This window comes from Vanellus vanellus, assembly GCF_965231255.1.
Source record: "Vanellus vanellus genome assembly, chromosome: 2".
NCBI lineage: Eukaryota > Metazoa > Chordata > Aves > Charadriiformes > Charadriidae > Vanellus > Vanellus vanellus.
In genome coordinates, this window is record NC_138906.1 from 19354101 (window position 1) to 19426189 (window position 72089).

The following is a 72089-nucleotide window of genomic DNA, read 5'->3' on the forward strand; positions in this document are numbered from 1 at the left end:
TACTACTTTCTTTTCTGTTGTTAGAGCTGTTTATTCTAGGTGTTGATTTGGTTCAAATTGTTTTAATGGTCATCTTCCATTCAAACAGAGGTCCCGTTTTCACTGGGTACAGTCATGAAGACAAAAGGAATGACCTATAGATGAGGTGACTTTTCTGTCTACTTTCAATCAATCTTCATAACTGCTTTTCTTTAATTTCTGCTTGATGTTTACTCTATCACTTTCAGGTTTTGCTTAATGGAATGAAAGGTTATTGATCTTATATTTGCTCCAGGGCAGAAAAGTGCCCAGCATTTGTAAGGGTCTAAGCCAGACGTTTTCTGAAGGCCTAGCTGAAATGACTGACCACAGCAGTTTGTAACTGCTTTTCTCATAGCAATTAAAGGTAAGAAGGGCATTCGTACTCTGCTTCAGTGCCAAGACAGCCAAGATTTCTTAACCGTGAAGATAATTTAAACTAATTTGGGTGACTTGGCTGAAAAGGACTTGAAGCACTCATGTACACTATGTGGTCTCAACAGTTGCGGTACTGCTCCAACTGTTAGAGTGAAATCCACAGCTGCTGTATGATCGCCCCCTACATACTTTGAGATCGATGTTCTTTGAAACGCTGTAAGTGGCACTTTGGGTACTTTTATCTCCAGCTTCAAAGAAAACACAAAGGAAGTTGCTATTTGCACTGCCCGAGGACAGCAACACTGGAACTGCCAGAAGCAGCACAAGCTAATGAAAAGTGGCAGCCTAAATGTATGTGAGTGGTAGAACAATACTTTGCTTCAAAGGACATGAGATAACTCTTGAGGACAGGTATGGGGCCTGTTCTCCACAGTGGCATACTCAGCCTCTGTATTTCTGCCATAAGTCATTTTTTGTAACAGAATATAGGGACTCAGCTAAGTCCTATGCTCGTGTATATCGGGCAGCAGTCTACTCACAAGGTGGCCTTATGGCTTTTTATCAAATGTAGCTACAGTCAACTCTGAACTCCTCAATGTGTGCACATGGTTGAAGCAGAGCCTGCAGAAAATACAGCTGGACAAAGTATTTCTAACCTGACTGGCTGACTGGAAGGTCCCAAAGAGTGGTGCTAAATAGATTTAAATCCAGCTGGCGGCCAGTCACAAGTGGTGTGCCTCAGGGCTCAGTGTTGGGACCATTTCTGCTCAATGTCTTTATTGATGATCTTGATAAGGACATAGGGTGTATCATCAGCAAGTTTGCAGATGACACCAAGTTAAGCAGGAGTGTGGATTCCCAGGAGGATAGGGAAGCTCTACAGAGAGACTTAGATAGATTGGATCACTGGGCCAACATCAATGGTGTGAGTTTCAACAAGGGCAAGTGCCAGGTTCTGCACTTGGGCCACAATAACCCCATGCAGCACTACAGGCTTGGGGAAGTGTGGCTGGAAAGCTGCCTGGCAGAAAGAGACCTGGGGGTTCTAATTGACAAGCGGCTGAATATGAGCCGGCAGTGTGCCCAGGTGGCCAAGAAAGCCAACGGCATCCTGGCTTGTATTAGAAATAGCGTGGCCAGCAGAAGTAGGGAGGTGATTGTGCCCCTGTACTCAGCACTGGTGAGGCCACACCTTGAGCATTGTGTTCAGTTTTGGGCACCTCAATACAAGAGAGATATCGAGGTGCTGGAGTGAGTGCAGAGGAGGGCAACAAAGCTGGTGAAGGGCCTAGCAAACAAATCATATGAAGAGCGGTGGAAGGAGCTGGGACTGTTTAGTTTGAGGAGGAGGAGGCTGAGAAGAGACCTCATCACTCTCTACAGCTATTTGAAAGGACATTGTAGAGAGGTTGGTGCTGGTCTCTTCTCACAGGTAATTAATGGCAGAACAAGAGGGAATGGCTTCAAGCTCCAACAGGGTAGATTTAGACTGAACATTAGGAAAGAATTTTTCACAGAAAGAGCAGTCGGGCATTGGAATAGACTGCCCAGGGAGGTAGTTGAGTCACCATCCCTGGATGTGTTTAAGAGACATTTAGATGTGGTGTTGGGGGATATGGTGTAAGGGAGAACTTTGTAGAGTAGGGTAGATGGTTGGACTCGATGATCCCAAGGGTCTCTTCCAACCTAGAAAATTCTATGATTCTATGATTCTAACCTCCTCCTAGTATAAACAATATGAAGAAACTCCACATACTTATACATTTGTTTGGAGGAAGTAAGAGTTAAGGAAAAAGTTCAGCAAGAAATAAACACATCGGGATATTACCTTGGTATTTTGAAGAGTGCCCTCATAGGGTGCAGATCAGCAAGGGGTGGATCTCCATCTCCCAACTCTATTGCAGTAATACCCAGTGACCATGCATCACATCTCGCATCATAGGAGCTATCTAGCTGCTGCTCACAGGCAATCACCTGTTGGAGTAAAAGACTGGGATGGTCATTGCATGATCAAATGTCTGAATTTAAGAGTACACCCACAGTTGGGGGAATCTCTTACAGGATGGAGATACTGGGTAAAATAAACAGATTTGCACACTTGTAGCAAGCTAAAGGATCCTGTTGCTGAAAAAAGTGATGCTTAAACTAGAGAAAGCAGGTGTCTGTGAACATCAGGTTCTCTGACCAGATGTTCCCTGATCTGAAAAAAGGGTGCAAATCCTTGGCTTTTTCAGCTGAAGGTGGTAAACTGCATCCCATGGCTGAGGGAAGTGGCAGGAAACTTTTCTATGGATTATTCCTGCAAAACAACTAATGGAGCTATACTGCTCTCTCTATGAAGTGAACCAGTCAGGAAAGCAGAAGTGGAATTCACTAGCTCCCACTGGGTCCTTATTCAGCCAAATCAGGCAATTTCAAGATCAAGCTAATTTCTTGACAATATGTTTGCCACTGGATTACAGCAAATGTACTTAATTTCATGTACGTTTCAGCTCATCCACAATGCTCGATTTTTCATCCCATTAGCTACAGCTCTAAACCGATGTGTATCCTGTTAGCTACATGGCTAGACTAATGTATAAAACCAGAATATGTTTACAAAAATACATGTGTATAAACAGAGTAGTTTCATGTGCTATAAATAGATATATATGCATGTGTTTGTCTGTGCACAAATAGTCTAAGTACATAGACTTATTTATAACAAAATATTTTTCCTGCCTCATCTTAAAATGTATCTTTATATGCTTCAATTTCAGGCTGGAAAAATCTCCAAAGATACATACTGCATCTTATTTATTCATAATAACCTCTTCCATTTCTTGCTGTCAGCTATGGATATATAGTATTAAAAACTTTACAGGCGTAGAAATCCAAAAATAAAAGCTATAAAGTATCACAGCACCACCCTGGGCTTCTTCCATCCTTTGGAAGATGAGATACCTACAGTTTGAGAGCTTGAAAAGCTGGAAAGGATCAATGGCAGTATACTCTCTTTAACACTTTAGTAAGCAATTCAATGTCTTGCTCTCTGGCTCCAACCTTGTAATTTCAAAAATAAACCCCATTTTAACTTACTCCTTGGAAACATGTAAGAAAAAAGGTTTAAATCTCCTTTTTAAAGGACATTGCTATTTCATTTGGTGAAAGTTCCAGTGGTCAGGAAGAAAGACAAAGAAAGAGCAAAAATGCAGAATGCGGCAGCTTGAATACCACTGACAAACTGTTTTGAAACATGAATCTAACCTCTGGAGCCATCCAGAATGGGGTGCCCACGGAGGTGTTCCGACGGAGACGAGTGCTGGTCAGCTGAGCAGACACACCTGGAAGAACGAAGGGAAGCTATAATCAGAGCAACTGCTGTTTCCATCCAAGACAGTCCTTCTGCATGGTGCCATCCCTTTCTTGTCATGCTACAACTTCCTCTGCAGGCAAATCTCAAATACTTCTTTCCAGTCCTCTGGAAAGAGAAGACCAGTCCTCAAAGGTACTCAGCACTTCAGCTGAGGTCTTCTGCATCCTTCATTTCCAGTGTTTTCAGCAGAACCAGGATCTAGTCCCAAATGGGCACTTCATTAGTAACCTGACTCCATATATTTTGACTGGCTAATTACAGTTTTTCTATATTCTGTTTTAGGAGAGTGGTAAAGCACTTTAGGGTGGGGGAAAAGTACTGTACTTCCCACGGTTTCTTTTTTTCTTTTAATGCTCAGTACTGACACTAGACCTCTGTTTCATTATATATTTCAGGTTGAAGACTATAAAAGATATTTATCCTCATCTCTTAGCTGCTCTGCCATAAAAAAGAAACAATAAAAACAGTCAAATCACAAAATTTCTTACAAAAAGAGAAGTCTCTCCATGCTCAAAGCACATTCTCAAAGCAACATCAAATGCCTGCAAATCAGATTTGTAACATGAGCTGTAGTTTAAGGAATTAACTGTTTCAGGCCAAGACCTGGAAAGTGAACTCTGAAGTCTAAAGATTCCTTACGGCTTTAAATTAAAAGACACTGAAATATTAGGAATTTGAGTGGGCTGCAGCTCATTTCTAACCAGCCTGGCACCAATTTTCTGCCTTACAAAAAAAGGGTGTATTGGTTGGAAATATCTCCAGTGTGTGCAAAGGGGAGAGTACAACACATGGAGAAAAACAGCCCCTCAGCTAACATGTCCTGAACTATTATGGATTTATGAGTCGCAATCAACTGTGAGGTCCACACTTCGAGAAAAACAGCCCCTCCGCTAGCAAGTCCTGAACTATTATGGGTTTGTGAGTCATAGCCAACTGTGTGGTCCACCAGAGGCATATTCTGAAGTGCTGGTATCATGGATGGCAAGAAAGGTGCCGTGTTCTACTCCTGTTCCAACCTCAGTCTGATTGACACTGAAGTTCACTTATTTTGCCTTTATACATACGTCTGCTTTCTCTTTAAAAAAAGTAAAAAGCCTCAGTTTCACTCTGAGTGCCATTTCATTATTCCGAAATACATGAAGCTCCAGTCAGGATCACTGGCCAGTTTCAAATCTATACTGTCTGGTTTGAACACGCTTGACCTCACCTTCCTGAAAACCCTGCAGATGCTTCTTAACAGGAGCAATTCACATTAACTGCCCAGTGGAAATACTAACTAAACCTCTGCCTAGATAGAATTTGGCTAGTTTGGGTTTTTTTTCAGTGGAGGTCAAGAAACCATAGAAAGCTTGATCTGTTTGTTTGTTTGTTTTTTTTTTTTTACTCTAAAGCTACATATTCAGCTCTGATTCACAAAATATCTGCATTTTTCCATCACAGAAATGTATATAACTGCTGAAAATAAGGCAGCAAGAAAGATTCTGTCCATCCCTTTGAGACAAACACAACTATTGCTTTTGGGGCTGCCTCCCTCTAGTCTACTCCAGGCTTGAGAAAGTGGGATCTCTTCCTCTCTCCATGCCTGCCGAAAGCCCAATACACAGTGTTTGCACCATGGAAAGCAGGGCAATGTGAGTCTTAGCACAAAGTCCACCAATCCTGCTTCGGCTCAGCTAAGCAGGGGCTTTGTTTTTGCTACCTCAAGGAGTTGTCTGAGGTCCAGCTTCCGGCTCATGGAGTCTGTGGCTGTTTCCGAGCCCTCAGCAAAACATGTCATTCAGAAAGCAAAGAGTAAGCACACATCACCACAGGTCTGTCACCGTTGCAGTGATGCAAACAGACATCATTACGTGATCCTTGGGTTTGAAGGGAGAGGAGGCTACTCTCCCCTCTCCCTTTCTACGTGTTGTGGGAGTCCCCTGTGCTAAGCACTTGTTCACGGTCTTGGATGAGGAAACGTGATTCAGATCTGCAGGCAAAGAAGGGGACTAGCTAAGTTTTTATGATTCCAATGTCAGATTTTATAAATAATCATAAACTTCTGTAGAGATAAGGAACAAAATATAAAAGGAACATTAATGTGCACAGTCTTCTCTGTCTATGCACTGTTGGTTTTTTCCTCTTTGAACTGTAATTATTAAATCAACTGAAGGATTTTTTCCTCCTCCCCCATTTTTTACTTCAGCAAAAAGCTGATTTAATTTGAACTGTTCACTACTACTTTCTTTAGCCTCTCGGGTTTTTTTCGTGCTTTTTGTTTGTTTGTTTTCTTATCTTTTTGCTCTTAGCAGTAAAGTGGCATTTCAGATTACGGAGCGTAGGTCTTATGACAAATGATATTTCCTCGGGCTTCTTCTGTGTATGGAGGAAAGATGATGTAATTCCACACTTAGTAACATTTCTTCCAGCATTTCAGTAACCAGTCAAGCATATAGCGGGCCAGCTTTTTTTAACTTGCATATTTTCTAACAAAAACATCTTGCTCCTCCCCGTTCACTACTGCTTTGATGCAAAATAAATCAAATATTCTCCTAAGAAAATCTAAAAATATGTCATAAAATGGTGTTTTATTACATAAAAATTGTAAATCTTATGAAAGTGAAGCTTAATAAATAAGTGTATTAATAGTATCAATGCACACTATACCAAAAAGAAAATATTGTGCATATAGTTGGAAAAAGGCTTTTTTTTTTTCTTTTTTCAGGAATTAGTTTATTAATAAAAAATGGAAATTAGCAGGCTACACCATGAGTGTTATTCAAGCTTTTCATTGCAAAAACTGACATATTGGAATAACATTGAAAGTAAAGCCACCTACTTATGACCTTAGCACTCAGTAAAAGAAAAACAGTGCAGAAATGAGCTCCCTATTATTAGGAAAGATTTGTCTCATAGTAGCACTCAATCTGAGCAGACACTGTTCTGATCTAAATTGGGAGGCTGTACAACATCGTTTTATGATTCTGTCCTGTGACAGAAGTATGCACATTTTACCGGTTGATGCTAACGGAGGAATGGCGAGCCCTGCGAAAATCTACTAAATTCACATTGGGCACACAGCAGGGAGACTGCATTCCCAACACACTAGCCACTGTATTTGTACATACAAATATAGACCCGACCCAAAGGGCTGACGCTCTAGCTATCACACTGCCTCTGGCTACCTCTTGCATAATCCTTCTTCACTTGTGCCTTCAGTGTCCGCTTCCCTACCAAGGCACCCTCTTTGTGACCTCCTTTGGATTAAGAACCTGCAACTCGATCATTCTTCAAGCTAGTGTGTGAGCCAAAAAAACTGCTCACACTGTTAACCTTGCAGATCCAAACAGGCTGAAATGCTTTGAATTATTTCCCAACATTTTTTTAATCTCTGAGAGTGACAGATGTAAAACAACAGCAGCACCTTGCACTTCATTCACCTTAAGCCTGCTGGCAGATATGTTTTGGCATTCCCGTTCCACGCTGTTCGCTGTAAAAAGTGGCCTCTCCTTCCTTGCCTCTCTGTCCAATGGTGTGAAGGCAGTCCCTCATAAATCACTCAACTCCACTATATATATACTAGATCTGGAGGCAATGGGTCCTTACGGTTTAAGGTTTTACTTTAGCACCCTAAGCTTCACTTTGAAAAGCTGCTGCCATTCTTGGCAAGACGCAGACAGGGAAGTAGCTACTTCCCACTCAACAACGGTGGGGACATAACTCAACCACTCTGTAATTGCTGTTATCTTTGACACTGTCTCATTTCTTTGTTTCCTTCTTTCAGGTTGTATTTGTGTAATGGTACATATCCAGACAGGATAATTTCAGACAGATCAGCTGAAATGCACAAAAAATGCTAAAAAAAAATTACACATAATTCCTTCATACGCCACAGTGACAAAATACAACACGGAAAGAACAAGATTAAAACGAAGAAATCCTGATAGTCCAAATGGCAAATGTCACAACACCCCAGGTAGGTAACCACATGCAACTGTATTCCAAGTATGGTGGTCCCCCCCTCCAAGACTGTAAAGGGACATCAGAGAGCTTTTCCCAGGTTTAATTCCTGAATAGAAAGCATAAATATATTTAGTAGAAAATATATTTTTTATATATATATATAAAAATATATAAAAATATATAAAATATATAAATATATTTAATAGAAAATGTCACTACCAGGCCAGAAGGACAAGTGGTTGGTTTGATGACTTTACAAGTGATGTTTCAGAACATTTTTGAAACAACGTCAATACTCAGAATTCCTTATAGACTATCAACTGACCTCAAAAGCGAACTTTTAAATGAAAAGCACACGGAAGCGATATTGTTTCCTTGGGGGAGCTGTTGACAGAAAAGCATGCTTGAGAACCTCTGCTCCATGATAAGTACTCAAATTAAATCTAGAACTAAAACCGGGTTCTGACCAATAAGATGGAAATAAAGAAATGGGAAACAAAAGCGAAATGAGAAGCAAAAAAATTAAGACTTTTCAGCAGCATTTTATGTTGAAAGGTGCTACGTTAGGTTATGATGAAGCATAACTTCCCTTTCATAAATCCATGCTGCCTGCACCCAGTCACCTTTTTGTCCGTCATATGTTTGGAAATTATTTCCAGGATTATTTGCTCCACCACCTTCCCAGGGATCAAAGTCGGGTTGACCAGCCTGCAGTTCTCTGAATCCTCCTTTTTGCCCTTCTTGAAGATAGGAGTGACAATAGCTTTCCCCCAGTCATCAGGAACCTCCCCCAATCTCCAAGACCTTTCAAAGATTATCAACAGTGGCCTTGCAATGACATTGGCCAGCTCCCTCAGCACTCTTGGGTGCATCCCATCAGGTCCCATGGACATGTGCATGTCCAATTTGTTTAAACGCTCCCTAACCCGATCCTCCTCTATTGAGAGTAAGTCTTCCTTGCTCCAGACTTTCTCACTGGTCTCAGGGATCAGGGATTCCTGAAGGCCAGTCTTACAAGTAAAAAGACCATAGCAAAGAAGACATTGAGTGTCACAGCCTTTTCCATGTCCTTTGCCACCACATTCCCAGTCTTTATGCAATTTTAATGCATATAGCGTTTTAGTGATGAAAACTAGAGTTTCCCAAACACTCAGGAAAACACACACCGCAGAAGCAAATCTTTAACTGAAATAGGGCATATCCAAAAGATAACCAAATGGCCCTTTACAAGTCTAGCAAGATCAAAAGTTTAGTATCCAAAAGACTGCCTGGGAGATGAAAAATCCATGGTGTTTAGTACAAAACCAAGAGGCACGGAGTTAAAGGGGTATAAAAAATTGAATCTGTACTATAAAATATAGAGTGATATAAATGGAAACTAAAGGAATCAAAGTCCAGTGGCTTTCACAGTAAACTCACCATGAGGGTAAAAGACAAAGAAAAGGCATTTTTAGGCATATAAGGAACAAAATGAAAATCCTACAGCAGATACGGAATCATCACAAGGTACATACTGATAACAAAGAGCAAACAGTGACCTAAAAAAAAGCAGAACATGCACTACATCTGTGAGATATATAATCTTTTTTAAATAAGAAGTTTTAATACAGCTTCTTGCTTGAAGAAACCCGAGAACTTTAGTATTACAGGAGACTGGGCAGGACAGTGTGGCGGCATACTCTACCTTCCCTTAGTCTACGATCCTGACTGCACCCTTTCTCCATGGCTCCCAGCAGAGCAGGCGACCACGGGCTGCCCTCCACACGCTCCTGACAGCTCACTGCGGCACAAGGCCAATGATTCTAATCAAATCTCATGCTTCAGGGCTTCAGCTGGTTTCCTGAAAGGGATGCACAGGAACATTTGTTTTCCTGACGCACAATTGGCCAGATGTATTTAGATAGGAGAGCTAGTTTTCTCTGGAGCCTCAGGGATTTGTGCAGCCATACACAATCTGGTGCAGTGTGCTGGTGAAAGTCCTCCTTCTTAGATGCTGCCTTCCTTACATATTGGATTTCAAACTGACTGCCAGACTTGAGACCCAAAAAGCATTTTTTTCCCTGTATGACTGGGAAAACCCCGGAGATTTTACTCCTTGTTATATGACATGGTTTTCCTGTTAAGGTTATCTGGGTTACTGGCAACATCTATGCTGATGGGACAGAATATTTAAAATACCTAAGGACTGGGATACTTCAGTACAAATGAATCATTAGGTTTAACTTGCAAGTAAAAATGAATGGGTAATAGCATACTCAGGTAAGACCAGAAGGTTTCTAATACCCTCAAGAGATGACTATTTTGTGACCAATGAGAAAACCAAGAGGAAGCCTTTGCTGACCAGAAAGGGCTACTTTCTCGCTTCATGTGTCTCTGGAGCAGGACACAAGCTTTCTGTGTCAAGCTTCTTTAATGTTTAAGCCATCAGTGACATCTTTATGTGAATTAGTAGAAGAAAATATTTGAAAGACCAACTGAACAGCTTATCCTGGATACAGCATTTGGCCACATGATTTCTTTTTGTTGTTAGTGAACAGTACAAAGGTTTTCATTCACACATGGCCCATAAAATAAGTTTTTAAGGACTAAGCCTTCAACAAAGAATTAAACATTCAACAATGAAAATGCTCCACAGCTCAAGTCAATGCAATCCATCTTATCCTTGCTAACCCTGGTTTGAAAAATTGGGAATTATTACTTTGATTGGGTTCAAAGCAGTTTGACAAGCTGCTCATGAAGAAAGCTTTCTTCAAAGTCTTTTACTTTTATTGGCTTCTGCCATAGTCCCCTAGTAAATGCTTTTTAGAAGTAACATGTGAATGTCATGCTATATGGTATGCAGAAATGACAACACAATAATAGTCTGGTTTTGATCTGAATCAGTGAAGCAGACAGCTTTATTATGGATGCATGCTAGACGGACTAAGGCAAATACAAGTCTTGCTATGATTCATTGCTTAAAGTAAGCTAAGGGCAGAAAGAAAATTATTTTATTTTTGAATACTTTCAAATTAAATTATTTTAATGAATTGTTTCATTTCTGCAGAATGATTCAGACAGCATTTACAGCTAATGCAGGGCAAGAAGAAAGAGATGCAATAGGATATTCTGACTATTCCAGAACAAGTAATCTACAAAAGTTTGGAAAACTACTCAAGGTCATGCTGAGCTCCTCTTCAATGTCAGCAGGACACGTGAGGCTGGGAAGCATGATATATATTAAAAGGGACAGAGATTAAAATGTCCTTCCCCCAAATGCCCCAATACTTAAACTTGGATCACTCACAATTGGCTTCTCAGCCTATTCACTGAGCACAAGGTGGCTCTAGACTCCCAAGCCATGGCAGCCTGACCCGTACTGCAGGCAGTTGCAGGAGTCCTGTGAGCCTTCTCTCCCTCTGCAATACCACACGCCACACAGGCTTGCTAGACTGATCTGTGATCAGTCAACAAACTGCATCTATCAAGCCTGTTCGTGGTAGGGAGAGGCCATAGCAACTGTGCCACAGCAAAGGAACACGAGAGTTGGGGAGGTGTCACGATGAAAGGAGAAAGTTCAGTGTTGTGGCTCCCTCTCCAACCTCTGACCCAAGATTTCAGGTGCTTTCCCCACAAGACCAGCAGACAGCTCCCTTTATGCATCAGAAAACCAGGACAGGAGAGCAATTAAGCAGATGGAACTATTAAGATGGAGTCTTACCATGGACTCATGAATGATTGTCCCTATCATTTTGGACATGCTGTACAGTGTAACTGATTTTACTACTCTTGTTTTGTCATTGTAGCAGCTGCTTGCTCATCTACACTTCAAAAACTCAACCTGTATAGTATAGTCACAGAATTTTAAATATTTTGGCTGTATCGGAATAGGAATGGACATCATTCAATAAAACATAACAAAACCACCTATGCATTCTAACCTATGTTGATCAATTGTTACTGATAACTACTAGTAGTAAAGCATTACTAACATTCCATAATTTGTTAGGAAGAAGTAGCACACCCCTCCTGAGTCACAAAAGAGAATGTTGGCAGAATTACTACACACTCTTTCTAAGTGTGGGGAAAAAAAAACCAAGAAATTTATTTTATGAACTCAATTGAATTATGAAATGAACTTAATGCTTTCATTTAGTACTGCCTAAATGAAATTATGTATGCATTTAAAAGTAAAAATAGGGTTAATATATAAATACACTACCAAAAAGAGTGTCTTACAATTGACTTGTTTCATCAAACTGCAATTTTCAATAATAAGAAGGCCATCCAGAAATGTCAGCATTCAGATTCCCTCGGCTCTTAACTTTGGATGACTTCAAATAGCTTTAAAAGAAGAATGATCGTTCTCTCCACAACAAAATAACCACCCTATTACATTCCAAACACAAAATCTGACCTCTGTCTACCTGCAGTTCTGAACTACATGGAAGAAATAGTTCAAGTATTAAACAAAGTAATGTCAGTTTTCAGTATGTCTAAAAAAAGCAACACAGTATTGCTTCCCCCAATCCGTTTTTTTGCCAATGAGTCATACTCAGCTTAAATCTCTAGTTGACTCAGGCTACTGTAAAACCACGATAAAACTGTGCTAGCTACACGCAAAGTGTGTTATCCAAAACTGCATTTGGAGTGCCGAGACAATATTCACACACAACTTTTAAATCCAACACTTCTAACTTTTGAAACAAAAGCAGAAAAATGCAAACTAAGCATGTTTAAAGTACAAAAATCACCTCACCTTCACTATATATTCCATTAATGATACAATACATGTTTTAATTATGCAATCTCTTTATCCACAGTACTAAAGGAACCCTTGAAGTCATTATTCTATTAAGTGCATGCAGAACAGTTTGTAATTTTCCACCATCTTCCAGCAGCAGTGAGATTGCATTACCTTCTTTCTATGTCTTCCACTGGAACCTGCTTTACCTATAGAAAAACCTTAGATCTTTCCTATGCACTGCTTATCCAAAGACTGTAACGATGGGAGAGTTTTAGATACCATTAATGAAATGCCTAAGAAGAAAATGAAAATGGAGAGTGCCAACCTTTTTCAACGGCCCCTTTCCCAAAGTGACAGTACTAGCCAAACTGGGGGGAATCATGGGATCTCTTGTAATTAGAAATAGGCTTGAATTCCAAAGATTTAATGAGGCCTCCAACATTTTATTTTCATTACGGGAATTTGAATATTTCTAATATCCATCTAGATGTCTGACTTATTTTTTTCCCAATGACCTTTCACGGTAATCACACAGAATGGTAATAGCATCAACAGTCTAATTACACGTGGTATGAAAGTATGTTTTCATTTGATGCACAGAAGGACACGGCCTTCAGCAAGGAACAGTGCTGCTGGAAACCTATGCTTTTGCCTAAGTGGTGGAGTACAATTTATACTTACATTTTTTCTGGACATTTCCAAGGCAACAGCTGCTCAGCTTGAGATACTTCTAGTCTCTGACAGCAGGCTTCAGCAGCCCCATAGAAGTATGAGCTACCTGTGCTCTTGTTCAAAACTATCAGCCTACAAGGTCAATCCTCAAAAACATAGCTGAAGGGGAATTTTCCATCAGCATTACACTCTCTTCTTTTTAGCTAAAAGAATCACTTGCCACGTGACTGTAGATGTTTCAAAAGTTTTAATGGAAAAATGGTGCTTTCCTCCATGGTTCCCAGCACATCAGCAACTTGTCTCATTTGCTGATAGGGAGTTGTGTCCTCTAGGATCCTCTTCTTTCAGTAATATATGAGCATGAAAAGCTCTAGCTTTCAAGCTCCCAGGCTCACTGCAATAGCAGGGGATTTCAGAAACACGTCAAATCTTTCAAAATGAAATGTCACTTGGTCTTTTTCAGACCAAAGTTAAAATAATAACAACAATAATACAGCTAAGTTCCTTTTCTCCCATTTTGGAACAATACATTATTTGACATCTCAGAATTTCTGAACAGGAATTGTGTCTTAGACTAACATTATGTAATACACGGAAGGCCCTGTTTCAAGATTTCAAGAAAAGAAATTGAATTGAGAGGGACTATTCAAAGAAGCAATTATTTGTCAGCATAAGCAGATGTTATATACTCAGCTCCCTATGAAATTGGTTACACATTGTAAGATGCAGATGAATATATGAATTTTTATTACAGATGAGGTGTGCTATGTGTGCAAGTGACTTCAGGACAGTTTTTTAACTGATGAATCAAGGTCAGACACTGAAAGATATTTAGGCAGTAAAGATCGCAGATAAATTTGTCACAAGACTTTCAGACGATATCTATAATTAAATTAATTTGGATTTAGATGCTAGAAGCTTTTGAAAATTTTATTAGGTGGTTTTCTTCACCTTTAGTGCCTAAAATTTCTTTTGAAATCTGGCTCTTTAACATCAGTCCACTGCATACAACCAGGAATCTGAGAAACAGATGTAAAAGATTTCCTTCCCAGAACACTAATCAGCAACTGTGAATATATTAAGATCGTTTATAAAAAGGAAATTTGGTTCACACCTTGCTTGCCTCCAACTCTTTTTATACAATATATTATATAGCTGTCACCCTTTAAAGTGCTGCAGGGAATTTACTTTAATATAAATGTATATTTTTCTATCAAACCTCTAACCTACACTGAAAACATAGCAGCTACATTTGAATACAGTGCAGCTATTTATTATTTGTATTGATGTGGCAGAGGATGCTCCTTGCTTGGAGCATAATTGCTGCGATTCTCGGGTGTAATATCCTTCCCCCAAGGTCTTCTACCAGAACAGCTTAACAGCTAATTCCCACAAACGTTCAGGTAGCGAAACTGCCTTCAGTCAACCTTCTTCTCTTACAAGGGAAATTTGGACTTTTAATGTATCTAGAAGTTTAATGAATTCAGGGACTGAAACTGTGATCATGGGATGTGCTTAGAATAGATCCCCTTGGCTGCTAAGCATTACCTGTAGTAAAAAAGAATGATTTTGTTTATCTCTGCTGATCTAAATTATCATACCAGATGGATGTAAGGAGTGAGGATGCTTCTCTGGTAACACTATTTCAAAATTCTTGTGGCTTGGACAGTTTAAACTAAAACAACTATCTGGCAGCTCCTTGATAAGCAATTGAGCTCCAGAAGCATTGGTGTGGAGATGTTATAAACTCATCTACTTGATTTGATCATTAATCTGTCAACTGGGATTGGGTGTTTCTTAGATATGAGAATATTACTTGGGTGATAAAGCAATATTACAGCAGAATTTTATGGGAAAGCAAAAATTTCACTCTTCAAAGGAATCTGGGTGAGGCACTGCCATGGTACTCTTTCACAGTCTTTCTCATTTCCTTAACTATGAATACCTCTATGAAAGGCAAACAGTTCAGCCTGTTAGCCGGGATTTTGGAAAAGCTTTTCCACACACTTTCTGTGTCAACTCAAGCAACTCAGTCTCTCAAGGTTTTGGGTCCCCAGCTGTTAACTGAGAATTATAGCAACTGACTTTGTCAGAAGAGTGCTGTGAAGGTCATCCACTCACACTGTGCAGTGTTCAGAAATGTGGTCACAGTATACATAAATGCCTATGACACAACAACCATAAGGCAATGCGTATATACTGTGTCACAAAATGAAGCTTCTGGAAAGTCAGTACTGCTGTGCAAGAAAGGACCAATGTCTCTGCTCCCCTTTCCACAACAGAAAAGCTGTGTGCATGCTAGAAAGGGCTGTGTGATTGTTTGGGTTGGTTTTGCTTGTTTGTTTGGCCCCATGTAGTAATTGGTTCAACCTACAGCAAAAAATTTGCTTCCACTGAGTATTTACTGGGAGAAAAGGAGATTGTGCAGCATGTCTATCTCATTCTATAGCCAGCAGATTCACAGGCTTAGACAGTAAAAAAATGGGTATGAGTTTCAGTCCCTGATCCAATAAATGTTTATGTACACCAGTCTGTAGCAGTGTCAACAGCAGAGACTCTGATCAACTCACATTCCTGGCTAAAAAATACTCTTGGAATCTGATTAATGTGGGTTTAAATCCTAAGTAGAAGATACAAATCTCCTAAATCCTAGCCAAATACCTTAAACATCAGCCTGAAGGGTGAATGGTATGTCTTCCGTGATGATTTTGTGAAGACTGTATAAATTCTTCCCATTTGAAACTATTCATTATTGGCTTCAGATTGGTTTTGGGGGAAAGAAAGAAAAAAGGCAGGAGAAAATGTCTATCTTTTCCTAAGTTAAGGTGCAGTTCCTATATTCCTTTGAGAGGAAGGACTGCAGATATTGTAAGTGCCTCTTCAATCCACATAAATGTGGATGTACGTATGTTTGTTTCTTGTGCATGTTCTCATCTGTGCTTTGGCATCACAATTTTTCCCACAAGATTTTAAGATTATTTTTCAATTACAGCCTTAGCAGTAGATTGCCATAACTGGGAATAAAGAATTCAGTCCTCATCCCTGCAGCTTGTATGTTTTGACATCTGCATGAGTGAATTAATTTTCAGAAGCATCGATCCTCCACAGCTCTAATTGCTTCAGCACCTTAAAAAAATTAGTATCCACAACATATTAAAAACCTGTGAGCAAAAATATTGACATTAAACTTCCAGACTAGCAGAAAATACAGGTGAGTGTATGGCAGATAATTTAGGAAGTCTGAAGGCTTTTCAACTGAATATTTTATCTGAGGAATGAAATAATGAATACAAACACGTGAATTTTCAGAAGAATTAGTAAACCTAAGAGTTGCGGGGTTTTGGCGTGTGAAGTAATGAAAGTTGCATAAATACAATCTACTGGCAGGAAGACACTACACTAATGGGATTTAAAATCTCATGATTAGTTTAAACAATTGTTATGTATCAATTGAATAAATCTCATTAACAAAATAGAAGGCTAAAGGAAAAATTAAGATTTTGTATCTGTGGAATGGAATCATGATATTTACAGTTGGCTGCTATGCTGTGAGTAGTGACCGATAAAATGAATTTAAACATTAGAAGACAGTGTGCTACCAGAGGATAATAGTTCATAATAACAACCATTGCAAATTTTTATACCCTCCTTAAATAAAACAACTGTCAATACACTTTTAAGGCAAATCACTGTGGTATGGCCGGCAAATAACAGGTCAAATCTACTTACCTGCGTCTCTGTTTTTGCCTTCTGGTGGTAAAACCAGAAGACAGCATTCAGGAATCACTTTAGGCCTAACAGACACTTTCCATCTAATGCCAAGTCTTAGGTTTAGACTTGCCAAAAGTAATGTTTGTCTTCCCAGACTTTGGGAAGTGGGGATTACCTATATAATATCTCCCTCTCTACTGCCTTCAGACAGTATCTCTTGTTTTGTTTCAAATCAAACTAATGAGTATATGCGACTGATGTGGAGCTCCCCTATTCTTCATAATACCTACCAAGTGCTAAGTCCTTTCATATACAGCATGAAGCTTTTGCCCACCGGCCCCTAATTTCACTGAGCCAACACGTGGTCCTGGAAGAACTAAACACCAACCTTATTTTGAACCCTATTAACTTGCTTTGCCATTTTTCTTACTGTGTTGCTCTAAAGCATTTCGCATTTACACCACATCATAACTTCTACTCGTTAGCCATGCTATCTTAACAGCACTAGCAAAATGGCCGAGAAACCCAAAGTTTTTAAAACACCGAGCTTGTGAATACTTTATTTCTGTCAAGTTAAAAAGTAACTTTGTTTATCCAAGTCATTTTTAATGAAAAACTCAAAACCTTAATAAAAGGTTAATATAATTCATCTTTTCTGACTTGTTTCCTCTATTTTATTTTCCATGCTTCAAACGTATGACACTGCTTGGATATGTAAGTAAACATAACATACCAAAATCCACAAGCTTGACTCCTCCTTCAGTGGTCAAAAGGATATTATTTCCCTTAATATCACGGTGGATGGTTTTGTTTTCATGTAAATGTTGAAGTCCCTGGAATATGAGATGTAAACATGAACTTCTTACTAACAACAGCTCTGTTTTCTGTATTATATATGCAGAAACAAAAAGGTAGCAGAAAAGTATGAAAAAACTTAAAACAGTTTTGGGTTTTTTTAATCCAGAACCACAGAGTTGTCATTCTTACTGGAAAAGCGCTTGGCGCACCAGAAGGAATAGATATTTTTTATTGACGTTTTGGGAAGTGCAAGCATTGCCACTGTTAATTAAAGTATTGTCACATGCTTTCCCAGGACAGGATTTCAGTACATTGGTGCATTTCCATACCTTCTGCCTATATGGTAGGAGCACTCACTGCTAATCAGATGGCAGGTAGCCACGAGCCACCAAATGCCTCTCTCTGCGTTTCTCCCAGAAGCACGCTCAGTTTTAATTCCCTGCTTCCTAATGGAGGGTTTCTGTGCCAGATAACTTGTGGAAATATTTTTCCTGTATTTCTTCATACTTTTCCAAATAGAGAGTTTCAATTTCAGCTCTTTTCCTTTGTCACGTTGACCCATACACTGTTCTTTCTGGATTTCCTGCACACTTTGTTTTTCCAAGTTTCTGTTTTCAGTTTGTGATCATTCTTTTGCACTGATGGAGCATTTGCCCATAATTTGCGTTTCTCTATTGTGAAAAGCCATTTTGGTACATTGAGGCTTTGAGTCAGGGCTGAATTCCAGTTTAGTCTGTTATTCTCAAAGATGACTTTTGGTCATCTAACTTCAACGCCTGAATGAGCAGCCTGGGCTCCTGATACAGCAAATAAAACCTCCATAGAGAAGTCCAGAGCACTTTGGTCTTCCTGATCATGGATCAGATTGCCCTAAATTGATCAGGGGCAGGGGAAGGTATGTACTCAGGAAGGACTTTCTCTGTCTCTTGTTTTTTATGGAAGGTGATGATTGTGTTGTGCTGTTACAATTCCTCTGTCTCGCATATAAATATTAAAAGGCTGGATCATGGTTTCTCTGTTTCTCAAGTCTACAGCAAGGTTGGTAAAAGCCAAGAGTAAGGGATTGGTAAATCTAGGAGTGGCGTGATGTATTGAATATCCTGTGATTACCCCATCCAATGCTACTAAAAATCTTGCGGAGAATGTTTTTTGGGTTTAATTGCCCCACTTTATGTCAAATATAAATTTAAAGATAAAAGCAGAAAAAAGCACCATAAGCCTATATTATATATTACACCTTTAGAGTATAAACTCAAAGAAAACTGCAAAAGCTTAAATTCCACTGCAGAAAGTCAAATTCTGGTTAAAAGAAAATGAAAAATAAAGCCACTTGATCCTGATTAGCAAAAAAAAAAAAAAAAAAAAAAAAGAGTCTTGTAGCAGTGTTTGAATCCAGACATAAGAAGTTGAACAGTATTTTGGATATATTTCTGCTATTTTGCAAAAGAAAAGTGATTTTGATGCAGAACTGTATTTACTAAGGAAAGGAATTGATCAGAAATCAATTTTCATTCTCTCAATGAAACAAACAGATGAATTTTCTTTACCTTGATTTCATTAAACAGTACTATAATGTAAGATAGTCGGCCATGTTAGTGGAGACATGATCTTCATTCATTCATTCAAAGAAAAAAATATGACCTGAATATTGACTGTCCTTTCCCTGCAAGCTTATCTTACCATCAGAGCTTCACGTAAAATGTAAGCAATTATCAGTTCGTTCATCCTTTCGCCTCTCTTCAAAAATCCTTTCACAAGATCAGTCACAGATCCACCATTGCACAGCTGCAAAACATCAGGGGAATATAAAAAGGAATTAGAAAGTGTTGGAGCAGCCACCTGGTTTTAATTTTCAGTACTTTTTGCATTTGTAGCCAAATGAGCTCCTATTAAACTGGCAAACCACAAATTTATCCTTATGTCTACCATTTATACAAACAATACACACAGCCCTTTCGCCAATTATTTTTTTTCACTACTTTTGGCATTTAATTCCTCTTGCCCAAACACAAGTACAGCAGTCTATCTCTCTGTTTTCCTATATACATGATTGCTTTTCACTGAAACATAAGTAGCTGACAATAAAATTGCTGTGAAGGCATGTTCTGTGTGGCACACTAATTGCTTCTTATATTCATCATGTGCAACTCACCAGCAATGCAAATTATTACAGCATTAATTCTCAGGTACAAAAGCTACATACATCAAACAGATTTAAGGATTTAAGGCATTAGAAGACAGGTAGCAGTGAAATTCCCACAAGAAAATTTTCCAAGGGAAAACTGGCCTCTTTGCCAAGCAGCACTTAATTCCTAGTGTAGAAGGATGTTATACACAAGGGATAAGCATCATGGAAGACGATGAAAGCAACATGGAAAGAAAGGTCTCGTGTCCACTGACACAAGGTGGGCCACGGGTGTAAGACTAATTATAGCCCTTGTAGCATCAGCCCTGTCAGCTTCGTGTTTGAGATGCAGAGCCACAATCTACTCTGGACAATCCTTTCTCCTGTCTAAAATCCAGTTAGACTCCCGCAATCCTCTGTCCTGTTCAAACCTGCAATATTTCATATGCTCATTTTTATCACAATTTTTCCACAGGAAGAAGCAACAAGGTAACTTCAGTGACTAACTGTAGCGGTTACCTACCTACAAAGATGAAATCGGTACTTAAGCCCTTAAACTATCCATAATGCGCCTAACAATACTCATTGATTGAAGAGCCACTGCCTCTGTAAAGGATTGGCTGCTTCCAATAACAGTGAAACAAATTCTAAGTATCATCCAGTGGCTTTTCATATGAAAATAAATACCCACATAATACATTTTACCAATGTACCATAAAACAGTATTTCCTTTTGACTACAGCTTTTGAAGTCTATTCTAATCGAGGGCATAATTTATCAGCAAAACTTTTCAACTGCAGAACTCGACACATCAGATACTATTGTATATGATATTTGTAATCTGTTCTTCTATACCTCTACATTTTTTCTGTGCTGCAATTACAAAAAGATTTGCACCTTTAAGAATAAAACATTTTATAGCCCTTTGTACCCAAACATAACAATAATTTTCTGACTACCTTTGGAACCCCTGGGTTGCACTGAATTTGCACCACATGAACGCCTACACAATACCATTCGATACATAAGTCTTGTTGCGAGATGTGTCCCCCATCAGGTCAAGGAAGGCTCTGGACTGATGGATGCTGCGCTCTATGGCAACTATCTTGGAACTCACTTAATCTCACCCTTACTTCAGTGGGACAACATGTATGCTTAGAGGGGGCAGAACTCATATTCTTAAATGATGAGATTAAGTGCTTTGCTGGATCAGGGTCAGATTCCCAAGCAGGATTTAATTTACCACCTTTAGCCCTGCTGGTCTGCCTTCTCCATTGAGTTTTTCTAGTTACTTTTTTTTTTTTTACAATGACATTATCTTTCCAGGGTCTCTATTGTTTTAACTTTGCCACTTCACTGACATGTTTAATCAAACTGAATGGATGATGACAATTCTGGTTAATTTAATGCACTTCAGGGAACTGAAACTGTCTGACAAGTGACAAGCCAATTGTGAAATAAATTACACGTATGATATTTTCAAGCTATTTTTCCTCATTATCTAGTGTTAAAATTTTGCTTCTTATAGATGGATCTTCTGTTTTCATTACAACGCTGGATATGTTAGTCTTTCTGTTCAAGGTAAAGAAAACTAACACAGAAAGGAATATATTCTTTTTGTAGGTAAGAGAAGGAAGAAACTATACCTCAGAAATCACCTGCTTCAACATTTAGGCAGTAAAGCCAAGGTTGAATTTATTTGCCTGGGTCAGCAATGTTAATTTTTGCTTTCTTAAAGATGTTGCTTTAACAAGTTTTTCTACCTCTCTCATAAGATAGAAATCCCTATTATGAGATAAATACCTCTATTGTCAGATAAAACTTATCTAAAATATCAGGTAAAGTAAGATACTAAAACTGTGATTATTTTAGATCAAACCAAAACTGAACCTGGGTATATAAGAGGTCAGCTGAGCAGGTCTTGAAGAAAAAAACAGAAGTCACCCACACCACCATGGAAATCCTCCACCGACTCCTAAGGCAGGGCAGCTGCTTAGGCAGAGGTCAGCCGAGGATCTCATAGACACCGGCTCTTGCACGCATAGGGGAAGCCTTTTTTTGCTGCTTCTGTCTCAAAGAGTTGTACTTTTACTTATATCAGACAATTTGTATTTTTCTGAGACCACCAGCACGGGAGGAAGAGGGAAAAAAAGCTAGGTATTAGAATGCAAGCAGCTATAAGGAGGAAAAAGGATTATTGGAATACAACTACAATTAGAAAAGGAGATTACGGCAGACACCGTATGTGTGTGCTCTGAGCTGCGTGGGGCAGGAGGGGGGGAATGATGACGACAATGATGACACAGGTTAGCATTAACCTTGTTCTATTTTTCTACAGGCCAAACAAGTCCTCATGGGTAAAACACTGCATCTGGTCTCATTTTTTGTTTCTACTGTCTGTTTTTTGCAGGTGAAGCCACTACATGTCCCTATAACCACGCACATACCTAAAGTACAAATGGTGTATCTTTCTCCCGACTCAGGCTATCAAATTGCATGCGTGTTCAATGGAAGCTTATCATAAACACATCAAAAAGTCCTTCTCATAATGAGTCAGACTCTTCTCTTCCCTCTCAAATGAAGATGGTACAGAAAACTATGATATTCTTGTTAACCAGGATCTAGTCCATGACATAAAAACTTAAAAGGGAAAAAAACCCTAAACCGCAAAAAAAAAAAAAAAAAATCTCATTTCCTTGACTTATACAGTCCTTCAATAAGAGATTATGGGATAAGCATTATTTAGCAGTACTGTCAGACTGGAAGTTTCCTGGGGTGTTGTTAAATATTGCAGTTTATAATTATCATCTCTGCTGTTTCTTAGTAGCATGCTGTCCACAGTAAAATCTTTGTAGCCTCTTACCAAACTTACTATGTTTGAGTGAAGCTAACTGTAATGCTTGGATGACAAGTAATCATGAAGACAACAGAGATAATTTTTTAAAAAGATCTTTTTAGTTTCCAGTGAATCATCTAGAGAAGAGGGGTGCTGGTAGCTATTATTTCATTGCAAGTATTGTGACATCACATGGCCAAATTGTTAATTAGTCTATGTCATGACCCCACACCATTCAATAAAACCTCCTCAGGATACCTTGATGAAGAGCACTATAAGCAGAAAACAAGAAACACACGGAGAACTTGGGACACAGACATACAGTAGAAGCTACATGTCTATCTGAGCTGTGCCACAAGGATGCTTCCTACCCTAAAGGTCAAAGTATCTCACCAAATGCAAATGTCCTCCAACCTGTCACGAGACATGGCCTCTTCTGGGAGGAGAGAGTAATAACTCTAATTCTGTCTCCCACACTGTCAAAAACACACAGACACACGCGTTCCCTCTTGCACACACAGACAAATTTTTTGTGGTTTGTAACAGTGTTATAATACCTATTTTAAGCAAACAGTAATCCCAGGAGGAAAATTGGGTATGGGAGCAGTGGTGGTGGCATCTGCTAGCTCAGATTTGGCAGCACAAGTAGTAGAAGATGTAAACTGAATGGACTTTCTCAGCTTGGTTCTCAGATTCCACACACCCCAGTACGTGAAACGCACGCAAAAACTAAGCCCTTCAGTCTGAACTGGTTTTAGGAACTGTCCAAAGGCTGCATTTTCCCAAGGAAGGATAGCAATCCCCTTTTAAGCTTTGAATAAACTTAATTTAAAAAGAGAGGTTCTTATAAACGTCCAACCTATGAGACACAGTAAAGGAAGATATTAATGATCCTGCCACAAAGATGTTATTTAGAAATGTCATCTTGATAACTTTGTACATGAGCAATTTTCATCAATTTAATGTTAGTCATTTCTTCTATTGTTCCCTTGTGATTTACAGGTATTTTCTTTACTGGCAACATTTTCAGTGCCTGAACTGATAGAACACAATTATTATCTGCAAACACAAGCAACAAAAAGAGGGTTAAACTGAACCCTTTGGGCTACCTAAAAGGGAGCGGAGAAGACAGAGACAGACACTTCCCACAGGCACACAACAAAGGATGAGAGGCAACAATCCCCAACCGTAAGCTAGTAGATTTCTACTGGACATTTTGCCACCAAGAGGAGTTAAGCACTGGAACAGATTACCTAGCGAGTCCTTGGAGATATTCAAAATATCCTTGGAGATATCCAATATATCCTTGGAGATATTCAAAACCTGAATGGAAAAGACCCCATGCAAACCTGTAACATTGAAGCTAATCATCTTTGAGCAGGGGGTTGGACCAATAACCTCCAAAGGTCGCTTCCAAGCTATAATTTTCTATGATTCATAATATTTGGATTTTAAAATATTGAGTCCCTAGTTTGGATATTTAGACAGCAGAAACAGGGGGAGAGGACTAAGGAAATCTTGCATACTCAGACCAAGGGAAAGAATAATTTGATAGAAGGCTTGATCCATGTGAAAACCTGCCTGAAAGGGCTGTAGCTCTGATGGCCATACATGGCTGTCTCAGAAGAGGTGCTTATGACTCTTCTCCAGTGGCAGTGAAGGGCTCCTCCCTTATGATTTCCTTGATTTTCTGGCACTCAAAAGGCAAAGACTCACACTGGCACGACATACAGTCCTCCATCCGCCCATCTGCCAGAACCCTGTGCTACTGTAATTGAGCTATTAGTATGCACAGCTATCTTCAGCAATAGACTTATAAAATAGCATGATCCTAACACATGAAATGTCAGATAAAATTGCTATCACACCACAGTCATGCAGGTGTTCTGTGTAGGTCTTACTCACTCTTCATCTGACCCAGTTGATACATTTCTCTGTTTAGCTCTTCTCAAGTCTGATGCCCATTGAATAAGGATTCAGTATCACCTTCGCTTTTAAGAAAACCATCATCAGTTGCACTTTTGTTAGGGCTATTACAGCCTTTAATCATCCACTGCTCCTGATTTATGCATCTGTACTAAGCTGTCAGGTAACGTTTTCCTGCATCCTGCAGTTGTCAAGGTGCTTTCATCTTATTTCAGTAGCTTGGATGCAAAAAGTGGGGCAACTACAATTACTGCCTTCCCTATCTTTACAGACTGCTCTGGCATAAATGACTAGGTTAGCACATCACATATGCACAACTTACGGCATGCACGAATTATAGTTATGAAAAAGTCATATAGTCCAACCTTGCTTTAATGTTATCATACATAAGAATGCTGAAAGCATCTCAGGCACTAATCTCTATTTTTTTCTGTTCTTAGAATAGATCAGTAATCTGACCTGTTCTACTGAGCATGCAGAACAGCAACGCTGCCAGCCTCTGAGCCGGCTGTACCTTCCTTTTAGTACTGACTGCTGTATGAACGAAAGATACTGATATATTGCTGTTTTGTTGTCATAAAACTACAGAAACATAGAAGTAAAAGGGACTTCAAGAGATAATTTAGTCCACTGCGTTTGCACTGTGTAGAGATCTGGTACTTTCAGGTGGTCCTTGACAGATATTTGCCTAACATACTCCTAAAAATTTCCCACTGAGGGAGACTCCAACCTTTCTAAGTACCCTGTTTCTGTGTTTCACTAGCCTGACAGACCATTTTTCCTACCATCCAACCATTTCCAACTATTCTTTGCTTCCAGTAAAGCTGCTTTATATTTGCCCTTCCCTCCAGTAGTCTTTGAAAAGAAATGATCATTATTCTTGATTTAACATCATCTCTGTCAGACTACTGTGACGATATGTCATTCTTCTCTTTTCTAGGCTATAAAAAGTTAGTTGCTGTAACCTTTTGAAATCATCCATGTTTCCTAAATTCAGACTGCCTGCAATTTGCCATTGATGTTTGTAACACAGTTTGCCCCAAACTGCATAGAGAATTCCTTTGGAAGTCTTGTCTTAGCTGGGAAAAGCCGAACAGAACAGAATAATCTTTACTTTGCAGAGAATCCCTTTCTGCAGTCCTACTGCCTAATCAGGTATGTCCCATTTCTTCTTCCTACGGACAGCAGTACTTCACATGTCTACTGATATTTTTTCCTGTGATTCAAAAAAATCCCTCCCATATTCACAACTGTGAATCTGATGCCATTCGCCGACATGCCTGTAATCAAAGTAGTTGTCCATTCCAGGCTTTTTATGTGGACTTTGTTTCATCACCTCAGTTATTAATGAACAGAAACAGGCCAAAAGCAGATGCCCACTTGAGGTTCTCCCAGCCCCAAAGTGAACTACTGATCATTATTCTTTGAGTCTGGTTTTATGAAAATGAGGTCATCTGCTTTATTATGTGAAATTTCTGTATTTCCACATTTTTCTCACAAGAATGTCACATGGAACCATACCAAATCTGTACAAAGGACACGATGACATCCGTTGCTTTCCCCTTACTAGACCAGTTATCCTGTTAAAGGAGAGATTGTTATGAATGTGATTTGTTCTGGCCCAATCTAAGTTGACCACTTTTATCATGTTACTGGGTTCTGGGTATTTCTAAACTGGTTTCTATTAATTTGTTCTAGAATCATTGTGGGTACCAAAATTAAACAGACTGGTCTGTATTTCCCTCGGTCATTATTTTTCCTCACTTTGTAATGATATATATTCAATATTCTTTTATCTCATTTCTCTCTCTTCTTAGTAATGTGATCTTGTTTTTACCACTCCACATTAGCCTTTGTGAGCTTATCCTTAAATGCCTGTACCTTAGCTGTGCATTTTTGTTTCTCCTATTTGAAGGCATTCTGAAACATTAAAAGAAGCAAACCCTGATGCATTCTTACTCAACTCTTAGTGTGCTTTTATCTTTTCTCTGCATCAGCTAATTTGCTATTGTGTGTTTAATGTCCTTCAGTAATTGCCAGCTATCCTGCTTTCTTTCATTTTCACACTCTTTTTCCCAAGCACAGCTAACCACCAGTTCCCCAAGCTGGGTGAAGCATACTCTCCTAAAGCTCATTATCCTTACCCTGCTGCTCCGCCGTCCTCCCTTTTCTCAGGAAAGTGAACACAATTCTTTTTTGGCCTTTTTCACTCAAATTTCCTTCCATCTTCAACTTTTCAAAACAGATGCTCTCTACTAGAACAGAATCAACCTGACACAGCCACTTCCAGAGTCACTTTCTTTGCCTTCTGTGTCCAAGACAGAACTTGATGTGCTGTCCGTCTCACAATCCTGGCTGTCACACAGGGTCGGCTGTGACCAAATTAACTCCTATTATCTGCCTACTGTGCGACTTCTTCACAACTATTACTGCCAAAGAGCACATTCCACTGACAGCACCTAACAGCGACCACAAACACTTGAAGGTGCTTGTGAAGACTTAGGGAGAGCTAAATCAGTTTCTTCAACAGGCCAAGTGGTTCAATACGCAGGCCCTGGCTGTGCAGCCTAGTTTTAATTTCCCCTTAAATGGAAGAAGGATGTGCACTCTGGCTCCTATTTTTCCTAACGACAGTACAAGATAACCCATAACCAAAAGAAACCATAGAAATGCTCTATGCTTTTAGGTAAAGTTGATTGCTTTCAATTTAACATGAATGAAATGTATCACTGAAACAGACATCTTTCCTGATTTATTTAGCTTCAGTGTTCACAAACCATGTGGTATTTATAATTTTGCTCTCTTACATCATCTAGCACCTCCAGGGCTGCGGTAGTCACAGCCTCATGGGTGTGTGTTTGTTGCTTCTGATCTCTTCACCTTCAGTTTGGCTTTTAACTTCTTACTTTCTTTGTCACACGCATGCACTTGTAATAAGTAATTTGGCAAAAATTTTGCTTCAGCTAAAATGAATGTGTGCTTGCTATGGCTTCAGCTAAGATGGGTGTACGCTTGCTATGCGTTTGGAAAAAGGATAGTGTTAAATGGGATATCAGACGAAAGCAACAGTTAGAACTACCGAAAATTTGCAGAACAAAGGGTGGTGTAGTTAGCTAAGATAACCACAGGAGTGTAAAGAATGAAGAAGCCACAAGAAGGACATGGTGATAAAGACTTCAAGCCTCCCTCCAACAACTACCAGGAAGACCCCTGAGGAAGCATAATGCCTGCACCGCTAGAAGGGAGGGGGCATGCTCAGGGATGGGTTGCATTCCAAGAACTTATTGATTATGTAAATTGGGGGGTGGGTTGCATTCCAAGAACTCATCGATTATGTAATTGAGGGTGGGTTGTGTTCCGAAAACTCATTGATTATGCAAATTATGTTCCAAGAAGAAACATGAATAAGTATAAGGAATACAAAATAAAAACAAGCGTTTGTAAAGCAAAAATGAGCCACAGGAGGAGAAATCCCCTGTGTAACTCCCAACGCTGTAATAAATATTCTTTGCTCCACCGAATTTGCCCCAGACTAAAATTCAATACCGTGAGCGTGTTTCTCACACTGACAAGACAGACAGCCAGGGGAAAACTTTGCCTATTCCATCTTATGCAATGCTGGCCTTTGCAGCCTCTTATTTTTTGCAGTCAGGACATAGATATCTCTACCTCACACCATGGCCAAAACAGAAAAGGCTGCATCTATGCCAATATCGTATTTTTCTAAGTTTCTTCTTCCAAACTCAGCATAATTGAATGAAGCCTCCAGGCTTTACATACAGAAGAAGAAAAAGAACTAACCCCCTCAAAGGAGGCTGTTTTCTGTTCCAAAACATTTGTAATATTGTTTTGTTTCTAACAGAATGAAAAAAAGCAAGTAGGTGACAGTGCTGTACAAAAGGTTTACTGTGCACAGCCCAGCTGAATTCCCCTGCTAGCTCTTACGGATGCAAACTTCATATTGCACCATCCCATAATTCACATTCTTTATGTTATAATACATTCACATCCCCATGAAGCTGCTAATGAAGAAATGAATGTACCACCTGTCCACATCTCCTCCCAAAAAGAGTATAGAGCTGAAGTGGTATCAAGCTATGATTTGGAATAGTGCTGTGTAAAGCAACAGAGGTCTAAATCCCCAGATAATATATTTATAACAGAAATTCTGAAGGAGCTTCAACTATAGCTTCACAGCCTGGCAACAGCATAACGCAGCCATAATTTTTTAAAAAACAAATAAATGGGAGGACCATTTTGCAAAATCAGAGTTAACCTAACTACAAAACTGAAAGGCACCGGTCCATAAAGAGCCCAGGACTTTCTGAGCAAATGCAAGAGGGAGCTTACCAAGACAGAAGATTTTGATACAGAAAACTTAGTGCAATTCATCATTTTATTCATTTACCACAAGGAGCAGTGGTAAAAATGACATTTAGCGTGCACAACCATTCACTTGGCTAGGGAGAAAAAGCAGGGCCTAAGTTTGGGATCAATAATGTCAACAGACGTATTTCTACTGACTGCTGCAAACTTAGCTGAAGCTCTGGAAAACACATAGAATCTCGTAAGGGAACAGGGCAGCCAGCCGGTAAGAGCGAGCACTTCACAGCTTTTATTGCCTGCTCAGAACTCCGCGGCTTTTGTTCACTCTTCACCAATTAGGAAACGTTTCAAAGCATCTCCCTCTTTTGTAGCATCATTTCTATACAATTCAGGGTTCAGACAGTAGTTCCAAGTACTACCGTGTCCACACTACACATAATTCATTTTATGTCTGTGTTCCTACATGAAGACAATAATTTAGAATAATTCACTGTAATTTAAATGACTGCAATAGAAATCTTCCCTATTGAGTCTGAAAGCATGGCTGGGGAAGCACAGATCCAAACAATGGGGCTCATCTAAAAGCTCCTTTTACAAAAGGAGTGAAGCTGAAACAGACTCAGCCAAAAGACTATTCCTCTCCTCACAGGAGTGTGCAGGACAGGTCAGCTTAACCGCTCTAGGAGTTGCCTGCCTCTCTCTGCTGACTACAAAAGGAGCTACGGCAACTCTGTAACTGTCATGGGACCCTAATGCACCAAGAACATCCTGAAGGATGTTCCAAGATATTCTTAAAGAGAACTTTGTAAGAACCAAAAGGATGCTAAACTCAAAAGACTTTTTTTTTTTTTTCTTCTTTAAATAAACTACTGGAATGATTAACACAGAGAGACTAGATCAGGCAAAATTGAAATTAAAGTGCACTGTAAACCAATCTCTCCCTGCTCACTGTGTCTGTGCAAGGCAGTTCCTTGCTTCCAGGGTTCGGTTTCAGTGAAGTCAGCAGCTTTCTGAACTGCAACATCCACTGACATCCTTTCTGGAGCCCGGGAAATTTTTCTTTTTGTCACCAGTGACACTTGGCTGTCTGCTTTCTGCACGTCCCAACTCCTTGTTCCTTGCTGTAGTACTGTTGTACCATAGTCTGCAGCCTCCAGACCTCTCTGCCCAAGAAAGAACAAGGATGAGGAGACCTCTCTCCCTACAGCCAAGTCCATTTGCTCCAGTCACTCCCTTTATAAAGGGACCCAACATGTAAACTGAGAATAAACACAGCAAAATTATAGTGTCTATCACACTTGAATTTAAATGTTTAACCCTCAGGTGTCTGAAGCAAAAAGAGCCAAGCCTTAGCCCAAGCATTCTTACAATGATTAATGCCATCCCCCACTAAAGCTAAAGGGGGTTTGGTAATCTGGGATTTAACCAAAAGCTATGCAAATGTACGGGGGTTTTTTTGGTGTTGGTTTTTTGTTGTTTGTTGTGTGTGTTCGTTTTTTTTAATATCCTCACATCTTTAAAGAAAGATGTGATCAAAAATAAAATGTAGAGAAAGCAAAGTGATGTTAAATATTAGAATGCGAGAGGCATAGGTTGGATGGGCCAGGTTGGATGAGACTTTGAGTAACCTGGTCTAGTGGAAGGTGTCCCTGCCCATGGCAGAGGGGTTGGAATTAGATGATATAGTCCCTTCCAACCCAAACCATTCTGTGATTGATTCTTTGAGAGTATTCACATGCTCTTTAATTACATAGTGGAATGGTAAAATTCAGGTTGTTTTTTTTTTTTTCCTGGGCTTTCACTTTACTTCATAGTAGCAAAAAATGTTAGAGGTTACTCAGAACCATCTTTTTTGTATGTGCAGTATGCTTCAGCAAGGTGGCCATAACATATGCTCACCAGCTGTTGAAAAGATGTGGACTGTGCAAACCACAATGTAATATGAAGTACTCATTACATAGAGAAATTATGAGTATTTACTAAAACTTTGAAGCACCAAATGATAGTTGTAGCCACACATCTTTGATCTTGAGAAAATAGGATGTAATTCAAGAGTGAAAAATTGCTATAATTGGGAAGCAAAGAGGGACACATTAGAAATGGAGAAATCAAGGGTGACTCAGACATGTAATGGATCAAAATATTCAGTGTTTGTCTGAATGGAGCAATTATAACCAAAGATATTACTGAAAAATGACCCATGTTGAGAAACACAAAAAAGCAATTTTCAATTGTTTAATTTTTCTTCTATATATGTCATTTGGAAATACCTAATAATATTTAGACAAATGACAACTCCTTCCCCCCACCCTCCATAAAACCCAAATGAACTAGTTATTTTCCACTACGCTAATTTCCTGAAATATTGTTTTACAGTAAATCTCCCATATCAAAAAAGGTGCATATCTGCTTTCTTATTGTAACTCTTATTATACATTCCGTTATAAAGAACAACTTCCATCCAAAGCTTTTTTAAACACCACAAACTTGCCTTTATTCCCTTAGATGGAAACATATCTGTGTATAATAACTGCTGTATCTAACAAAAGCATACTGTAAACATGCCAAAGGAAAATCCTAAATAAATTATTAATTTGTACAGACCACAAGGTCCTCTGTTTCATGTAAGAGAGAAGTAACTGATACAGTGATGTCTCTAGTTTATCTCAGGTAGGCTCATCTCTTTGAAAACCAAAACGAGACTGTTGGGTCCTGCTTCTAGGAGTTCCCACAGATTCCTGTGGGACTCACCCCAGCCAGTGCTTATTACTCTGAGAGGCCACGCAGAAAAATGCACATCACTGAATTTGGATTTTCCCACTCTTGCCAAAACTATCACAGCAGTGAGAACAACTCCAGTTTCCATACCCCTACCCATTCCTTACAATTACATTATTTTTCTAAGACAAAATCTTAATTCAAATAGAGTTCAACAATTGAAGCCCCAGCAGCTTCAGTGATGTGAAATCGCCCGCTAAACTTTAGATATACTAGTCTAAGTCACTCTCACCATGCAATGTCCCAAAGGAGCTCGCGTGATCAGCATCTCCCTATACCCTGAGCCTTCCTGCACACTGCAGGCTCTGAGGCTGCAGATTTTTTCAGCCAAATGTCTTTCCACATCAAGAACAAGCATTAGCTGCTTTGCAACACTGACAGCAGCTCTTCTCTCCCTCTTCCACGCACTGAGAGGTGCCATGAAGAGTGGCAACACCGTTAGCTGAGAAAGGAAAGACATCAAGCTAATGGAGAGAAAAATGCTTTACTGCCAGCCATCAGGACTCTTAGATGCTGCTGGAAAGCTCAGCGAGAGACAAGGACAGAACTACCCGCCTTGCACTGAGCTTTTCTTTTCTGTGCCCAGCCTGCTTTGGCACAAACAGCACTCTGAAGTGGTAGTCTATGCCTGGATGCAGAAAAGGAGCAGTGCCTTGTGAAGGGTCTCGTGTTGCCTATGTGGGGGTGACAGAACATTCTCACTGTAAGAATCATACTGTCTCCTGCCCCATACATGTTACAGGACTCCTTGCCCCACTGGGATATGTGGCTGAGGTAAAGGCACTGCATCCCTGGTCAAGGAAGATCATCTAGATAAACATATTTTTTAAAATAGTCATCTATTTACCTAGCACACAGAACTTATCAGTCCCCGCACAGAGCTCATAAAATCAAAATTAATGACAGAAGTAAATATATTGTCACCTACTGTAAAATTTGAAACGAGTGTAAAAGTTGAAGAATCTCTCTCAGTTGTTTGTGGATTTTATTTTTTGGGGGGGGGGGGGGCATAGTTGGTTTGGGTTTATTTTAGTTTCTTGTCTCTTTTCATTTTTTACATCCTCCAGTCTCTCACCGCTCAAACAGCTGAAGCCTCACCCATGTTAAGCCACAAACCAGCAGCAGAAATATTTGAATATTTGGACGATAGATATCTGCCTTTCTTTGTGTGGAGGTAGAAAAGGGATCTGAATTTCATAATAAATTGTTATGGTTGTTCTGATCCTAAAATTTCATATTATGCTTCTGGCTATTTTAGCCTCAGTTTTTCAAAAATACCAATACCTACATCTTACCTTGGACAGTGGTTACTCCTCTTTTGTAGCAAACCACACCGCAACCTAGAACTATACTGTTAGTATCTCAACTCCCCAGCTGAAAAAAATCTCCCCTCCCCAACACAATTGGACCTGCTGAGACTGATATTTCTTTAGATGCATAACTATACTTCACAGAGAGGGCATTATATAACAAAACAGAGGATTTCTTCTTATTAAAAAAAAAAGGAAAAAAAAGAACGCACTTCAGTGAATTACACCATATATTAGAATTACATGCAGTGTTGAAAAAGCAACATGATCAGTAACTCTTCTATGTATATAGTAGGTCAGTGAAGGATCCAAAACTATTAGCCACACAAGATTTGGGCATTAATTACATTCATTTTTCTCTATATGACACATATGTAAATTGTGCTGTCACTGTTCATTTATGAATCTGTGAGGAAAATTTATACATATTTCATGAATTCTAGGGCTCTCTCTGTGACCACAGGTAGCATTTGCAAACATCTGGAAGCATCCGATTTGCTAAACTCCCCTCTCCAAACACCAGACACTCCAGCGCAACAGCACAGCAGACTCACTCCAGGCCAGAAGCAGCAGTGCAGATGTATTGTTCAGCATTCTTCATTTTGCCCAGGAGTTACTGCAACACCTTCTTCTCTGGGCCTTGGTGAGTTCTCATCCCTAACCAGCCACCTCTGACCATGCCATTCTTCCCTTGAACCCTCACACTGGCTGCCCCTTCTCAACCGCATCAGGTACAAGCTAGTTGCTTTTACTGTCAAGACCCGTAGCAGTCCTAATACCTTTCCTTAGGCAGCAACAAATCTACTCCTATCCTTGATCAACTCACAGTGCTGGCATCCATCGCTGGTTAACTGTTGGCATAACATGTTTTCCTCTCTGCTTTGAAGGAGCAGCCAATACAAACAGAAAACCACACCGCTATCCTATAATAACTCTCCCGTGCTGCAACGCTGACAAAAGCTTGCAGCTGCTTCAGATCACAACTGACTTCTGTTATCCCCTTGGTTCTCCATTTCCAAATCCATTTGTTCTATTTGGCTTAAAGCTTTCATATCAGCTCCCTGCTATGAAGGCTCACTTTTAGGGTTGGAAAGGAGTGAGTAATACTCTATGCGTTGTGCTGGGCTCTCCATCTCTGGGCAAATTCAAGAGTGGTAATTCTTCTAAAGGATCTGCACAAAACCAGAAAGGGGATCTCAGCTTGTTATGTACGTGACTCGGTATATGTAAGTGACTCACCAGACGATTGCAACTGCTCTTATAATTGCTAATCGAGTAGGAACTGCACTGGTTTGCTACCCTGTGGTAGCAAAGGCAATAGCCTTTGTCAGATAGGTTCTCTCCCAGTTCTTACCCTGTTACAAGCATTTTGGCTAGATATGCAAACTTTCCCAGGCCAGGCAAGCCACTAGAACAAATCTAGTAGCAATAGACTACCATTACACTGGTACAGCAGGTTGGCATCTGGTATCCTGGCACTTTATTCCTTTCTTCCACATGGGGCTACAGTGTCCTCACTTGGATTAAATGGACTCCACACCATGGGTTTGTACTTTATCTGTGCTTGGGGAAAGAGGACCAGGTGAACTGAAGCACTACAATTTTCTGGGTTCTAGTTTAATTCAAACTTGTGAGAGCCTCATTTTACTGGGTTTAATGGTATTGCTCTGTCTGGAAAAAAGCAACACAAATAGAAGCATCACAAGGATTTAAAAAGATAATTTAGGTATTTGTAAATTTAAAATTTTTCCTCTTGACATTAACTATAAAAGATCAAAATTAAGTAACAAATTTGAATCACTTCAGGCAAATTTTAAATTAGCAAATATAGCTGCCAACTGGATCATAATAATCCTTCATAATAACCTTTCTGTAATTCTTTTGAGTTACCAGTGTCTGGTTAGCAGTTTCAATTAACATCAAAAAACATCCTGAAGATTGAACTCAAAGTATACCAATACATGTACAGTAGAATGGTACAAGTTACTGATTTGTTTAATGCATTTATTTTCCCACGTTATAAGGTTGAGGGAATGGAAAAGGCTAACATGCCACTTCTTTAGAGAAGCGGGGTCCAAGCACAAGCTTTTCTACACTTTGACATGATTTCTCTGATGAAGATCACACTAGAACAAGAAAAGGTTCTACACAAGAAAGAAGATGAATCAGGTTCATTTCAGTCTGGACTGTGCATAACCAACACCTGTACAGTTAGCACTAGCGAAGGTACTTTTTAAGTACCTGGTCAGAAAACAGAGCTTGCAGTCCACTGCCAACTGTAACATATTCCTTCTTTTCAAACGAACAGGATTCTACATTTCTTACTACACATAGAGATATATTTTGACTTGGAAATGTTTTCATAATGTTGAAAACATTACATTCTAGTATGTGGAATATTGTATGTAGTAATGAGTATATAATAATGACAAAAACAAATTGCATGCTCTAAGAGGATTGTATGGCATGACAGTATCATCGCCAGGTTTACTGTGTCCACAAACGGATACTAAATAGAACAGTCTGAGACATCCTTAAAACAACAATCATAGTTGCTGGAGACCATGAGGGAAATGGACTGCAAAAATTGGACAGACTCTTCCTAAATAGCATCTTCTAGTGCCACCACAGGAGACAGAATGCTGTGCTACATGGACCATTGGTCTATCTCAGCAGGGCATTGCAAATGTTCTTGAAATGTTCACGTACACACTAGGAGAACCAAAATACCTAAAAAGAATGCTTTGACAGTCGTCTTGACATTCAGCACAAAGTGATTTATTTCCCTAACTTCCTGGTGATTCCCTCCACCTCTCCAGAAATGGACATACATCTGTCTAAAAATGGAGAGGTTTTTACAAAATGCTTTGATATTAAAAAAATGTATTTTTAGGTGGGAAGTAGCTCCATCCAAACTTTTTTCCCTACCAATCTTAAGTTTTAATTCACAGAAACAAAATCTTTTTTTTAACTATAAAAATAATGGATGTTCCCTCTATTTCCTAAGCTTAAAAATATATCGAGAATGATAAAATATACCAGCTTACCTATGTGACTCACAAATCCAAATCCATCTCAAATATGGCACGCATAATTATGTGTCTTTTGAAAATGGACTAAGATACTTCTTAAAGTTCTACCTGATCTGTGTAGGAAATGAACTATAAAAATATGTTGCATTATGATTCTTGGCCTCTGGTTTACAGTAGCAAGTAAAAGCTGTGTAAGACCTACCATTAACCTTGCTGCAGTATTTTCAGCCTTCACTCAGTCTTGACTAGGTTGTTCTTTGCACCAGATCTCAGGCAAGGGCTGTGCCGCTCGTCGCCCCCACGTGCCCTTGACCTACATGCTCACCTGCAGGGCCTGATACAATTTACCTCTCTGCTCCATCTTTCCATCAGCTGATTTCCAACTACTTCGGATCTATTCCCTTCTGAACCAACATCCAGAGCAGAAAGAAATGGGCTATACCACACTCTGCCTTAGCTGTGGGATCATGCTGATGTCTGCTGACATGAAACTGCTCAGCTGACTCATTCCAAGTATAATACTCAAGTGGTTTCTTTTCAACACAGACTCAATAGGCCAATTTCTTCTGCCTGCATCTCTGCACACATGTGACAAGGCTTAATACACCTGGAAAGAATCCTCCCTCCAGCAATATTCTTTATCATAAATGTGATTAGAACAGCATCTACACAGGGGCAGATGTTCAGTCTATCTGACTGCAGCCTACAGAGAGAAGGGCATTTCTGAACTGAGAGTCAAGAGTACATTTATTCTGTACAGATGTATTCCTGTTTCACATTCATTCCTGTAGGTGGTTTCCTTAAAGATGCTGAACTGAGAAAGTTAGCTTACTTTATTACCAAAAAATGCTAATGACACTAAAAGCTCTCATATTATTAGTTTTCCTCTAGTTTTTTAATTAATTGTTAAAATTCATATTCTATACTATTCTCAGACAGGTCCTTATGTGTTAAGATGAACGCAACTCCTACAAATACTGTACTAAAGTGTCATGCACAGAAGTGTGTTATGCAAAAAGGTTGTTTATTTTTCCAGGTAATCATTATGCATGTTTTTTAACTGATTAGATCTACACTGAAAGGTTAAATCAAAGAATGAGATTGACCACATATCTCTTGGTACTTTATTATGTCACAAAAAAAAAAATTTATAACAGAAAAGAAAAAGAAAAATAGCTCCTACTCTCAGATGCATATTTTCAGCTCACAGCGCTGCAACTTCAAAATGCTTTACAAGATCAGTTAGGTAACATGCACATTAGCACAGAGAAATACAAGAAAGAAAATGAAATGCAAATGTTCAGTAGAAAATAAGGAATTTCACTTCAAATTGGAAAAATTATTTTCTATGAAGGCACATGCTATTAGGCAATTATTAAGTGAAGAGATTCAGAAGAAATGTCATATTTACCAGGATTATGCTGTAACAGATCATTTCCATCATTCTGAAGCAACTGTTTTTGGTTTCTATAGACATAGAAACCGTCAAATGACCCACACCAATAGGTCAGCTCCAAATTCCATTTAACTGTACGTAAATATATCTTGCTAGTCATCTGGTTTAATGATTTCTAGTCACAGGACAACACCTTCAGCCTGGATTGTGAATGTCCAGTGCCTCACTGTTGACATATGCCTTAGAGTGAGCAGCAAATGAAAGTGTCAGTTTTCATTAAAAATGGAATGTCCAACTATCTTGTCCAAGATAGCACAGGTTCAACAGGTACCAAATCATGTAAGAATAGGTTCATTTTGGAAAACAGAGATGGAAGGTGGGGCAGAATATTTCATACCACGACAGCAATAATCTCACCATAAAACCATCCAAGGTCTTTTCCAGTATTCAGAATGGATGTTAACTTATGAGGTCTGACAATTTTATGATAGTTCAAGTATTCGGGACAAAATCTCTCAAGAATCCTCTACAATATTGTAGGATAGTCTTTTTAGCTATTTGGTCAGTTTGGGCCTCAAAACTGTACCTCAGCCACTTACCTTAGCCTAGTTCAAACCTGATTAGACCCTTTTCCCCAAAACCCAGACATGATCAAATGCAATACAAAACAGCTACCAAAAAATATGGGATACGTCAAAAATCATCACACTACATATACTAAAAAGGTGTAAGAATTGAACAGTACTGTTCATGTAACCAATGCTGAAGACCAAATCAGGAGAAAAGAAACCTGGCAAGAATCTGTATTTCCAGACTAGCTTGCTGTTGACACCTTGTATGGGACATGTCTTTAAGAGCTGAGGATTTTTTTCATCTAGGAAAAAATGATTTAATAACATCTACATATACTCCACAGAGTAACTTTCTTGGTAAACTACAGTGGCTCTAAGCCCATTACTAAATGCCGAGTTTTGCCATCTATCATAACCCATTCCTAGTGGAATTTGAGAAACTCCGAAATCTCATGCCCACAGATCCCATCACAGAACACAAAATCAGAGCAGAACAATAAGCTCTGCTTTCAATGCCCCACTGCCCTGTAAGCTCTTTCTGGCAGCTGCAGCTTTGCAGGAATCCAGAATATTACACTGCACAATAATTTGCATTTGATTCTCTACTTTTCCTACTTGACATCATTTTGCATTGAGATGCTATGGAAGCTGCTTCAGATTATGTAGACTGCATTGGTGTACACTCTTCATCTTTCCAGTCTTTGGGAATGTATCTACGGGCTAGGTGCTGACTGCAAAAGGTCCATCTTCATTTCAGAGGACTACAAAGAATTTGCAGGGATTAGTTGATAGCTTGTTTGAGAGAAGGAGATTAGAGCTGGAGATGGTATCAAACTCTACAAATCTAAATTTCAAGACTGCATTCCCCTTTTCAGGGGAAGCAACAGTTCTGAAGTGAAAACGTGCTTTCAAGATAAAATAAATAAATAAATAAACCCCAAAACTTAAAGCAATGGAAACTGAGGTCTCGGTAAGCTAAAGTAAAGATGTATCATCACCTTTATAAATTCAAACACAAATATATTGTTTAAGAAAAAAACAATAAAACAGGACAGAGATAATGGAAACATCTTCATTCTTATAAACTGTAGGACACCTAAATAGCTATGGTGAAAAAGAAACTGCAATGGCCCTGTAAAGCTGCATACAAGCTGAAAGCAAGGTGACACTTCAACAGAGGAATCTGTTCTATGACAGTTTTCTTTCACCGATACTTTTATTAAAAGGAAAGCTTCACAAAAGCCACCATTGTAATTTATGTTTCTACTTACACATATCTAAGCGTACAAACACCAGCTGAAATCCCTTGCATTCATGGATCTATATGTGCGGTGACAGAAGTCATCCAAGACTATTCCACACACTCCATACTAGCACTTTCACATATACAACTTGGCATGCAAAGAATAAATATAAAACTCATACTACAGATGTAGGCTTGTGTTTTTCACATTAAGAAAATAAATCCATGTGAAACATAAAACTTAAAATATAAACACTTGACTGTTTCCTCACAGTCTGTTCCATCCTGGCTGTTTGGCATCTATCCTGTACAGGCCAGAAGTTTCACAGATGGAGTTTCAAATGCCCAGCAGACACAACAGAAGCTAGATTTTCAAAGATGCTCACTGCACAAAGGGCTGACGTCTTTTGATGTCAGTCTAACCTAATCATTTATTATCATTTCCAATGCAAACTATTCTTAAAAACATCTTCCTGATGCAAGTCAGAAGAATTTGGAAAAACTTTTAGAACTTAAAACATTTTTAGAGCTCACTTCCAGGATTAGATGCCATTGTGTCATTGAGATATTTGGCAGGAGATTTGTATTCACTCAGCTGACGAATCATAAAATACAACCAATTCTTCAATCTCAACCTTATCAAACACAGATCAAACATCAGCAAGAGCCTCCACTGTTACAAAAGGCACACTATTCCTGTCAGAGACATTCTTCTTGATTTTCCTCTGGGGAGAGGAGGAAGTTTTTGCATAATAGGTTATAGTGAATCCATGAAAACAGTAACAATCAAGCTCTTTGCTCCTGGATTAGTGAAAACCAAAGACTGAAACACAAATTACAGGCCTTACCTTGCTCTGACGCCATTTGAGGAAATCCTGCTGCTTTCAACAATATTTGGGCAGTAGACTGTTTTGATAGGCTTATTTATCTATTTCTGCATTTACTTGCACAAAAAAAAGCAATCCAATTAATTAATTTCTATCATTTCCTTTAGAAAAAAATCATCATAGTGGCTTCTTTAACTGTCATGTCATATCTTAGTCATATTTAAAGAAATGCTACTGGAGGAAGATTCCCATGACAAGCCTTCCACCAAAGAAAAATGTTAGGTAGCAAATCTTATGAAGTCTTATTAGAATTTATATCCTAATTCTGAAGGCACAGCACTATCAGTATAATATCAAAATAAGAATGCTAAACTCAGAGCAGACCATTAATTCCTAACACTAAAAAGACTAAACAACAGCATCTGCCACTTCATATGCAACCACTCTAAAGAAAAACATCAAACAAATTACTTGCATCTCATTCACTGAGTTAGAATGCCAACTGGAAGAAAACTCTTATTTTTCTGAATTATTTACCTCAAGAACTAGCCAAAGTTGGTCTCCATTTTTCACATCTTTCTTATAGTACATGCCGTAGAATTTGACTACATTGGGATGATCAGAGAGAGCTTTCAAAATGTTGTACTCGGCTTCAATTTCTTCATCAATATCCTAGTGTCACAAATGAGAAATACACAGTGATAATGATAACCATTTAAAAAACCCAACACAGCATTTTCTGGCTATTCAAATGTAGTTTGAAATAATGCAAAGAAAAAAACGAAACAAAACATGAACGTACCATTTGCAGGGCTACAAAGCTTGGTTTTTTTTACTCAATACAAAACAGTCATCTGTTTTTTTACTTGGCCTTTATCAATTTCAACTAACGAACACATGGGATGTGACAGAGCAGCCCTCAGGAGAATGGGGAAGGAGCATCTGAAGGCAAAGCCAGCGCAACCCACAAGTGGGTAGGTATGCAGATGCCTTGGGAAGTCATGTTACTTCTCTAGTCTCAAGGGTATCCCCAGCTTGAGATGGTGCAGCTGGAATTACCTCTCTGCCCCCCTGTGCACAGACAAGACTGCAGCCACATTTACTCAAGAGGTGGACGTGATGATCTTAAGGGTCCTTTCCCAACTAAACAATTCTGTGATTCTATGATTGTATCATCCCACTTTCTAGAATCATCTGGAAATTTTTCTCATTTTGTACTATCGTAGAAATTGGTGACATCCATGATCTCTCCGGATTCTCCTACTGAGCTGTAAGAGTTGTGGCTTTTTGTCAGTCTTTCATTACAGACCTGGGGTTTCTTACACAGCGAGGGAAATCTATTTGGAAGTGAGAGATGAAGACAAGTTTTGCCAACACATGCACCAGGAGCTGTGCAAGCCCTTTCAGACTAAACATGGATGCTAGCGATGGTGGGCACTGGATGACTCAGGTAACCTCTTCCACCCATGCACTGGAATTGCTCATTGAGGGACACTATCAGACTGTGTTTCAGTCATGCTGAGAAAATCCGTCCTGGCCACAGGTAAAGGCAGAATAGCTGCAGTCATTTTTCCCCACTGTTCAGATCTCAAAAAAGCATTAACATACTTGTTTCCAGATTTAAAACATTTTTAATACCATTTGCACCCAGAAAGAAATAGAAATGAAAAATCAGTTCTAAAGGAAAGCTACCTATGAACTCCACTATCCATATGAATAGATTTCCTATCAATGAAAAGCACCTACTCAGTGTCGAAAACCTGTCTCACCACTGCCAAACAGAAGTGACCATAACAGAGAAAAGGGATGCTTTGTATTCCCAATGAATGACACTCCTCATTTTGTTCACCACCAAAGGCATCTGCCACTAAGAGGACTTTGCTTAGTTGTTTCCGATACAAGTATCTCCAATGCTAAATCCAACTCAAGTTCCTCATATTAGCCTTTTGTCTTGAAATACCTTAACTGACCTCAAAGAATTTTGCCCGTCACCAGTATCTTCAGGAATGGGCCATTAAACTTTCATATTGAGACTACAAGAATAAGTTTTCTCACAAGGAAGGGTTTTAGAGATTTTTTTTATTGGAGTAGCTGAAAAACAGCAGAATTTTTACTCTTTCAAAAAAGGGAGTAACTCACTTTAATTTTCCCATAAGCACAACACAGAATAAAGCCAATTAAAATAAGAGATGCAAGGAAGGAAGAAAGAATCAAGGCACTGACGGTGGCAGAGAAGGAAAGGGAAAGAGTAGAAGATAAGAGGGGGTGAAGGGAGAAAATGCATCTGGGAAAACCAAATGGACAGATCATAAAGAAAAAAAAAAAAACACAAAAAAACCCCCAAAGAGTCAAAACCCGAAAAACTACACACAAAACATACGATAGCCCTGACTGCCTTGAGGAAACTGGAAGAGAATTAGCCCACTGTCCTACTGTGATTTAATAGAGGTTTCCGTCTCTTGAGGGGTACTCAGATTTACTATTTTAAGTATAAACGTACTGAGATTTTTACTGTTATAAGGAGAAATGAAAAGAGAGAGAATGAAATCAATAGAATATTCATTCTGCACATACTAAAAAGAAAAAATCTTCCTCTGTACATTATGAGGGAATAAAACTAGAAATATTTGGTTGAATTTAATATATTTACCTGCATAAGAGTACCTCTTTTAGAAAGAGTAGAGGAAACATTTTCATGTGAACTTAGACATAGGATAATATGGTTAAGAGCCCTAAAGTACAATGGTATTTGCTTATAGCCCTGAGGACAAGGCTATGAGAATTCTCAGTTCCATCTTCACATATTTTCATTTCAACACCTTCACTTTCCTGTTTCAGTTTCAAAAAGCTGAGCTGTTATTCAACACAAAGAATCTGAGAGCTCTAAAGGTTTAAGCATGAAATGCTCATTTCAGTCTCGCATCACTCATGATAATGTAGTTTCCCAAGTTTAATTTGGAAATATCAGTTAAACCAAGTGATATAAACCCACATTTCTTCTGCTTGTCTTTTCAATCCACCTCTCAAGTGGCACAATTCTGAAACCATCTTCAAAGAAAAAAAATTGTAAAATTTAAAGAAGAAAATACAGAAAGTATCTTTTTCTTCATTGCAATGGCTCCCTCTGCAGCCATTAATAATACTTTCAGTTTAAACAAAAAGAACTAGTTTGTTGCTTTTTCACTCTATTTCTAATATAGGATTGCCATTTTAACAGTAACATGAAGGTACCGCAGCTACTCCAGTCATCCTGTAAAGAGGAGGGGGAAAAGAAGAATAGTATTCTTAGAACAAAAAGGAGAATATATTCAGTTGAAAGATTTAGGTCTTGGAGTGTGACATCGACTGCATTACTGACTTCCATGTTTTCATTAAAATAAGGAATCTGTTTTTATCAGTTATACCTTTTCCCTTCTTCAATTTCTTATGTTGCATCTTTATACATTGTATTTCTTCTGTCTTCTACTTCCTTATCTCCTACTTAATCTATTTCTTTCCTCTAGTGTCAGCTTTACTACCTCTTCTTTCTTCCTGTCATCATATTTTATCCTTTTCCTACAACCTCCAAAGTGTACACGACATTCAAAGTTTCCCCAATGCCTTCAGTAATCCCTGCCATAGCCAGCTGCCACTTAAGAATCATTCCTGCGCACTTGTGAAATAGATGAAAGGAGAAGCTTTTCTGCCATACAGGCATTTAGAGGAACACCAACTGCAAGAAAATCCTGCCTAATCATTGTAAGCACAAGAACCTTGTTTACAGAAAGCAACAGAGTCAAAAATAGAGTTTCCAATGCATTTGAATTAATCAAGATCCTTATCGCTTGGCTGCAAATCATGTTTACTTTGGGAGAGGTACGTGATATTGAATTGAGATGAACCTACTTTTGTTGCTTTGAAAGCATGCTGAAATAAAAAGCACATCAACAAGAAACACAGCAAAGATAATGCAAGACACTATGTTTTCACAAACACATTTCATGGACTTAACAGGCCATGGGATCATAATTAGAGACACTGTGTGATATGCAGGGGTAGACAGAGCCCTGTGTGGCTGTGCAGCTCCAGACCTGCAGTGTTTCACAGGGCATGGTGTGCTCTTCTCTACTTGCCCTGGGCAATGGAAGCACATGCCTCACAACGCTACACTGGGAATGTAAAAGATGAGCTCAAAGGGGCCACTTGAAACAGGAACATCTCCTTGTCCATGTTCTGCGGGTTACTGTTCTCGAGAAAAATCCCAAGCCACATGCAGCACCAGTGAAGTCAATGGGGTATGCCTTTACAAACCAGACTAATGTTCTTCCTTACTCTTTGAGCATTAATCTGCCATCCAACAAATGTCAGTTATTGAGAACGAAAACATACTCTACAACATAATAATTCCACCTCCCAGCCACCTGGTGCTTTGTGTGTAGGAACTATTGCCTTTGTATTTTCCATTTGACAAGATGGATCCCCCTGTGATATCTGCGTATTTTGGCACATTCTGAAAATGCAGAACCAACAATAACAATAAAAAATAAAGTATGCTATTTTATTTTTAAAGTATCACTCATAGCATGTAACTCTGCTAAAAGCATGTACTCAAAATAGATGCTTGAAGGTACATCTAAAGCACTTAAAAGTACCCAACTTTCTTACTGGCTAGTATGTAAAAAAAAAAAAAAAAAGGAAAGGGAACAGTAAAAATAGAAGCAGCTAGGATTCCTGGTACTGAAAAGGAAAATAACCAGCTCTGCTTCTGAAAGTAGGAGATAAACAATGGGGAATCAAAAGTAAAAGTAACAAAGTTTATGTATACTTCTGACTTCTAACATATGTAACCACTTCTAAGATCACTTAAGATACAAAAAATGCATTGATAGCTAGCCTGATACTTAGCAGGTTGAAGCAGTTTATTTCACTATCACTGCTAATGCAAATGATCTACCAAGATTAAAAGAATAAAAAGACTACATAAATTCACTTACAATTAAATAAGCATAAACCGAGTAATTTAAAAAGCTTACGTGAACAGGATCCAAAATTTTGACTGCTGCTTTGCTGCCATTTTTCTTATTCAACACCTTGAAAACTTTTCCGTATGTTCCTTTGCCAATAGTCTCAATTATTTCCCAGGTATCTGAAGGATCAGGAAAGCTATCAAATATTATTGTTTTCCCAGTCAACGGAAGCATCTCAAATGATGGCTCCTAGGAAAAAGAAATTTCAATGTTCGCTCAACAAATAGTTAATAGCAATTGGTTTCCTACAAATGCAAAGAGAATTACACATTCCAGTCTCAAACACTAGAAATATTTTTGCATGTAGTATGTGTGCACTGAAAGCATAATGAAGAAGAAATGATGCACTTAATACAGGTACGTGCAGTCAACACACTATCAAATGAAGGGAAATTCAAATAATAATTTGAACTAATTTCAGGCTTGAGTGAAGTCAGTAGAAGCTTTCCCATGCACTTCAATGAAACTATAATGTCACTCTGAGATCTTCCGAGGAGCAGGTGAATGGGGGTCAAGTTCATAAAAGCCAAAATAATTTGGCTCCATTACCAGAATCAGGCAATAAGGGGAGAAGAAACCCACAAAACAAAACATGTTAAATAGCAGCACTGAGTTCATTCAAACTTTTACAGCAAACAGCCAGTTTTATAATCCTACTCTTACCATTCCACAGAATCACATAGCGATCAGGGTTGGAAGGGACCTTTGGAGATCATCTAGTCCAACCCCCCTGCCAGAGCAGGGTCACCTACAGCAGGTTGCACAGGACGGCGTCCAGGCAGGTTTGGAGTGTCTCTCCAGAGTGGGAGACTCCACAACCTCCCTAAGCAGGCTGTTCCAATGCTCTGCCACCTTCAAAGTAAAGAAGTTCCTCCTCATGTTTAGATGGAACTTCCTATGTTCAAGTTTACCTCTTGTTCTATCACTGGGCACCACTGAAAAAAGACTGTTCCCATCCCCCTGGCACTCTCCCTTTAAGTATTTATAAGCATTGATAAGATCCACCCTCAGTCTTCTTTTCTCTAGACTAAAAAGACCCAAGTCCCTCAGCCTTTCCTCATAAGAAAGATGTTCCAGTTCCCTAATCATCTTTGTAGCCCTCTGCTGGACCCTCTCCAGCAGTTCCCCGTCCTTCTTGAACTGGGGAGCCCAAAACTGGACACAATACTCCAGATGCGGCCTCACCAGGCCAGAGTAGAGGGGAAGGATGACCTCCCTTGATCTGCTGGCCACACTCTTGATGCACCCCAGGAGGCCACTGGCCTTCTTGGCCACCAGGGCACATTGCTGGCTCATGGGCATCCTGTTGTCCACCAGGACTCCCAGGTCCTTCTCCACAGAGCTGCTCTTCAGCAGGTCAGCCCCTAACCTGTACTGATGCAGGGGGTTATTCCTCCTCAGGTGCAGTACCCTACACTTCCCTTGTTGAACTTTGTCAGGTTTCTCTCTGCCCAATTCTCCAGCATGTCCAGGTCACGGTGAATGGCGGCACAGCCTTCCAGCGTGTCAGCCACCAATTTGAATTTTTATATAGCTCTCATGAGGCCAAGCAGATCAAAGTGGCAGATCTTTTCACAATATTATGGTCTTCTGACAGCCAAGCATTCACAGCCATAGAAAGCGTGTTTACTAAGGTATATTCTTTAACAACTATTTTACATACTGTAAAGGAAACACTTTTTACAGTGATGGAATTGTATCCATGACAGGTTACACCTATATCCTGGTCCATGACGGATACAATTCACTTATTTGTGCCTTCATAGTGACTAACTACCCATCAGCTACAGTGGTAAAAACAAAGCACAGAGCCCCACCCCCAGACAAGCAACAACAAACCAGAAATCCTATTGTTAAGAACAGCCAGAAACTCAGTAGAAATGTCTTAAAAATTACATTCTCATATTCTTAATTGTAGAGCCAAGACTGAAAAAGAGAAGGGGCAGGGAAGAGGACAGACTCAAACCCTTACTAAGTAAGCAATAAGTAAGTGAGCCAGCTACTGAGTGCTTAAGTCCTTCCCGAGCACAATATGCAGTAAACATGCCAGTTTTGGAGAGTCATTTTCATATATCCATTTTTTAAATTTTGATATAATACTTTATAAAGAGACTACAGTGTAATTACTCTTGGATTTTTTTATGTCAACAGCACAAATCTTAGACACATACAGCATTTTATGTGATATTACTCTAGTGACAGAAATTGCACCATGATACCATACTACTTTTTTTGATAATGAAGAAAATGGCTTCAATTTCAGTTTCATCCATGGCTTCCAGCATACTAGCCATACTTTCATTATTCATCCATATAACCATGTATATCCCACTACACATGCAGCACATGTATCCACTGTACATACGGTACGTGTACCAACTAGAAGCAACTGAAATGTAATGCTATACAAACATACATTGTACCAGCTCTTTCAATTATCTGAAATGCATACCGGCATGCCACATGTATTCAGATTAATTTTCTACTGGATAATACAAGCTCGCCTGGGGAACACAGGGCTCAGGATTCTTCCCATCATTCTGCTCTTGGTTGATCAGCTCACTGATGAATGAGAACACAGGGTTTTCTTTTCTCTCCCTTCTACCCCCCTTTTTTTTTTTTTTAATAAATATGTGACTATTGCCAACTTCTATACCTGATCATGTGGTAAAGTGGTGAAATATCCTCTTAAACCAGGAAACCTGCAGCAGTCTGTTGCGTACCAAGGACTGCAACCAGTACTGGCCCAGTACCTTGATTTCAAGTGCTGTGGGAACAAAATGACCCAATTTTACCTGCTACCATGAAATATCCCTTAACACAAATCCAGGTTAAAGGTCAAAGTAAAGATAGACAATCAAGATCAAGAAACAGGAAGCTGCAATATGCAAATCCTCAAATTTCCATTCCAGGTTCAAAATTTGCTTTTTCCTTCTGTCCAAAACTCCCACTGGGATTCATACAAACACAACTCAGCTAGGACACTGACTGCAGTCTCTTCATAAGGCATTACTTTTCCACCTCATGCCTCGTATTTATCCATACCTTGGGAGCTTCACCACTTCCAGGCAAAGCCATCTCTTCCCCAGAAAACTAACACAAATGTGTCACAATAATTTTTTTGAAACTTTCTTTTCATTTTGCCTGTAAAATAGCTCTCAAATAAAATCATTCTGTTTTGTTGTTTGTTTGGGTTTTTTTCAAAAAAATCACTTTATACATATAAATAAATGCTTTGTAATTAGCTCATAATTTGGACTACACAAAATAATAACCAAATTGGGGTTGATAAAGGGATTAGGATTCATAATCCCAAACCCTTTCTTTGAGGTATTCAATAACGATGGAATTTCAAAATTTCTCTATCTGAGCTTTAGGTTTTAGAATTGAGGTTAACTATTTGTTTAAAGCTTTACTGGATACTCAATCCATAACCACTGGGGTTTTTTGAGGAAAAAAAAAAAAAAGAGAGCTATCAATGGGCACCTTCATAAGAACTGAGATGTCCAAATCATATGCGAGCCTGTCTACATACAAATGATTTTCTACAGAATATGTAGTTTTCAATCAACACCTAGGGGCTGCTATGTCCCACATTACAAGAATACACAGTAAGAGCCTCTGACCCAGGCAGCTTACAGTAGAAGACATGCAGAAGTTGAAAGACAGACTCATTTCTTCCCCTTCAAAGAGGAGCACTGAAGATGCAGGAACGCAAAGAGCAGCTTCATGTATTTAGCCCGTGCCAGAGCCAAGCAGGGAACTCTGATACCTTGTACCTCAAAATACACCCTTAAGCAAAGACCCACCCCTCCATGCAGAGGTTTTACACCAAGTGGAACATTCTAAGAAAAACCATGTACAGCAAACCCCACAGCTTCAGACAGCTTCCCAGGCTTCATTAACTTCTTATACATTAACAGAATGCAGCTGAAATTCATTGACTACCAGTATCAATTGCTTACTTGCCTGCAGAGACTAGCGCAAGGAGAACTCTCCAGGGGCTAAGGAAACGTGATCCTGCAGCTGCTATTTGGCTACCGGTAAAGCGTGATGGAGACACTGTCATATGCCTGCATTTTCCTCTGCAAGTTACACCAGTTGCACACCATCTTGTCTCAAGAAAAGTCACCACATACTTAACAATAATGCATCCAATAGCTGTCATACTTAGTTCAATAATTTAAGAGTGCTATTCCAGAAAGAAATATTCACCCTAATCCTTTGTCTTTTGATTTATAGCCTCAAAATCATGACTTGAATAAGTTATATTGAACATCGTATTTCCTCACTTCCACCATGTTTAAGAACAAGACCCTGCAGATAAATTGTTTAGCTTCCACCTCTATTATTAAAAATATATTAAATAGAATGATTTCAAGTGTTCTGTTCTGGGTGATGAATAAAGTTTTATTACATCTCAGTGAAGTTGAGACATCCAATAATGATTTGTCCTCATATTTCAGCAATAAATTGGACTGTCTCTGGAATACGTCTGGATGCCCAAACAACTGGGTAATTTATCACACCACTCACCATTAAAAATTCACTTTAAAAAACACAACTTACAACTTGATCCAAACTTGTGAGCTAGGAACGTACCCTTGAACCCCTATAAAACTCCTTTAAAATACACCTGCTGTGCTCAGCGTGACAGTTCACTCAACTCCTGCTTAGATTTTGGCAAACACTGCTCTTGCCAAAGGCCTGATGTGTGCTGGGAGCAGCATCATCAGGTCAAAGCAAGCGCACCATGTAGACAGGACAGGTGGCCAGGAAGAGCTGAAGGGCCATTATGCACTATTATCCCCTGCTAATCACTGTCTCCTGCAGCCAGTATCTTTTGTCTGGCAGTCTCCTCAGAATCTTCTCATTTAGGGAAATGGAATAGACCTAATATCCAAGCTGGAAGGTATAAAACATCATCTTACCCAAAACCACTTTTCAAAGTCGATCCAAGAGCAGCTGGACTGTGGAGGCTTTCCTGCTCCCTGGTTGGACACAGGGGATGCCTGCACCCTGATGGAGGAGGAAGGAATGAGCGCTCACGCTCGGCTAGGTAATAAAGTTGGGGGGGTTTCATTTTTTTCCCCTCATAAATGCACAAAATAAAAATTATGGGTTGCAAGTTATGAAACCTTATGACTTGAATGGCGAATAAGTGAATTCACGTGAGACTACTGCGGGTAAAAGGGGATTGAGCCCCTGTTTGGCTTTGTTGTATTTCTTAACAACTTCATGAAATAAAGTTTAAATAACAGAGTACGTTGTCCTATAAATTTGAGACCCAAACGGACTGTGACACAGTGATTAAATTAAGGGTATCTGGGCTGGGAAAAAATAGTTTTGGCATTCCAAGGCAACAAGCCAATGTGGCTGGGGGTTTTGGTTTGTTTTTCTTTCCTCTAAGGGAATTTGGCTGTCACAGTTATAAGAATAAATTGAGTGAGAATTCTTATGATCCAGCCCTATGTGGGTTTTTTTTGGTTTGTTTTTTTTTTTTTTTGCTTTCCAGGTCACACCAAACATACACACTCTATGCAGCAGACCTCAGGTCATGTACTAGAGCTATCCAGAGATGCCCTGTTCAGCATCAACGCTGGCAGATCACTGCATTCTCTATCATTTTCGATATCTAACTAGCTTGGAGAGGAAAGGGGCAGCCTCATGAAGAACACAGTATATCTCCTGTGGACTATCTGATTGCTGCAAAGGCAATTCAATGAAGCACACTTATCACACGCAAAACTTGAGATGCGTACCAATTGCACTGTCAAGGGCTTCACGGTCAAGGTCATAGAGTGTTTCAGACAATAAAGTTATGTGAGAATAAGCAAGAGGTTTTGCTTCTGCAGGCTGGTTTGCAAGCACAATGGAGCCTGAATTTCCCATAGAATATTAAATGTTAATACAATATTTTTACTAGTGTTTCATACCACCTAGGTTTGCAACTTCTTTTTAAACCTCCCCCCCCCCGCCCCTGGAATAGTTTCTGAATGGACCTCCATCTTGCTTGGATGAAAGCATATCCATTCCCTCTGTAAGGAGCTGATAAAACAAGAGAGGCACCTTGCCTTGTGTCATTCATCTTTCTTCATAAAGGCAGCTAATCATAAATGATTAGCAAAGCAGATACCTATTCACATATGACTAAAATGAATCCAGCCTTTAGGTTCCCATCAGCATCTTGTCTCCTGGCTACCACAATGTTCTGGTCTTGAAAATTAGAACCAGGACCTCGTTGATGGGGGGGGAAGTGTAGAGATTGCTGAGTCTTGTTATATCAAAGAAAAAGAAAAGCCTTCCCACTTTTTCACCACCTGCCTTATTGAATATCTAGTTTATAAGCTCTTTGGTCTGGTACTGATCACACGGCATAGTGGGGCCTTGAAATACTTAATGCAGTAGCACAATAATATCCCACAACATGTTTCCTCTTATTTCATGAGTTTATGCCACACTGACAAGTACTTAATAAGAAAGTTAAAGGTTGCTGCACAAAATTCTTAAGACAAGCCAAGAGCATGAGGCTACAACATGCCATTCCTCATACTAACACCTAGCACTTTCTAGATAAATGTCCAAATACTTTGATTGTTCAACCATGAACATGGATTGCAGCTCAGATCCTGAGCTAGTATAAATGTATCTATGATGAGCCATTCATGCAGCATACTATCTCACCCATCATACAAATAGTAAGTTTTGCTCTGGAAATTCCAATACCACCCCACTTAATTCTTGAGGATATTTGGCCTCTGATCTTGATGCAACCTATATCTGAATGGGAACTATAGTCAAATCTGAGATCAGTGTGAGCAGATTATCTAGTTTGGCAATTAGTTAAAAACAAGTGTTTAGAACACAACTTTTTTTTTTTACTTCATTTGTCAAAAGCTGAATACACTTAACACAACTTCACTGTAAAACAAGAACAAAAAAATATAATTTTGCATGACTACATTATTTTTGTACTACCCATGTGTCTATCTGAATTATCTTCTTTGATTGTACATCATTTTGCTTACTACTTTCCACTTGATGCATCCCCCAGTGTTTTCCTAGAACTGAACAACTGTCTTTCCCATCTGCAAGAAACTTTCAAGAGGATAAAAACCCACCTCTTTAGCCCCAGCTATGGTAGTTCAAAAATAAAAATCAAGGACCTTCTCTAACAGTCAGTCCGCTTCTTTCACTGTCGTATGCTTACACGAGTACGAAAGTGACAAGAGCTGGGATTCATCTAACTTGATACATGTATAATATACCTATTGGAACCTAAGCTAGGTACTATAATCCCATTTTAGTTAGTCCAAGCAATCAAAAATTGATTTCCCTGACCTGGTTAGCACCTACTTTAGCATAAGACTTGCTCTCCAGACTCTATTGATTATACTGGCCGAGTTTCCGTTGACTACAACAGGAACCCAGTTATACACCCTCAGGTATAGATATGTTAGGTGAAATGAATCCTATCCTACTTAACTGCTGGGAAAAAAAAGAATTACAGCTTGACAACTGACAAAATGAGTATCAGCTCCACGCTAACATCAGGGAAACTGCAAGCCAGCCACATCTCATCACCTGAAAATTGGTAGGCAGCTTGGACGTTGTCTGATGAAGCACAGGAAAGGCACGAACCATACAATGACATCACCAAGCAGACTTTGAACCCAACAACTGAACCCTAAATTAATGTAAATGCAGAAATAAATGGTTACTTTAAAGCATTTGAAGGCAAGGAGTGGTGATAAATTTAGCTTAATCTCAGACAATGTATTTCCTGGGCACAATTCAAAGAATATACATTAATCTTAGGGCTGCTCAAGAAAAAATTGATCCATTTTTAAGGGCACCTTTTAGTGTTCACTCTCTGAAGGGCTGGATAACTGCTTCTTCTGTTCCTAGAAACACTTTTCGTCTTTGCTGTTATACAGTGACAACTTTCCCAACAAAGCAGGACAGCTTTCAGAGAAACTTGATACCTCTGGACTCCTTGACCTTTGTAAAACTTCTACATGCAGTAGAGAAACAGTACTATGTGGTATTGGTACCTGATCTCCTTCTATTGATAAATGCATATTGGGTGTCCACACTGACATTTCATCTGCTGATTATTATTCAGCTGATCTTGACATTTTGACTTGCTGCAGACTGAACTGGCTAGCCCCGCTCATGGGAGGCTCCAGCTCTTCACTCTCTGAAGGTTCTCAGGGGGTGCTGCTGGAAGAGATCTATGTCAGCGTTAGGTTCCACCTTGGTTTTCTTCCATTCCCTGCCATGCCCCACAACAGTAAAAGTCCTACTGCATGCTGAGGTTTACAGTTCTCAGGAAAATCCATTGGAGGAGGGTGGGTTTTTTTTAAGCAACGGGTTAAAGAATCAGCAAGGGCTGTAAGCATTCAATCTAATCTCATACAAAGGGGATGCTCACTGGATGACAATCCTTCAGAGCTCAAACACGACATCAGTACGGGACCCCAGTTTTTTGAAGCCAACCTTTAGTTATAGGAAGAGAGTATGAAAAGAACATGGAAACAAAATACTAAATTTAATTACTTTAGCCAATTCTAAAAGCTCTGATATTTTGAAAGCTAAAGATTTTTGTGGCAATTGTCATCCAACAGAAAATATTTATGCAGGGGCATTACAATCATGAAAACAAGATTAATAATGGAAGGGGGAATGGTGTCATTATCAAATTATATTTGGAACTTGTGCCACCAGAAGTAATGAACTGACATTAGCAATCCATGAACTGAATCATATCCAGCTCATTTTGTGGTTCCCAGAAGAGAGGCAATACAAATGATGAGAATAATTTTTCAATGACTACACACTAGATCGATATATTAGCAAAGAACTTAGCTTTCAAAGCTAAAGCGTCACTTAATTTTCCTATTTTAACACAGTAAAACTTTATAAGGCCATAAAAATCAATATGTTGCAATCTCACTCACTCCCTGTTTCTTAGAATTTCTAACAGCAGCAAAGTGGCAATTCAAAATTAATTTAGCAGCTGTATCAACGAGCTTTGGCAAGGCTTAAAATTAAGGTGATATAGCCATTTGATAGCAAGATAACGAAGGCGTTACAGACAACAAGCAAATTTGTTAGCAGTTAATACCAGCAGGCAAGAAGTTAAGGGGGTATGAGTGTACACCGGGACATTGTGGGGACGCTAAGATTTCACGTGTGTCTTTCCGAGGCGCACAGTCACCCTACGGGGCTGCATGTCGCCCGGGTGCCCAGCACAGGCCCCGCTCTGCCAGCGCTCGCCGCAGCCTCATCACCCTGAATGGTTTCACCACAAGCACAAAGCACTGCAGACAGCCCTCCGGAACACTCTACACACTTTCCTTACCCAGAAACTCGCAGAAAAAGAAAGAAAAAAAAAAAAAAGTAGAAACAGGATTTGCCCAGGTGCCCGAACGAGAGAGCCCAGGGGACAGCGCCAGCTCCACACGCCCCCCGGGGCTGAACTTCCCCCGGCCCCGAGCAGCCCCGCTCCCCGCCCACGCCTGCCAGCCCGCACCGCACCGCCCGGAGCGCCCGTCCCGACACCGCACCGTCCCGCCGGCAGCGGAAGGTACCGCTTCGGCCCGGCCCGTCCTGCCCCGCCGCACCACCCTCCGGCGGCCGGGCCGCCATGTCAGGGAGGGGTGTGAGGGATAGGGCCGGGCCGCCCCGAAGCCCCTTGGCGGGGCGGTAGCGCCGGGCAGCGCGGGTCCCTAGGGAGCGGGGTTACACGGTTACCCAGTCAGTCAGTCACCGGCCCCGCAACCCCCCCGGCTGCCCTGCCCGCCTCTCCCGGGCCGGGGGTTACCCGCAGCGAAACCTCCGGTCCCCGCAGAGCCAGCCCCGCTGAGGGGGCTGGGGCCGCGCCACCTCCGCCGGCCCTGCCTCGGATTCGCCCTCCTCCTCCTCCGGACGGCCCCGGCCCGGCTCGGCCCGGCCCGGCCCGGCCACAGTCCCGCCTCGGGGTCAGCGGGCGGATGAGCGGTTTGCCCCGCTAATCCCCCGCAAGAGCCGGCAAAGCCGGGAGGGCTCGGCCCGCCCCGGGCAGGGCTCGGCGGGGGGCGCCGGGGCGGCCCGGCCTCCCCTCCCGGCGGGGGGGGGGGGTTGCCGGGCGTGCGCAACCGGGCCGCCCCGGCCCGGGTGGGCCACAACCGACCTGGATCCAGAACAGGGTCGCAGCCTCCGGGTCTCGGTGCACCCGACGGGGGGATTACAGCCGTGTCGGCCGCGGAGCATCCGGAGAGGCTGCGGGTTTAGCACGGGAAAACTGCGAGTCGTGACCCCGGGGCTGCCGGTGGCCCCGTTGCCCTGCGTAAACCTAATGGACTTATCTGGGCCGCTAAAAAGAGTTGAGATGTGGTGTGTGTGCAGAGCTCACGTTATTAGTTGTTGCGAAGAGGGGACTACATAGCAGCAGCACAGCACAATACATGATAGCAAGGTGAAGTTGCAAGACAAAGTACTCAAAAGTTGGGAAATGCATGAATTTTATCAGTAAAGCTCCTATGTGATATACAAGCCAGTCTTTAGTTACGCTGCTTAGGTTTTCTTTGGAGGACCTCTGCCACACCCACTGCAAAGCAGCAGCCAAACTTAATCAGCACCAGGGAACGTGTGCCTCCATCAGAGACTTCTGCTGTCCTGTTGTTTGTCTCCTTCCATTTTGCTAATAACGTTTGGACCTGGTGATTGTTTTCAGACAGGTCTGGCAGTAGGGCAGTTCTTTCAGAGCTGTCTAAGTTCTATCTCTTTCACAAATGCAGAGTAGAGACCAGGCAGTTCATGGATGGCCTTCCCATGTGAATAGATCCTGACAGGAAAGGCTGCTTATCCCATCCCAGACATCAAAGGTATCACATGGACAAGAAGCCTTATAAAATTCCTCACTGTGGGAAAATAATCAATAGAAACTTCTATAGTCTTAAACCCCAAATCTAAACAGCCATGAGACAGATATTTTTAAGGGAAAAAGGCCTCCTCAATTCCCTTCATCAAAGCACTACTTTATAAAACTTGTTAACATTTTTAGACTGTGTGCAGCATTATGATCATAGGAATATTTGAGGAAAAGTTTAAGGTGCCATATAGTCTTTATGGCCTCCTTTCACTGCTGGCTGCTCTGTCTCTTCCTAACCTTTCCTCCTCCCCTGTTTGAGACACTATAAGAATACAAAAACGTTTTATAATCGCATTTTACTAATTGGGGTTGGAAGCACTAGCAGAATAGGGCCTCGGTTGTAAAAATATCCATATCTTTTAGGCTTGAATAGCTACATGAACGACATTTGTGAAAGCTTCTCCCTCCCCGAGCAAAGCTCATTGATTTTGGTTGTGCTTATGAGTACCTAGCACCCACTGCCTTTAGGCCATGTGTCTGGCTGGATGGCAGGTCACATGCAGAAGCATGACAGTCTAATCCTCCCATCATGCAGAAGCTTGACCAGAGTGCACCACGAAAGAAGGCTTAGAGCCTCTCAGTGGAAAGCTAGGTACGAAAAGGGGATGGTGCACACTCACACCTCTCCTCCCAGACAGAGCTGGCATCCCAGGCCTGGACTAGGCAGCTGAGAAGTGCTTAGACACAGTCTTAGGGGCCAGAAAAGAGAATAACTGCAGCCATCAGTTCATATGTCCCCTTCCACTCCTAGCAGTGCTGTCTGAAGACAAAACTACTGCTGCCCACCTTGTCTGCTTCTCAATATCTGCGTGCCGAAGTCACTGTCCCTTAGCTCTGAAGGCCTGAAATTCCCTGTGAGCACTCTATCTTCTGTCAAAAATCCATGATGTGACTCAGCTAAGTGAGTCCATTTGGAGTGGTGGTGTACACACTTTGGTCTTCTGCATTAATTAATTATTCAGGTGAACTGGTCTGTGTAACTCCCCAAAACTAGCATCTGTTTCATTTAGATGATCCTGAATGATGTGTAAGTAACTTCAGGCCATTGCTGCAGACAGGATCCTAGTTTAAACCAACACAGGTCACAACCAACCTCTGAGGCCTACAAAGGTAGGCACTGTTCAAACAAACAAGGAGTTTCACTCCTTAGTGAATGACAATTTACATGTCAAATAGACATTGATTGTGCTGGAGAATTTAGGCATGAGGTGATTAAGTGGCATTTAGTGTCATGCAGCCTAGCCACACTTCTCCTTTCCCTTTATTTCACTCTTTCATGTTCTTCTTTCTCCATCTCAACATGCCTTGGCTCTTACCCAAATATTTATGGCTTTGCTTTTCTCTAGGAAGCTTTCCAGATGGGATTTCAAAGTTCCTGATTGAATGTGGATATATGCTCCCTCTTCCCCCAAATATATTTGAAATAATTAAAGGGCAAGTGTTATGTATTGCCAATATCTCTATATATATTGAAGATAAATTAAGTGTGCTCATCTCCAGTTGTACCTGGTATGAGGTTAAGTTGTGCTTAATGCCATGTGACAGCATCTATACTACACTATCTTTTAACAGATTGCAATTAGATTGGTTTCAGACTCTTTCCTTGCCTTTCAATACAGTTTTTAACTTCATTAGAAATATTGTGGGTGTAAGTCTGAAAACTATTTTTAAATTACTGTGTGAGAAATGTGAAAGCAGTGTGTGTAGGCACCCTTTCAGAGCATCTTCAAAATTAGATCATATAGAATAAGTCTTATTCTTCATTGTAATATAGTGGACCATAAGCATACATAGGTAGAATGGACCTCTTTTACTTCAGAAGTGATAAACTCAGACTTTTACGTTCCTACAAGCTTCTAATGGCAAAGATCCTCTTGTGATTAAGGCTCCAAATTAAGACTATAATTTATTTAATAAAGTATTTCCTGTATTGTGAAAATCCTTACTGCATCCAAATAAAGTCAGGATCCTGCTGTGCTGCACACTGTGGACCCCCTACAAAAGGAGGTCCTCCTGCTGTTGGGCAGAACTCAGCCACGGAGGGCTTGTGGGACCTAAGGCACAGGTTCCCTCTTTTCATCTATTGTCTTTTCTTTGTAAGTGAGCTTTTAATATTATTCTATCCATGAGGAAGTCTTTTGATGGCTGATTATGTACATATGCAAATAACAAGTGACACACAGAAAGATCAGCAGATACTTAAATGATAACTTAAGAAAATAAACAAGCACATTTAAGTAGCAGAAGAGAGACCACTGCTATAAGAATTAAAGAACTTACCTCTCTGGGGAACTGCTTTTTGACCTCTCTGGCTGCTTAACTGAGCACAGCCTGGAGCAAATATGAGGAACTCCTCCCCTTTTGGTGTTTATTACAGAGAAACAATACTTCCTGCGACACCTGAGTAAATATCCTCTAGGAAAACCACCACATAGTTTGTCTTCAGCTAGCTTATTATTCCTTTGATCATAAATACCATCCACCATAATGAATTACCAAGCATGCCCAAAAGCATGAGTTATTTATTGAATGCATAGATTTCTCTAAGGCAACCCCGAGCTTTGCCAGATATTTTCTTTAGTTGATCAAAAGAGCTCCGTAACCCCTTTTGAAGGTCTTAGATGCGTGATCCTTGTAATCACATTTAAGGGGCTGGTTAGCTCAGGAGATTGTTAATAGGATACAAAACCTTTCACATCCAGGGCAGACGAAAAGTTGTGACTATTTAACAGCTCTTTAATGTCCTGTGACCTAACCCAGTTCCTAAAGGAGAAATATTTGTATCACTTTAAATTTACAGAATGTAGTTTTCAGGTTTTTTTAACTACACATGTGATACAGAACATTTGACAAACAGGAAAATAATTAAAAAGCTCAGTGGTAATTAATGACTCCAATTAAAACTGCAATCAAAAGAATTTTGACAATTCCCACTCCAAAACTATCTCCACAGTCTCAACAAGCCCATAAGCACAGGTGAGGGTTATAGTAATCAAGAAGCAGGAATTGCTGGAAAGTGGGAGTGATTTAGAAAACTGACAGTTCTTCACTAAAATTTCCATGTATCGGCCCCTGTCATTAGACCCAGGAGATGCTCGTCTAGCACAGAAGTGTTGCATTTGAATGGTGATAGTTGAACTCGAACTTACTGATTCATATCCAATAGGGAAAAAAAAAATACAAGCAAACACATGCAAGGCATTTTCTTTAAATTTCACAGCTCTTTCTACTTCACAAGGTTTGAGGTAACAAAGTTTTAGGGTTTTGCAGGTATTGTTTTTGATCTAAGAAAATCCTAAGTCAGACCCAATTCGAACTCATGTCTCAAACTCAATTTAAAAAGTGCTCTTAAGTTTTGGTGTTGTTTTGGGGGGTTGTTTGTTTGTTTTTGTTTTAATAAAATATCAGGGAAAGAAGTATTGGAAAATTTGGAATTTAAAACCTTCCATAGTTATTCTAAAGATTACAGGAGAGAAGATCAGGGTCCAAGTGATAACTGCAGAGAAGATTTATGCTACAAAATGTCTTCCAATGTCAGTTGCTTAGAGAGTACACTTATCCCTTCCTTGGAACGCGCTGATCACCAAAATAACCTTAAAGGATTTTGCTTACGTGCAGTGATGTGAACGAGTAAGAAGAAGGAGGGACACCTGAGGATTGCTGTTTTCTGCATACCTGGGTGTAAAGTGAAGTGCTAATCTTGAAAACGTGCAGGTAAAGATTTGGGGTTGTAGTACTGCCATTTCCAAGTGCCTAAACAACAGATCACTCAGAGTCATGAAGCTAGCTTGAAAACCGAGGGATTAAAAAACTATACTAAGCAATAAACACCAGTCAGGTGGTAATATTGGTCATGTTGAAAATACAGCAGTTCCCCTATTAGCTGCTTAGAGATTTCATGTTTGGCACTTTCCCTCCCCCCCCCCCCCCCCCCCCCCCCCAATTATTTTTGAATCAGTTGTACAGAGGGTCTCAGTGCTCAAACATCTATGTCACATAGATTGCATCCTGGAGTATCAGGACCTATGTTGTTTGCAATCCAAGTGAACAAAAATATATAATACGTAAACTGTGTATTTCTTTATAGTTGTATTTCTCCATAGTACCTGAAGGTTTAGGTAATCAGCAGCCTGGCATTACAAAAAATACCCATTAAACAAAAGTCACCGTTAATATTACTAAACACGAATGTACTTTGTTATATAAACAAGACTGAACTAATGATGTGTAAGTCAGCATCAATGTATTGATACTTCAAGCAGTTAAACTGATGTTTGGTACATACATCTAGTTATCATCTGTGCTATTCTGTTACATACTTACAGGAGAGTTGAAAAGACCTTTAACTAAAAATAACCCCAAACACCCTCCCACCCCAGCAGAATCTTTCTATAAGGTTATTTATACTTCAAACCTAAAACTCAGAAGCTCTTCAATGTAGAGGCTCCTACATAATATATACCTGCATATATACCTGCATATACTCAGAAGTCTCTGAGTTCATTGGATACCAGGTGCTGCCACTTAACCATGTTTAATGGGGCAAATAGAGGTCTTTTCATATCAAGTGATAAAAGAAGGCTCAGGGTTGAACAATTGTGACTTCTTTTTTGCCTCCAAAGGGGTCACAGTACGCAAACAGAAGTGTCAGTCAGGAGTGATAGGCAGCATTTTTTATAAGTGAAAAGGAGAGGGAAACAGTATTGATCAGTAGCTAGAGCACATACACTTTTGTACAGAAAGTGACACCTGGGATCCACCTGGCCAGTAGGTTTCCAAATCACTTGCTCACTTTTCTTCTACCTGACACGATTTTTTCAATCAGCCTTGGCTAGTGCAGAAGGTGCTCCATGTTCACAGTACCCATAAACACCCATGACAATTCTTCAAAGTTAAATTTCAGGCACTAAAGACATTATGTCTTACATAAGACCAACTTTTCTCAAGACTGAATCAGTTCCAGTAGCCTTGGCAAGAGTCACAGGGCACCAGCTCCTTAATCTGTGGATTAACTGGATGTTGAGGTCTCCATTTGGAAAAATTCAGCTTCTAATCCTCGTAATATGTAAAAAATCTGTAAAATGTTATCTAAATACTCAGGAACAAGATGGAGAAGAAAGATAACCTAAGGAATTTTACGAGTTTTATTTTGCTATGCCTTCTTTTTAATACCATATTTTTTAAAGCTAATACCATGATTTTGAAGGGATATGATTTACAAAGTTTGCAAATTTGAGATTGGAAGTGCTCAAATTGCTATTCTTGGGCAATTTCAGGTTTGGAATATCACATAATGTGCAGAATGCTTCCAATGGATACACAGAATGTCTCAAGCATTCTTTGTTCTGCTCTTGTTTTCCTATTTTACACAGTTTCTGACATATCAGGAGCTTGCTGTCAGTCTAGATCTTCCTCCCCTTGGAGCCAGAGGTAGCAAGCACGTTGCCAGACTTCACACACTTCATAAACCCATACTTCACTAATCCCAAATTGTTGCAAAATAACAACTAAACAAACCCTAGAAAATTCTTTTTCTTTCAGACACAATAAAAAAGAGACAGGTTGTTTGTATCACACTAGCCCTAAATGAAGAATGACAACATAATCTGAGAATAACCTTAAAAGTTTGTTTTGAAGTTTTTCTCCATTATTCTGCCAGTGCTATTATGAATTCCTCAGCCTCCTAATCCAGAGGCACACCACAAATGAGTCTTATAAACAGTTGCCTATTCGTGAGTCTGTCATTAATCTCTGAGGATGTTCCAAAGATAGCCCTCGGAGGATTTGGATTTGTCTTCTTCTTTTTCCTTTTAATCCAGTTAGGGAGTATAGCAAACAGTGACACAAACAGGATTACATTTTGAAGGGGCCCATGCCCGCTTATGCGAGCAGCACACAGAGATGCTCAGCTCCATTTTCCTGCTCTGCAGTTTGCTCTCTTCCCGACTGCTCCTCCTCCTCCTTTCCAGTTGATTGTAGACACATTTGAAAAAACTTATTTATTTTGCAAAAATTACAGATAAAAAAAAAAAGAAAAAGAAGAAAGAAGAAAGAAGGAGGGAAGCTATGTGCCATCCTGATTTTTTGCCTCTTCTCTGTCTTTTTTACCATACTTGTGTCCCAGTGCTTTACCAGTTAACCATATGTAGCATTTCCAACACTTCATTCTCCTGAATGACGGGACAGCCTTGTCATCTCGGCTGCCAGCCGGAAAGGAGGCAATTCTTCTCTGCTACTGTAGAGTACCTCCAGCATTTCTGTGGTGACAGTTGTTTTAGAGCCGAATTGTCGTTAGGACTTTGCAGATAGAGGCACTCTTTGAAATAAAACCACTGATTTTTAAACACTGAGGGTAGTTTAAACACTGAAGTGAAGTATGAAAGGCACCAGTAAATTATCCATCTCAGAATACCTTCAAATCAAGGCAAAGAATTTAAAACAATGAGAGGCTGTTAAAACATCAAGAATTCTGTGTTCCTGGAAGTATTAATTGCATATTGATCAAGGCAGCTGGTGCGCTAAATGGTCCCAATTGGTCTATCCATGACCATCTCTCTCCATTATTTATAGCTCTTCCAATTTCTCCCAGTAGCTGCAAAATTTATCAGAGAATATTTTTTCTTCCAAGCTATTGTCAAGAAAAAATTCTTTGGCACCAAGACCAATTGATACAGACTTCCATTAGAAAAATATCTGGTTTAGGATGGTTTTTAATTTCATGTTAGATTTTGAGACCTACAAGTAGCCAGTTTCTAATCTGTCCAATGGTGGCAGACTGATTTCATAGATTCTTAAGACTAATATGAGTTATCTGGAATGACTGGCTCTGGTATTTCATATAAGCTGCTATAGTTAGCAAGGGTCCACGTTTAAGAAGATGCCTGATAATATATTCTGTCAAAAACACTCATAAGGCAAACAAGACGAACTTAATAACTCCCCCAATATTTTTTCTGACTAGAATCTCAGTTCTCAAATGCATCTTATCTGTGCTATGTTATGGTTTGCATTATAAAAAATTAAAATAAATGTCAAAGAATGCATTTTACAAGTTTATATATAATTTCCACATCAGGTGGTACTGTTTCTGTTGCTCACACAAACTTATACCTCAGATGGTATCTGCTATTGTTCAGTATGATCTGTAAGTCACAACAACATGGCAATTGTCCAGAGTAAAGAAAATTATTGAATAAGCTCTGAAGGTTTCAATAAACAAGATTTAAATTAAATAAAAAAAGCCAACATTCAAAACCCCAAATCCAACAGTCAAAAAAGGTTGTTTTCTCCATTCCATTATGTAGATAACAACTGACTGTACTGTGTGTGTTTGTTAAATAATAATCCTTTGCAAAGCTGAGGTAAACTTATCTGGGTGTTCTTTAAAACATTTAAGTTGCAATTAGTGTAATGGTCCAGCAGTTACTGTGTCTAGCTGCTCTTCAGTGCCAGAATGGGATCTTTAGTTTGCCTCTTAATTTTTTTTTTTAAAAAGGATTGCTAAGCAAACCTGCAGAGGAGTCATAATGGATCTAACCATGTGGAAGTTTCCAGTCCTGAAGATGAAAATGGTCTTTATGAAGGTGCTGTAATGTACAGGTTGAGTGACACAAACTTTGCTTCTCAAACTCAGTAACCTTTGCAGCTCCTAATGCTGAACTGTTTCTGGGGAATGGAAATTTAATTTCGATCCGCCCTAAATTATGAACGTTGTGTAGGTGACAAGTTTTCCCTTAGAGCCCTGTGTGAATTGGACTTTGAACTAGTCTTCATGCCAGAGCTCAGTGTCTCAAGGGATAAGAGAACGGGGATGGAAATGTGTTGTTGGAAGTAGAGGTAGGGCTGTTTCACCCGCTGCTGCAAAGCTAGGTGCTGAGAAGAGCAGCTTTTCCCAAGATGTGATCTGGCCTCATTCCGGGGCAGTCTTAAGCACAGCCTGTCCTCATGACTGTTCTTGACTTTGCAACCATAATAATGTCCTCCTCATCTAACCGGTATGTACTATATATAATCATTTATAATAACTAAGGCTATTTCCACCTCCCTCACCTGTCCTTAACAATTGTGAACTCACAAACACACTATTTGGAAAGACCGCACGAATTCTCATTTCAGATGTCAAGCCAGTCCCTAATTAAGAATTAGGATGAGGCATTTTATATGGGGTTCGCTTATCCCGCCTTTGCCTGTTACAGTGCTTTCTGTACCTTTCTTTGATGGAGCTGAAATTGCTCGCTGCTGGAGACCTGAGGCTGGACTGGGTAGCCCACAGGTTTGGTCCCCAGCTATGGAAATTTGGTGTTCCCACTGCAGCCGTGTGGCCACAAGATTAGGATGTTTTCCTACCCTGTTGTTGCCTGCCATGGTCCCCTGTGGAGAACATCCTCAGCACAAACCAAGACTGTCTCCTTTTTCCCTTTTTGCTAAAACACACTAGTTAATCATTGCTTTCACACACAATCGAGGCAACAATGCAGTTTTTGATTGTTTTGCTAAGCCGTGCGGAGGTCAGGGCTGCTGCTGCTGCTATCCTGCGTGCACTGCCGTCCTCAATCAGCCTGTCTAGTGCACAAGAGGTTGTTTTTTTCCCGGAGATGGTTTTGTGTCCTGAGGTTCTAGCTTTGATTGTGGCAACTGTCTTACTTAGCAGGCACCGCAGGACACGGAGGGAGAGAGAAATCAGAACAGCGGGGGGAGGCTAGAGCTCCCCACACAAGTACAGCAAAGAGCAGGGCCACCCACCGCCTCCCCTGCTTGCAGCTGACAATTGAGCTCGGATTCCTACCACCAATTCTGCTTGAATCCAAGGAAAGGAGTTGTGTGTAGCAAGCAGAAAATTGCCTACAAACTTTCTGCAAATATAAACGATTTGTTTTTTATTTTTTAAATGAAGGGACTGCTGCTTAGAAGAGATTCCAAATCTTATCCCTGTATCTTGGCATGCACTGCAAACCTCCTGACTGCTCTGTTTGTAAGCGCTCAAAGGGCAGAGATACTGATTCTCTGCTACCAGTACCTGTCTGCCTTGAGAAGGAGCTCCCACATTCATTATGTGAAAGCTGCCTTATCTGGCTTAATGTTCAGAACACTACTGCATGCAAGTAACGAGCAGCTAATTACTATATTTGTATGAGGGAGTTCAATATGGCACTATTTTCCAGTTGGGGAGCAGATGCGAATTTCTGATTATCAGATGCACCTATTAAGATTTACATTCCTAACCCCGAACTCATTCAAGGTAACAGTAAAACTTGTGTTGGTTTGGAATGGGCTAGGGACTGACCCTTGACAAGCAATATTTTTAAAGGAAATTAAGTTGTTTCTCTTACTGCCTGCTTACAACATGTAAGGACATGTTGCAGTGTACGTGACAACAGTAAGGAGCAATAATTTACATTCTCTGGCACTTTTTATTCCTAGGATTTCTGACTATGCCACAGTCTACACGCACATCGTCAGCCCATCGCCAAACGCGTTGCAGTAGGCAGCAGGGATCTCCATGCTCTCAGACAGCAGGCAAGATTTCCATTTTGAAACCCAATACAGAAGACCCACTGCACAGAAAGCAACAGGGCACCTCAGACGGCTGTCTCAGAAGGAGCAAGGCGCGGGATATGATGTGTTTTGCACCTGTTATGCAACAGAGAACAATTTGCCAATTAATTCAGGTAGTGTTAGAGAGAAGAGATAACATGTCTTGGATTTCCTGCTCTTAATTTATTGAACAGCTAGGCCCTTGGGACTAATAAAAAGTATTCCATCAGCCTGCAGGAGGTCTACAGTTTCTGATATAATAGAAAAATACCATCTTTCAGAATGGCAAAATATCATTAATGGATGCAGGCCTTGCATAAAGAGCATCTCTGATGGACCATTCAAGTAAATGTTCTGCCTTACCTTTAAACTGTACTCCCTGATAGGCAAAATGATAAACAACAGGGTACATGCGGTGAGTAGTTACTCATTTCTTACCCCTCTGTTTCTTTACGGTGACCAGCCATAAGAAAACAAGGTAGCAAATAACCTTCCCATCACTTTCTCCTGGCACATAGGTGACAAGAGACTTTCACTTCCTAGGCACTTCTTACATGGGACTATGTCCCAGGACCTAAGTGACAACTGAAGTGACCTAGATCCTAAACCACTACTGAGGGAAGATGAATATAGAGGACTCCATTACTTTGTGTGTTTACTTAGGAAATAACTGTGGAAATAAGTCACAAAAGACTCGGTTGTTAGTTTCTTTCTCTCTGTAGCTTCATTAATACAAATTGGAAGAACAGGTAATACAATAGAAAGTCTTTTGGCTTGACAGCAAATTCCCAGAATCTTCTCACTTTCAAACTAATAAATAAATCAAATGTTCCTTATTCATGAAGACGGCAGTACCATCTTACAACGCTTACTCTGATGCCAGGTGCAGTTTAACTAAGACAAAGGGTCTTTTTTTTTTTTTTCATTTAGAGGCAGAAGACTTATTGAGGTACCGGCTGCTCTAGAAGTAATAACATTTTTCTGCAAAAGGGCGTTTAAAAATGGATCAATGCTGAGTTAATATTCTTCAAAGAGCTGTTTGGTTTTTTTTTAACAAGTTCTAGTTTATACCGATTTATCGAGCCTGTCAATTGGAAGACCTGTACCTAAGCTCAGATGATTACGCATCTCCTGATTTGTAGTTTTCTTGTGCAGGTATGCTAAGATGGATTTGTCAAGGAACCAATGGAGTTATGAACAGTTAGAACAATAAACCATTCTCCTGCCTCTTCTTATTAGATTCATTATCTTTTTTCCTCTCTTTTCAAATTAGGCGGTTCTGTCTTCACTAATTTAGGGGGACATTCGCAGTCTGTAAATATTGTTTCACAACATGCTGAGGTTCAATCTCAGTTTTATCATGAGATTCAGGACTGAAAGCTTCAAATCAAACTGCAGCCACATTGTCTGTTTTCTAGTTGAAGTAGTGCTTTCTTCCACAGAGAGGAGGCTGTATCCTCTGAGATGAGAGGTATATAATTTATATTACAGCAAACTGAGAACTAAACCAAACCTGTTTAGTTTGCAAAGTGGTTAATGTGGCAGCCTGTAAAAACCTTCAGTGCAGAAGCACCTGGTGGTGAAGCCCCCCAACACAGACTGAAGTGCTTACAGTCAAAGACACAGTGACAAATTAGAATTATGCCCGACCTCCAGCCTTCAAACAGCTTCTGGGAAGTCAACATGATTCATGTGGCTTCCAGGCAAACCTCACTGGCAGTAGCTTTTGTAAGATTCTGGCTGGAGCTGCTCAAAAAATTAATTCCAACTTCTGTCAGTCTTCTCTGAGTCTCCTTCAAGTTTGTCACCCTGCGTCAGAGTCTCAGGTTTGTTCAATCAAGGTCGGTTTCTTTGGATTTCCTCGCCAGCACCTCACAGACTGCTCGCAGGATCAGGGCCTGTGTTTTTGTTGTCTAGATATCTCAAAATACCTTTTTGTCTCATGTGCCATAGGTCCTGCAGTTTCTAAATCCAACTAGGTAAATTTGGGTGATCAATGACTGTGATTAGAGTTTATAACTTTGCCTCTACAAATTACCGTGAGCAGCTTCTTATTAGAAGAGAAACGAGAAAGTTTCATTAGATAGGCAGCAGAAACCTTTGTCCAGTTATATATAACACTGAGATGGGTTTTTTATTTTGCTGTCTTTTATGTTCTGTGAAATCTTTCTCACAGGAGAAGGTTTCACTGAAGTGATAATGGAACATTTTTATTTATTATTTTATCCATGTTTGCTCTTCGCTATTCTCTGTATTTACTATTTTTCCATATCTCTAGGTTTGTTTTTTTTTTCTTTAGAACCAGTATAAAGAAGACAAAAATGCAGAAGACAAAATTCAAGGCTCATTGTTTTAGAGAAAGCTCCTCAATGCCAAGACAGCTTCACTGTCTTCAAGAGGGTGACTTGCAAAGAATGCAACACATTTTTATTCATTTCACACAGGTTTGTAGGCAGTGTACAGCTGCTTCTGGAGCAGAATTAGGCTTGCATTGCTATTGAGTGTCCCGGCTCAGAGTCGTCAAGAGATTTTTGCAAGTAGCTCCTGTTACTACTAATGGGAATGTGACAAATTAACCTCTCATGCACAGATGAGGGAAAAAATCCATTCAGGTTCAGAATAAAAATACTGTCAATGTTTGAGGAACTACAGAAACCTGAACCTTGTAACAACAACCACCAACTGAATAATACTTATGGCTTGTTAGTATCGTGCAGTCTAAGATCAGTACAGGTGCAAAGATAATGCAGTGTGTCCCTCCGCTCTTCCACCTCTGCTGGGATTTTTCTTTGTTGTATCATATTGATAATTTGCACTAGTATTATTCCAGCTTCTAAGAAAACCTAGGAATGAGTAACATAAATATTTAGCCTGAAATCCACATTTTAAGGGCAAAACTGAAAATAAGACAATATAAAACAAAAACAAACAAACAAAAAAAACCCAAGAAAAAAAGCATTGATGACATTTGCTTTGGTAAACCTAGTAAATTGTATATTCACTTGTTTACTCTTTATTTAAAGTATAAGCAGATATTCCTATCATCAACACATGCGTGCTTATTTGTATATGAGTTGTTCTTCAGCTATTTTCTGTTTTTACAGAGTGATTTCATAGCTTCTTCCCAATAAATATTTGTTTACAGTTGCACTCTTTCCATCCCAATAAAGCAAAAGTGCTTCAACGTTACAATGAAACCCTGCACGTTTACTGTTATCTGGGAACCAGTCCTACCAGTATGTCTTTCAAATTTCTTGTTCCACTGCTTTAAAAATGCTAACACTAAAAGGGAACATCATAGAGACAACTGTGAGAAAGATTTAAATCTCTTACCTGGTTAATGCAGGACACATAGGTATCTAAACCAGGAAAAAGACCCTAAAAGCGTATGTTGGGAGACATCTGAACATGCTACAAGGATAGATGAGATTTTGTGTCATGGATGTTTAAATGTTTCATATCTGACCTTAAGATGCAAAAGGTTTACTGTCCTTTTCTGCCACTGGCATCTTCATGAGGAAATGACCATAGGTTGAGAATGTGTCTGGTGCCTGACGTAAGCCAACATAAACCTCTTTGAGATGCGTCACGTGCTGTGGCGCTGGACAGCTTCAGAAGGCCATCGTCTCCTGGGCATTTCTGCCCAGTGAAGGGCAGCAGGATGTCCTGCCCAGAATGTCCCTGGCAATGCCTTGCTGTTTACGGGAGGAACATAGGGTTGAACAGGCTCCCAGAAGGGCCAGACTGACTGAGGGCACTGCAAGGACCAGCGACTCCTCAGGTTCCTCCCCACCAGTGCAGCGGGAGTCCATATAAGACATCCCAGAGGCAGCCCTACTAACTAGACAGCAGGACTGGGGAATGCCCTTCAAGGGTGCTGTCTGGATGACTCTGTCAGGGCAGCCTTCCTGAAGCCAGAGGTGGCCTCCCAGTGGACATGCAGCCTTGCCTGATTGACATACTGGCAGCACTTCTTGTTTAAAATGGGGAAGTAACCAACTCAGCTAATTTTGCTGCATACATTTAAATGTAAAAAACAGTGCTGATGCAACAGCATTTGCTAAATATATAAATAACTACTTACTGCTTTAGCGTAATTAAAAGCCAATCAAAAAGGCACTACAAAAGACACCAGCTAAGAAAACGCCTCCTGTGGAGCAATGAAATAAAAGTCACCCTTCTGGAAGTCAGTGGGTGCCTTGGTGGTCTGCATTGTCGCTGGTGTGGTGTTGAGTGATGAAACGAGTCTGTAGGTTTCTGTCCTGCTGTTTGAACTGAGGACGGTGCCAATAGAAGGAAGGCTCAGAGTGGCTCCTCAGTGTGTGAGGACCTGCCTCATGCCGCCTGGGGATGCCTTGGAGGTCTTTTGAAATGCTGAGGATCCCAAGGATCCCAGACAGCAAAATCAAGGCATTGCTTGAGGAAATGAAAGCAGAGACAGTGTAGAAAGGACGAGCTGGCTAACCACACTTGAAGAAGCTCTTCAGGCGCTCAAAATAATCTAGTAATCATCCATTTCTTGTCACTGCTACAGCTGCATGAAATTTATTTCTGTTTAAAAATTTTAACATACAAAACCTAAAAAGTCCATGCTGGCCCCATTGAAGGAACTAGAAAAATTTGTGAACTTTTTCCAAAAAGTAGTTTCAAAATTACAGTTCATCTGTCAGCTTACCTTCATCCAGTTCTTTTGCTATAGTTTTGAAACCTGTATAATATATTTTTCTTGTGATTTATAGTGAACTTTTTGTTTTACTCCAGTTTGACTCCCCCGATTTGTCTTCTGGCCGGCAATTCAAGCAGCATCCATCATGTAGTTCTTTTTGCCAGACCTTAATCTTCCTCCTTCAGGCAAGGTAAAGCCTCAGGACTCTGGGAGTTTTGTGGTTTACCATAATCCTGCTGTGCTCTCTCATACTGGAGCGAAGAGCAGGACAGCTTCTGTGGCTAAATTCATAGGCTACTTTCTTGCCTTGAAAGATCCCAAATGGGATTTCTAGATTTTAGCTACATAAGGCTCTCCACGAACTGCCTCCTGTCTTGATGGAGCTAAACTGATGCCCCACAGTGAGTTTTTTCACTATAAAAAAAGACTGCTCATGCACACGGGTTCAATACCCCGCCAGCAGGTTAGCTGCATTAGTCAGGTTTGCCTTACTAACTTTCCTTATAAAAGCTGAAGTTCATTTCATATGTATGGAAAATAGAGGGAATTGTAGCTAGCTGGAGGCTGTAGCTAGGTGCTTCATCTGTCACTCAGGTTTAAAGTTCAGTAATTTACTTTCTTCCCGTTTAATCTACGTCCTGTAGAAGGTCTAGATTTTAAGCACAACCTAGGTAAGAAACTTCACTTTCTCACTTCTGCCTCGGAGCTGCGCTCTGTCAGTATGAGCTGCTAGGATTGTTTCTTTCAAACTGCAGAAATGGGAAGAGGGCTTTGTAATCTTCCCAGATAGGTCTATTTTGTCACATTAGCCTCGGGCCTAAACTTGCACGTGAGACCAACCTCTCAATTTATCCTGCTGCCCCAGTTTTGGCACTCTGTCCTGGGTGTGAAGTGAGCCACATAAGTCAAGAACAGCAAAGCTTGGGAGGATGCACTTGGCTGAAGCTCAGCCCCTGCCATGATGGGCGCCATGGCCACAACTATCTTCAGTGTCCTGTGGAGAGCTCTAGTCAGCACCTGACTAAAAGTAAGTAGCAATTTATCCATTTAAAAATACCAAAATGAAATTAATGGAAATGGTGATACTCTAGGTGAAAAATGTTGTATTTGGGAGTCCCAAAAGCAGTGCAGGATTGCAGCCAGGGACCTGGCCCAGAAGAGAAGTCTGGAATATTCATGGTGTCTGTGTCACCAGGTAAGAAATGTAACTGCTGGTGATGGAGTTATCCATGAATGACATGCAGAAGCCAAAGCGTATAAGAATTGTCCAAGCATACCTAAATTTCTGTTTGAATTACAGAAACTTCTCCTGAGATGAGACTAGCTAAGCACATAATTTTGGAGAGTTGCACACCACAGACCAGCAGTGCCGTGGTGGATCTTGAATCACAGTGTGCTCACTCAGCAATTCTTTCCAGATCAATGAACACCTCATAACAGCCACGGCTCCTCGTTACTACAATTTCCTTTGCTATGTAGCTGAAAACCTATATCTAAGCCTGTCTATGTGCAGTCATACAGGACTGCAGAAGGTCAAGACCAAAGGGGTAAAGTGTATTTGACAGCCAAGGCAGACCCACAGATATGAGAGATCCATATATTGAGCAATGTCAGAAATACATGTGGCAATTTTAAAACGAAAACATTGGCCACAAAGTCCCAGGCAAAGGGCAGACTTTCACATGCTTTTTTGGGTGAGAGACAATAGGCTGCGGAGTAGTTAAAAAAAGCCACAATATGTCAGGAAACCAAGACAGCGGGGACTGCTACAATACCACCCAGCAGACAGCTTGCTACAAATGGGAAAGAAAATTGGGCTGTGGAGAGCAGATGGAGAGCTGCACCAAAGGTAGAAACAGGAGAGAGAGCCGGGCCTGCAGGCGAAACAGAAAACAGCTGCTTGATCCTATCTGGCAATGCTTGTACCCTAACGGGAGCAGCGCAGGCTCGCCCAGCCCGTCTGCCACCGTGAAATAGCCACCGGAGTAGCAGGCTCC

General features: G+C 40.1%; 1 protein-coding gene across 1 annotated transcript; it reads right to left on the reverse strand.

Annotated features, from left to right (window-relative positions):
- Positions 1-2220: 2220 nt before the first annotated feature.
- Positions 2221-45151, reverse strand: LOC309686779 (myosin-IIIa-like; the record flags this gene model as incomplete). The annotated part of the gene is made up of 6 exons (XM_082499544.1): positions 2221-2370; positions 3643-3719; positions 17536-17635; positions 19281-19385; positions 40509-40643; positions 44984-45151. 6 exons carry the CDS (start codon positions 45149-45151, stop codon positions 2221-2223), a joined length of 735 nt encoding a protein of 244 aa, XP_082355670.1.
- Positions 45152-72089: the final 26938 nt, after the last annotated feature.